At 39.8% G+C, this 60,948-nt stretch overlaps 2 protein-coding genes across 3 annotated transcripts; both read left to right on the forward strand.

The window, feature by feature from the left end:
* The first annotated feature begins 9,292 nt into the window (after window positions 1-9,292).
* LOC111148370 (endoplasmic reticulum aminopeptidase 2) lies at window positions 9,293-48,046 on the forward strand. 2 transcript variants are annotated; one of them, XM_022504870.1, is made up of 19 exons: window positions 9,293-9,352; window positions 12,062-12,756; window positions 16,583-16,721; window positions 20,224-20,358; window positions 21,480-21,600; window positions 24,343-24,497; window positions 27,997-28,110; window positions 29,163-29,294; window positions 29,526-29,657; window positions 32,743-32,808; window positions 34,015-34,190; window positions 36,347-36,426; window positions 37,384-37,567; window positions 41,944-42,100; window positions 42,567-42,751; window positions 43,353-43,514; window positions 44,032-44,172; window positions 46,253-46,334; window positions 47,263-48,046. In XM_022504870.1, exons 2-19 carry the CDS (start codon window positions 12,203-12,205, stop codon window positions 47,404-47,406), a joined length of 2,859 nt encoding a protein of 952 aa, XP_022360578.1. In that variant the 5' UTR covers window positions 9,293-9,352; window positions 12,062-12,202; the 3' UTR covers window positions 47,407-48,046. The 2 variants fall into 2 exon arrangements, with proteins under 2 accessions (XP_022360578.1, XP_022360579.1); XM_022504871.1 differs by lacking the exon at window positions 9,293-9,352 and having other exon boundaries at window positions 12,137-12,756; window positions 34,015-34,217; window positions 47,263-47,843.
* Window positions 48,047-59,745: 11,699 nt separating this feature from the next.
* On the forward strand, window positions 59,746-60,719 carry LOC111148452. Its single transcript, XM_022505003.1, has one exon. The coding sequence runs from the start codon at window positions 60,011-60,013 to the stop codon at window positions 60,401-60,403; it is 393 nt and encodes a 130-aa protein (XP_022360711.1). The 5' UTR covers window positions 59,746-60,010; the 3' UTR covers window positions 60,404-60,719.
* Window positions 60,720-60,948: the final 229 nt, after the last annotated feature.

Here is a 60,948-nt window from a genome sequence, read left to right on the forward strand (position 1 = left end):
TTTTTAAAAAATGGTAAAGCAAAATGTTATGGGTCAATCAATTATAAATGAGACTTGTATAAACCCTTGGAGGGATACAATACTTTGAAAAGGAATTCTGCCTCTCAGTGAATTCTATTATACCTGATAATTTGGATTCGGATCTCTTGAAGATGAAGTTCAAAAGTAATTCCCTTAGAATACTGGAAAGTGTTTTTTTTTTTTTTTAAAGATTTTATTTATTTATTTGACAGAGATCACAATCAGGCGAAGAGGCAGGCAGAGAGAGATAGAGGAGGAAGCAGGCTCCCGGCTGAGCAGAGAGCCCGATGTGGGGCTCGATCCCAGGACCCTGGGATCATGACCTGAGCCGAAGGCAGAGGCTTTAACCCACTGAGCCACCCAGGCGCCCCAGAATACTGGAAAGTTTTGATACGTTGGACAAAGGAACAATACTAGTTTTTTGTTTGTTTGTTTGTTTGTTTGTTTGTTTTAGTGACTTACTTAGATGTAGGTTAAAACTGTAAAATTCTCTTCTCAGAAATTTGTAGAACTGCATGTGTTCAGTAGGAAACTTATTGGTAGATACATGCAAATCTAAGTTCGTAATTTGAAAGACACTCAGGATTTGAGCAGAGAGCTAAACACATTAAGAGAAAATTCATAAGAGAGAAACATAAGAGCTTATCACACAGAAAACATCAATAACAAAGAAAAAGCTGGATAAGCCGTACCAGAGAAATAAAAGGATTTTGTCTCTTTCTTTCCAGCTGCCTACATCCCTCACTGATCCTAGAAAAGACCCAGAAAAAAACAAGAGGTGGAAAAATGAAGAGCTTGAGCAGAGGGTGGGAGGGGAGCTCTTCCTTCTCTCAACTCTCATGGACTTGTGTCCATTTGATAAACCTGGTTGCCAATAAAGAAAAAAGGGAGGAGGAAATGGAGGAGAAAACTGAAGTATCTTTTATTTGGAAAAATTTTTTAATGACAAAAAATGTACTTTGGAGGTAAAAATAAAAAATATATTTCCCTCTAGGAAAAAAAAGAATAAATCACAGATTAAAGCTAAAATTTTATTTTAGTTTACCTTCTGTGCTCTCTTTCTGAACCTCTTTCGATGGTCTTTCTTTCTTTTTTTAGGTTTATTATATTTATTTATTTATTTAAAGATTTTATTTATTTATTTGACAGACAGAGATCACAAGTAGGCAGAGAGGCAGGCAGAGAGAGAGGAGGAAGCAGGCTCCCGCTGAGCAGAGAGCTGAATGCTGGACCCTGAGATCATGACCTGTGCTAAAGGCAGAGGCTTAACCCACTGAGCCACCCAGGCACCCCATATTTGTTTATTTTAGAGAGTGAGAGAGCATTCACACAAAGACAGAGGGCAAAGGGAAAAACAGACTCCCAGCTGAGCAGGGAGCCCAATGTGGGGCTCCATCACCCTGGGATCATGACCTGAGTGGAAGGCAGACCCTTAACAGACTGAGCCGCCCAGGCACCTTCTGTCTATGGTCTTTTAGTCAATAATTAACAGATGTGAATTACACCACTGGCTCCATGAGGATCTGGTCCCTGACAGAATGTGACATTCCTTCCCCTTCAACTGATATGTGACCTCCTTGATATTCCTTGTATCTTCGATATGAGTGAAATACTTATCCGAATAATGGGAAAGGCTTCTGAACATTCTTACAGACAAGAGGAAAAGCCCTCAAGAGCTGCATCTTGTAGAAAATTTTCTATGTAAAAGTGTGATGAACTTGAAAGCACCCTATCAGTACAGGTTAGAGGGAGGCCCAGCTACCCCATTTCTAATGTTCCCACTGATAGCATGAAGCTTCTACCTCCAAAGCAGAGTTACTCATGTATCCACATTTGATTTATTGGAATCGTAGGAGTTTTGACCCCTAGCCTTCAACTTATCAGAAATCCAAGCCTATCTATAAACCTGATTCTCTTAGGTATAGTTTGTGTATTAGATAAATGTGTCAGATTAGAGCTTTTTGGATTGCGTAATTTGCCATGGGATGTATGTCTGCATAAAGGCAAAGTGCTAGGACAAACGATTCTCTGCAGTTACACATGTCACCACTAGATGAGGCTACCACAGCTTTTGCTCTCTTCTCTCAGTAGAGTTCATTGTTTGGCTACTAGATGACATTGATGTGGAATTGAAAATCCTAGGGTTACTCAGGGTTGCCTTGCTTTGAGGATAAGGTGACCAGTCTATTTTGATAATTTCAATAAAATTCAGAGAGCTTAGTGTTAAAGTGCACATAAATGCCCTTAGAACTATAATCTATGGTTTCTTTAGTTGGTAACGGTTTATTTAAAAAATATTCTCATCATCACCTACTGCACACCGTCTTGTTTTGTACCAGTTATTGGCTTGAGGGAAGTACAAACAGGGGACACAAGTGGAAAGAAAAGGCCTCTATTTCCTCTTAGGTAAAAATTGGGGATTAGCTAAACATATTTTCAGAAGTATAACCCTGAGCCCACCCACTTTTACTTAGTATACAGACGTATTAGAGGGTAACAGGTGGATACATAATTTTCATAGAAGAGAGTCACAAAGGGGCACCTGGGTGGGGCGCAGTCTGTTAAGTGCCCGACTCTTGATTTCAGCTCAGGTATAATCTCAGGGTTGTGAGATCAAACCTCGTGTGGGGCTCTAAGGTTGGCAAGGTGTCTGCTTGAGATGTTCTCCCTCTGTCCCTTCCCCACTCACACTCATTCTCTCTCTCTAAAATAAATAAATAAATAAATAAATAAATAAATAAATAAATCTTAAAAAAAAAAAAAAAGGAAAGAAAAGAGGAGGGTCACAGGAACCCAAAGGAGCAGGAAAAAGGAGCTAGGGTGGGATTGTTAGGGGCTATATTTGTATATAAAGAACATGATCAGATGATATTCTGGACTGTGCAGGGAGAAAGCTGAAGGGTGTGATGCATGTAGGGTTAGAGAAGACTAAACCCAAGTGGAGTGAAAACTACTTAATTGTCTGACCATCAAACTGTGGAACCACTGTAAGGGGATCAGATATCTCAGTGGGTTGAAACAGTTCTAGTAAATGAGGATAGTGTCCGGGCAAAAGCTCTAGTAAAACTCTTTCTGAGGTTTAGGGAAGTCTTTGTAGGGGAAAAAGGGCAGAAGAGAGGGTCCTTCTAACCACAGTAATGGCACACTATGTAATTGGACTCACAGTGAAGACAACTAGAAACACTGACAAAATATGAAAACATCTTTAAAGCATCAAAGACCAAGAGTTACTTAGCCAAGAGTCTAGAGAGGATGGAAATCCAAGAGGCATGTAAGGATTCTTTCACTTCGGGGGCATTTTCAGGGGTGGAAAAAAGAAACATAGGCTGAGCTAAGCTTTTGACAGCCTCATAGGACCCAGGGAGGCAAAATCAGGAGTCCAAGACCTGCTTAGCAAAATGAGAAAGAAAAAAGCAGTCCCTGTCCCCCAAGAGCTGACCTGGTACCCACAGCCAGGCCTCAGTGTTGACCTGTTATTGAACATGAACTATTTCATAGAACAGCATTGGACAAACCTACTCTACAGCTACGATGATGAAGACCAAAAAAGGCTAACTTCAGACTCATGTCTGAAAACGGGCAAAATGTGAACATTGTCACTGACCCAAAAATGACCAAACACCTCCATATCCTGACCCACAGGAATGACTGGTGTCTCCTTACGAATTACAGCCTTACCCTTGGTCTATCCTTCCCTCCCTATTTTTCTTTTAAGATTTTATTTATTTATTTGACAGAGAGAGAAAGCACAAGTAGGCAGAGTGGCAGGCAGAGGGAGAGGGAGAAAACAGGCCCTCTGCTGAGCAGGGAGCCTGATGTGGGGCCCAATCCAAGGACCCCAGGATCAAGACCAGAGCCAAAGGCAGCCGCTAAACCGACTGAGCCACTCAGGCGCCCCAGTCTTCCTTCCTTACTAAGAAACGCCCTTACAGAAGTAGCCCTACCACTGAGATCATCTGAACCAAAACAAGGCCCTGCTTCAAGAAGCCCTTCTTGGTCACCTGACACAGCCTGTAAGAAGTCCTTTCCAGCATTTGCCTTCTGAGATGCCTACCCTTCTCCATGGTGTGCATTCTCTCTTACTGCAGTGACTGAAAAAAACAGCTTATTTAAAAAAAAAAAATCGCTGCTGGGGGTGCCTGGGTGGCTCAGTAGGTTAAAGCCTCTGCCTTCAGCTCAGGTCATAATCCCAGGGTCCTGGGATTGAGCCCCTCATCGGTCTCTCTGCTCAGCGGGGAGTCTGCTCCCCCCCCACCCCCGCCTGCCTCTCTGCCTACTTGTGATTTCTGTCTGTCAAATAAATAAAATCTTTAAAAAAAAAAATCGCTACTCACCTTTTTACCCAGTTGGGTGGTGATTTTTTTTTTTTATTACTCAAATTTTCTTGAGCTCTGTGCTGGGACACAGTTAAGCTACTTGAAAACGATTTGATCCTTTTGGATCTACCTTTTAAGATTTGGGAGACAGGGCTGACTTGCTCCTTCCCACTGAGACAAGACCCCTCTGGGTACTCTAGCTATTGGTTTGTCGATCTTGAGGTTTTCCAGTCGGACTGGCAGATGCAGGCAGTTTCTGCCTGGGTATGGGAGCCCGGTACCATTACCTCCGATCCTTGCCAGTGCTCCTGTCTCTGGCTTATGCATTTTCTGCACATGCATGTGCTGATCAGTGATCCGCTGAATATTGAAGTGGAAACTTTGGCAGATCTCTAAAGCACCCTCTCTCTTTCCGTACCTCTGTCTTCTCAGTACTTTTCCTATGAACTCGAGTTTCCTTGCTTTCCCAGAATCTCAGCTGCATCTCTTCCACAGAAAATGTCTGCTGGGCTTTGCCCGAGGTCTCGCTCCAGGCACAGGTGTGTGGAATCCCTCAAGGCAATAAACTGGGACAATCGCAGGGCTGACCTCATTTGTTTCCCTCTCCTCTGGGATCATTGCTGCCTCCAGTTGCCTGATATTCTTTGTCTTGCAAACTGTCCTGTGTCCATTTTTTTGGTTGTCTCAAGTGCAAGGAGAAATCGCAGTCCCTCCTCTATCCTGGCCAGAGTGAAAATTCTTACAGACATTTAAGCTCTATCTTTAAATAGTAGGAAACCAAGAAATGTGTTTTGGTTTAATCAGGAGGTTTTATCATTTGGAAGCATTAAAATTGCCTTTCGAAATAAAGTATTTAAGAAGCTCAGAAGCGCTCTGCTTTCTTTTGCAGCCATTTTCCTCTTTGAAAATGTGTCATCTGTTCTTTAGGCAGCATTTAGAAAATGACAGAAGCACCGGCATTTTTCATTTGGCTATTAAATAAAAATTTTAAATGTGGTACAATTTCAGTTGTCTAATGTCAGGTCTGCTTAATATTCTGTTCTACTTTAGCAGTGTAAGATTTTTACTGTTTCATTCTTCTGTTTTTGTTTTTAATAAATGTTGCGGAAGGTATACTGAAGATAGCAGTTTTTGAAAAACCACCTTCCTGTCAGTTGCTGGTTTAAAATTCTGATATTATACTCTTCTCCTTTTCTGTTGAAACTAAGGGAGTTTAAAAGAAGCTACAGAATGTGTTTACTAGGTGAATTTCATGTTCCCACCCCCACGCCAAACCCCTTCTCTCCATATTTTGCATAGGCCCAGGGTCTTTGTACCACCAGAAGCTTTCTTTCTTTTTTTTTTTTTAATTAAAAATATCAAAACCATTTTATAGATTCTGGCTCTATTTATTTGAAAATAAACAGAGCCATAGCAATCATACTGTGAAGAATTTTAGAGATCTCAATAGATTTTTAGAGATCCTTTTGAAAAGAGATGGGAGGCTGAGAAGAGGAAGTGGTTTTCAGAACTGTCGGCTGGCTGGGTATTCAGAGTGATAGCATCAAGCACTGGCAAAGGTCAAGCTGTACATATGTTAAGGGGAGAGAATTCAACAGCCATGTTAGCAAAACAGGGAGAAGGAGGTTCAGTAACGTGTCATCTGTCAGGAGGGCTATTTATCTGTTTGTTTATGCCGAAATCTCACCACCTACAACACAGGCAGCATTAGGAAATAATTTTTAAGGCAACTGAGTGCCTCCAATAATGTCCAGCTGGCTTTGTTTGTTCATTTTTCAGCATTTAGTCCTTTTTAAAAAAAATTTTTTTTAGACAGGCTCCCCACTGGCAGGGAGCCTAAAGTGGGACTCCATCCCAGGACCCTGGACTTGACCAGGACCCTGAACTCGATCCCGGGACTCTGGGATCATGACCTGAGCCCAAGGCAGACGCTGAGCCACCCAAGTGCCCCCAACTTGTAGCACTCTTGAAGGAAAAATCCTGAAACAGTTCTAGGGGGGAGGTTGGGGACAGTTGAAGGTAACAATAGAAAGTAAATACAAATCTAATAATAATGGAGGAACTGAAATAAACTTTGTAGAATACCCAATTCAAAAGAATTCAAAAAGATATAGCAACATAGGGTTATTTATTATATCTCCTTGGCCCCAAGGGCAGCATTTTATTATAACATAACATAATCACTGAATATTATTATCAAGGTAGTATGCATGTAAACAACTTTAAAGTTCATAAAACATTTATAAACTGATTTCTACATATTATCTCAAATTGATTCTGACATTGACAATAACCCTCTGTAATAATTAAGGAGAGAATTATTGTCTCTAATTTGGACATAAGGAAGTAACTTTAAGAAGACGGCAAGTTCAATTCTCTTGACTCTAGGTCCAGTTTGTAATAAAACAAAACAAAACAAAACAAAAACAAAACCTTGAGTCATTCAAGTTTAAATCTGTTGAGAACACTCTAAGGGGATGGAAACATCTGTAATATATTTGAGAAATTTTCCATTTAAAAATAAGTAAAAATCTTTGAACATTTTACCAAGTAAGTTTCAACTCTCGGGAAAATTCATTTTCACTCATTCATTCTCACTTGTTTGTTGAGGGCCTATGAGGTACACACACCTGTGGGGTGCTAGGAAGAGGTGGAGGTGTACTGCTTGGCCCCCGGCCTTCAGGAGTTGATTGTTGAAGGAACAACATGAAGCACAAACCTGTTAGCAGAAGATAAGGGTCAGTAGCACTAAGGGAACAAGTCCCCACAGTTAGGGACTGGAAGGGAGCCTGTGTCACTTCCAAGGTGGTATTTGCCTTGTGACAAGTAGGTTTACATGTCACATGTAAAGGGGACATGGAGAGAGATGTCTCGCACGTAGAGTGCAGCTTCAGGAAGATGGGGACAGGCCGGGGACATCCACTGATGTAAAGTTCCCTTGTCTGCCTGAAGCATGGAGCGAGCCCCGGGCTATCTGAAATGGAAAAAAGAAAAAAAAAAAAAAGGAAAATACTGCAAATGCATTCACTCAGTCAGCAGGTATGAACTGAGAGGCCAGGCTCTGGGCATTTGGGAGTGAACGAAGTAGCCAAACTCCCTGCTTGCAAGAAGCTTATGTACTAGTGGAAAGACAGATGAACAAATACATCAGTACATAATGTAGTATCAGACATTGACAAATGCTAAGAAGGAAGGAACTAAGCAGTCGGAGGTGATAGAGGGGGTGATAGAGGAGGTGATAGAGGAGATGATAGAGGAAGTGATAGAGGAGGTGATAGAGGAGGTGATAGAGGAGATGATAGAGGAGGTGATAGAGGAGATGATAGAGGAGGTGATAGACACTGGGTGGTGGCAGTCGGCATGCATGCAGGTAGGAGGGCTCTTCTTTTACTTTTTATCGTTTTATATTTTTTGAAGATTTCATTTATTTAATTGAGAGAGAGCGAGAGAGCATGAGCAGGGGGAAGGGTAGAGGAGGAGGGATAAGCAGACTGTCCGCTGAGTGGAGCCTGACAGGAGGCTCGATCCCAGGACCCTGAGATCAGGACCCGAGCTGAAGACAGACGCTTCACCAACGGGGCCACCCAGGTGTCCCAAGAGTGCACCTGTTTTAGAGAGAGCCAATAAGGAGAGTCTAAACGAGGAACAGTTCAAAGGTCAGGGTAAAATGAAAGAGTGAGATATGTGAATTCTCTGGACCACAAACATCCCAAAGCTTATTCTGTTACCAGAAAAAAAAAAAAAAAAAATTAGGACCCCATTTTGGTGAGAAACAGTTCTAAGTAATAAGCTGGGAAATCACCTGGACCTTCCTCAACTTTGTCTTGTAGGATTCTGCAGCCCAGTCCCAGAACCCTGTTCTCCTGGGCGGGGCAGAGTTCTGAGAACACGCACACACTGAGCTGGGCCCTGTGACAGAGAACGTCACCAAAGTACCCCCAGGTTCCTCTATAACTTTTGCCCCTTCCCTCCCCTGCTGCAGAATTACATACAGCCTTCTCTTCTTTGCCCCCTCCCCCCCACACACCTGTTTCCAGCCAACCTCCCCACCCCATGGTGCCCCTCTAACTACACACAATGCCACCCTGAGGGTCCCCATTCAACCCTGTGCCTCTAGCCCTTGGTGGAGGCCACCTCCTGGACATTCGCTCCTCTGCTTTATCAAATCATTTATCCAGGTTGACATGAAAAAAAAAAAAAAAAAAACCCAAAAGAGAAAAAAAAAATTAAGGCATGAGATTTAGCTAGGATCGAATCATGGCAGTACTTGAATATTGAGCCAAAGCACGGGTTGCAAATTCTAACGTGTGGCAGGACAAGGCACGAACACCAGAATATGAGGACGGGCTGTTGGACAGTAAGAGTCAAGCTTGTTATATTTCCCTTAAGAATAACACTTGCGTGGGGGCATTGCCCTTTAATGCACTAGGATCTAAACAAAACCACCAGACAGAGCATGAGAGAGTCCGTGGGGTCCCCCGTGGTCTCCACATGGGGACCTGCCTCTCTGTGTAAACAGGAGGAAACCCCAGGAAGGTCTGAAGCTGGGCGCGCCATGATCAAGCAGTAGCGTCAAGGATGAGTCCGGGGCTGGCACCAGACCAGTAAACTGCCGGACCTGACCGGGAGGAGCCAGGGAGACCTGATCGAAGGCCATTGTGAGGAGTAATGAGGACCTAGACTACTCTAATGACTAGGGGAATTGTTTAAGATTTGAATAGAAAGAAATTGAAAGTGAAGAATCAAAAGGAATTCGTAACAAACTGGAGAGGGGCAGAATCAAAACAATTATATGGTCTTTTCACAGAGGACGGAGGAGGGCTTGAAGCAGGGGGAAGTCTCGTGCCTTTTGGACTAAAGCTCTTGTCCTAAGCCCTTCTATAGTTCGTCTATACTCTAAAGAACCAGCCAGTGTTGTAATCAGTAAGCACGCTAAGTTCCGGGTCCTACCACAACAGAAAGTGAAATCAAAAGTAAATTCCCCTTCATTCAAATCTGCACCAGCGTGGATTAAGGTAACTCCTCAACATTTCTCTTCCATTTTTCTTAAGACTCAGAACTTTTCAGTGAGGATTATTACTGGAACTTAAGGTATAAAACTGCTGTATTGAGGAAATCTTGTCCTGTTAAGTGAGGCTCCGGGGAAAGGGGGTGGGGGGAATCCGGCACTGCATCCTCCGCATGTGTGTGAGGTTAAGGTTGGGACTTGATTTAAGAATCCTTCAGCTTTACTGACTCACTCTCTCTTCCGGAGATCTCTTAGCTTTTCCCAAACATTTCCTGCAATTCTCGTCTTGGATCCCAGGACATTTTTTTCACTGAAGTGCTATTGAATATAAAGGAAAGTCCCCCAGACTAAGGGTCAAGGGCTGTATTTTCGTCCCAATTTTGCTTGAAATTTCCCTTGTGATTTTGGGAAAATCACTTCCCCTCAGTTTCTTTACCAGGACACCAAAGACATATTAGCTGGCTTTTCCAGTCCTTAGTCCTTTGATCTAAGGCTAAAGGCTATACGAATATAAGTAAATAGCAAGACCTTTCTCTCCAGTCTTACCGGTAAAATACAGCTTTCTTGGAGTGTGTCTGCTACAGGTGGGGACAGAAATAGTCCTTAATCTATGCCAGAGAATTCAAGTAATAGTAATCACAGTAATAGTTTAATATTTAACATTCATTATGTGCTTTGTATGTACTAATTATGGTGCTATGCCAAAATCTTCACATGAATTCTTTTTATTTTTTTAAGATTTTATTTATTTATTTGAGAGAGAGAGACCACAGAGGCAGAGGGGGGAGCAGACTCCCCACTGAGCAGAGAGCCCAATGCAGGGCTGGATCCCAGAACCCTGAGAGCATGACCCAAGCTGAAACCAAGATAGACGCTTAACAGGGTGAACCACCCAGGCACTCCTAGCCACCATTTAATGCTTATTTGAAAAAGATGGAAGTGTCATCATCTTTTCAATTAAAAAAATCTTCCCCAGCTTTATTGAGATATAACTGATATTATAACATTGTGTAAGTTTAAAGTGTGCAACACTCTGGGTTCCTGGGTGGCTTAGTTGGTTAAGCGTCTGTCTTTGGCTCAGGTCATGATCCCAAGGTCCTGGGATTGGAGCCCCGCATCAGGTTCTGCACTCATTGGGGAGTCTTCTTCTCTGTCTCTCTCTGTTGCTTGTCCTGCTTGTACTCTCTTTGTCTCTGACAAATAAATAAATTTTTAAAATCTTAAAAAAAAATAAAGTGTACAACACCTTGATTTGATACATTTTTATATTGCAAAATGATTACCACCGTGGCATTAGCTAACACCTCCATCCCATCTCATAATCACCACTTCTTTTTTGCAGTGAGAAAGTCACGGACCTACTTTTTTGCGAGGACAGTGAGAATCTAGTCAACATTCAAGTGCAAGATATAGTATGATTATCTGTAATCACCATGCTGTATATTAGATCGCTAGAACTTGTTAAACCTTCCAGTTGAAGTTTGTACCCATTTCCCCCACCGCACAACTCCTGGTAGCTGCCACTCCACTGTGTTTCTCTGAGTTCAGCTATTTTATATTCCCCACAAACCTGATACATAATATTTATTTGTCTTTCTCTGCATGACTTAGTTTACTTAGCATGATGTCCTCAAATTCCATCCATGCTGTGGCAGGATTGCTTTCTTTTTCATGGCCAAATAACATCTCATTGCAGGTATATATAGCACATCACTTTTATTTGTTCATCTATTGATGGCACCTCAAGTTGTTTCCTTATCTTGGCTTTGAAATGTTTTATTTTACCATTCTTGTTTGTTGTTGTTGTCCCTTTAACAATACATGCTTGTCTGCAGTAATATTACAAATTGGAGAATTAAAGTAACTGTTGGGATAATTAAGTCTGAAGAGCTTGCTAATGAAAAAAAAATGGAAAGGAGACTGTTCATGGACTGGGTTGGAGCTGGGAGGAGATAAGTAGAAGCAGGTGACTGGGTGGGAGTCAGAGTTGAATCACCTAAACTAACAATATTGTTTGTCCTCATTTTATATTTTGTGATTTTACCCTCCTAATAAGGATAAATCATCTTAGTTCTATTCAGAGGCAGTGAATTCAGTTTGATTTAATTGCACTTTCAAAGGTAGCCTAGGATGAAGAACACCAAAACAATTTTTAAGTATTCTCATTAAGAATATTATAAACTCAAATTTTATTTCTTTAGCTTTTGATATATTGGAAATATACGTTGACCAGCATCCTTTCCAACAACACCCATAGAATAAGGCCATTCAGGTAATTTTATTCATTGAGAGAGGTGAAGTTCAATGCCACTAATAATTAAAACTGGTATCCAAAGAATATAGAGTTTGTGACTCAAGACAAAATAGAGACCACCTGTGCAGCTAATTTTCAGGTGTCCAGGATACAGCCAGAATGGTATAGCCAAATATTAAAAACATTTAGCACTCAATGAATTTACATACCTGCCTGAAGTTCATTGCATAGGAATGCAGAGGGAATTCTACACATAAAATTTCAAGGCATACTCCTTTCATTTGGCCTCCACAGGATTTTTAGTAATAATGAAATGATAGCTCAATTTCTACTTCATTTTGTGGTTATTTGGCTTCTTTCTATGGAAGCAGGTTTTCTCCATTCCCACACTTTTTTTTAAAGAGTAATTTATTAATTGAACTCATTTTCTACATGCTATGAGTTTTTTTTTTTCCCTTCTAGGTCAAATCCGTTTATTGAAACGTATCGTTCAGATCCTGTGTGACATAACTGGAGCGAGTACAGTGCTACAGACAATTTAGAGACTTAGTCTGGATATTAATTTGTCTTCTAGAGAATAGATTTAGTATCAATTCTTCTGCAATGGCCAATCTGTGCAGAAAACTGATATTTAATATTTACATGGGATTTTACTGCTCAGCCATTATGGCCAAAATATGCATTTGTTCTCAATTTTCAACGTCATCTATTGATCCATTCAATAAGGACCCTGGGGCTTTCCCCGTAGCCACCAATGGAGAACCATTTCCTTGGAACGAGCTAAGGCTCCCCAGGGTGGTCATTCCTCTCCACTATGACCTTTTGGTCCATCCAAATCTTACCTCCCTGGACTTTGTTGGTTCTGAGAAGATTGAAGTCTCAGTCAGAGATGCCACACAATTCATCATCTTGCACAGCAAAGACCTTGAAATCATGAATGTCATCCTTCAGTCAGAGGAAGATTTGAGATACAGGAAACCAGGAAAAAGGCTGAATGTTTTGAGTTATCCTGCTCATCAACAAATTGCACTGTTGGTTCCAGAGGCACTAATGGCTGATTTGAGATACTCTGTGGCTATCGACTTCCAGGCCAACTTAGCCAATGGTTTTCAAGGGTTTTATAAAAGCACATACAGAACTCATGGTGGTAAAACAAGGTAGGACATCGCTCTAGCTGTTTAGTCTCTTATGATACTTTCCTTATGGGTTACAACTCTTTGCCAAGGAGCACATTTCAGCAGTCATTTTTGAAAAGCACCATAAACCATGGAAACTTGGAAGAAGCAGCAGCTCTGCTGTTTCTTAAGGAAATATCAGTGAAGATGAGAACACAGAATGCTAAGGCATAAAGAGCTAGAGGGAGAATGACTAGGAGGAGAGACCAGTATGTGACTGTGTTGAGACAGATATGTTGGTGTGCTAGGGGGAAGGATGGTCATGGCACAGAAAGCTGAAATAGGGAAGGCTTCTCAAAGGAGGTGAGTCTTGATCTGAGACCAGAAAGAACCACAAGTGAGGTTTGGTTTGAAAGAAAGGAAGTGAGAGTGTGTGTTCATTCCCCAAGAAATGGCATGACTCAAATCTAGAAGGCAGGATCAACTGTGTTTGCAGAATTGAGAAATATGGTCAATTTCATGAGCTCCCATTTATTGAGCACATGCCATGTGCCAGGCAATGTTCTAGGCATTGAATGTAGAGTGGTAAGATATGTAGGAAGAGACAACCAGAACAAGAAAGTAAATTAAATGGGCAAGGTAAATGATAAATGCTAAGAAGGAAATAAATTGAGGTGCTGTAATAGAAAGGAGGTGTAGCTGGGGATTGGAACTCATTGATCAAAGTGGTCAGAAGAGCCCTTGCGAAGGAGATACATTTAAATGGAGATAATATTTTGTTTTATTTTTTTCCAAAAAGGAGAAAATCATGAGGACATCTTCGGGTAGAGTATCTCCAGACAAAGGAACAGCAAGTGCAAAGGTTCTGAGGTTGGACTGGCTGACCAGCATGACTTAAGGACACTGAATAAAGGAGAGAAGTAGAGTAGAAAGGGGTCATATCAGGCAAAGACGTTGAGCCACTTGTAGGGGGTTTAGGCTTTTCCTCCAGTGCAGTGGGAATTCATCAGGAGATTATGACCTGATGTATGCTCCATAAAGCTCAAGTGTATGTTGCGAGTATGATACAGAGTATGATACGGTATCATACAGTAATTTTTAGGAGGTCATTGCAGTGGTGTGGGCAAGAAATGAGGGTGTCCTGGGCCAAGCTAGTGGCAGTGCTTATGGAGAGAAGTGATTGAATTTGCCATTTGTTTTGGAGAGTAAAACAGACAGAATTTTCTGACAGTTACATGAAATCAGAAAAAAAGAGGCATCAGTGATCCATGGGGTGGCTGCTTTGGTTGTCCAGAGCCAGGGTCCATCTGGGACGGTTTCGGTGCTTTCCCACCTTTGATCAGTGACACTCCACTGTCAGTTAGAGAAACCCAAATACAGTGGTTTAACCACATAGGGGCCCACTATTTTCTCATGCAGCAAGACTTCCAGAAACAGGACAGGACAGGTTTGCTACAGCACTCTCCAGTGCTATCCAGGACCCAGGCTGCTTCTATCTTTCTGCTTAGCACCCTTGGCATATGGCTTTCCTCCTAATACAAAATGATTTCCGCACCTCTAGGCATTAAGTCCACATTGTGGCAGGAAGAAAGGGGAAGTTGGGGGGAGAGAAAAAGGCAAAAAGAAACATTCCAGCTGAGTATTTTTACAAAGTTTTCCCACCCAAAGACTTCAATCAGGACAGAATGAGTTTTATTGCCCCAAAAAGTAGTAAGGGACTCTGAAGAGGTGATTTTTTAAAAATTGGACACATTTTCTTCTTGAGTAAAATCAGGATTCCACTGGAATTGAAGAAGAGGAATGAATAGGGGACTTTAGCAATGTCTGCTACATGTCTCTTCTTTCCCATCTTCTGTGCTCACTATCCTCTGAGGACTCATATGTTCCTCCCCACCCCCACAGTCCTCAGTGGTCCACATAGGAGAGCCCTTCCTCAAGCCCATGTCTTTGCTCCTTGCTTTGGGACACTTTCCTCACTGCAGCCTCAGTTGTTATGGGTCTTGTTTTCAGCCAGCATAGTACTGGATATGGGAATTTATCAACTTCTCACTAAGGCAACATGTGACCAGTAATGACTTTTTTCATTTTTTCAAGTGACAAGGACTCCACCACAAGGACAAACTTTTTAAGAGTATCGTTTTGGAAGATGTTGGAAACTGGAGTGGGAGATTATTTATTTATTTTTTTTTAAGTAGAGCCGGAGGACTTTTCAACATGTCTCCCATAACTAACTTCAGGCTATTTCTGACTCTTCTTATGATTAATTAGTTCTCTTCATCCTCAGTCACATAGTAGATCTAACATATAAGATGATTTGCAGCACAGTGTCAATAGACTCATGGATCTCTCTCTCTCTCTCTCTCTCTCACACACACACACACACACACACACACACACACAACTTAACTTCAAATATAATCTGGTCAACAATAGTTCTTTGAGAAGTAAAGAAGTCACTACTTTACATGCAGAGCTAAGATTAATTGTGCGAGTACCAGAAAAAAAAATATTAAACTCTATTCTTTCCCACTGTAGACTTATCATAAACAAAATTTCACATTTGTGAAAATTATTCCAGGCATATGGAATTCCTTTATACTTGTAGTAGCTGCTACCAAATAAAGCCTGAAGTTCCAAGCAAATCAAATTGTTTCGATCCCTAGCCCCATTTTCCAATCTATATTATAGAAACAAACTAAATTGAGGCACAATTATCCTGGCAACCTCTCTTCCCCCAGCCCTTCTCATCCTTTATCTGACCCTAGAGATGTTTTATTCTCCCTCTTTCTCCAATAAAAGTCTGCATTCCAGCTCTGTTTCTTTCTTTCTTTTTTTTTTAAGATTTATTTATTTATTTATTTGACAGACAGAAATTACAAGTAGGCAGAGAGGCAGGCGAGAGAGAGAGGAGGAAGCAGACTCCCCGCTGAGCAGAGAGCCCGATGCGGGGGCTGGATCCCAGGACCCTGGGATCATGACCTGATCCGAAGGCAGAGGCTTTAATCCACTGAGCCACCCAGGTGCCCCTCCAGCTCTGTTTCTTAATTGAAGCTGTAAGTCCAAAGAATAAATCTGTAATTAGACAATTTCAGACATTATCCAGGTGATAGGGTATAGAGATTTGTCAGAATATCTACCTACCTATTATAGTCTGAGGACTAGAGCTACTTTGTCAGCAAACAGAGAAAGCTAGAAGTTCCTGGGAGTTAGTCTCCCTATGGGGTACAAAATATAAAATCCCAGCTCCTTGCCTCTAGTCGGGGAAATCTTAAAGAAGTAGTTTCCATTCCAGAGCTCCCCAGAGATCAGACTGACGCCGGATCCAGCCTGGCTTTTTCTTCTATCCTATCCTGCTTCCTTCACTCCTTACCTACCTCCTTAACATCTATCTCTTGGAGGCATATTTTTAATGAAGCAGGGTCTGCTTTCTGAGAACACAACCTAAGGCATCACTCACATTTCCAAGTACTCAAATCTCCAACTGAAGCCCCATCCTTAGAGATGGTATTTTACTACTCATATCCTAGTCAGTTTCGGCATCAAGTTGACTGGACATGACTATCTCATTTAGTAGCTAAGGAACTGATATGCTTATTTGAATTTTCTGAGTCTCAGATCTTTGCCTACCATGAGTGTGAAGGAATTCATATAAGCAGAACACCCAGCACTGTTTATAATTCACGACTGGCAGCTAGTAACAGAATTTACCCCTGTTTTATTTAAAAAGACAGCCTAGATTCACTAAGATTATAGTTTGAGAAGTCAAATATATCACCTCTAGGTTTGACATGCTGTGTTCTGAAGGTATAGTTCATTTCTTTTCTTGTTTTCACTTGTAAAATTCTGGCCGGTGGTTTCTTCATTTCAGAATAATTGCAGTAACCGATTTTGAGCCAACTGAAGCCCGGATGGCTTTCCCTTGCTTTGATGAACCATCATTTAAAGCCAACTTTTCCATCAAGATAAGAAGAGAAAGTGGACATGTTGCACTCTCCAACATGCCAAAGGTATTGTCACTTGCAGAAACTTTGGGGGAATCATTCTCAAGTTGAGCCTCGGTCTTTGTTGTATTTTTTTTTTAATATTTTTTTGTTTTCAAGATTGAAGCCATTAATTTGTTTTCTCCATCTACATATTATATAATAACCCCAATCCTACTAGATTTTAACATCATTCTGTGTGGGGCATTGTTATACCAGAAGTTAAAAAAAAAAAGTGATTTATATTTGATTCGTATTCATATGGAAACAATGTTCTTTTTCAATCTGTGTTACTTGGCCAATGATGAAATTCAGAGCCACCCAGAGCAGTGCTTCTCAAACTTTAATGTTGAGATGAATCATCTGAGGATCTTGTTAAAATTTAGATTCTGATTCGGCTTGGCATGGTGAGGCTCAAAGTTCTGCCTTTTTAATGATCTCCCAGGTGATACCACTGCTGCTGGTCCAGACCTCACATTTAGAGTGGGAAGGATCTAGAGAACCCTGCCTGGGCTCCTCCCTGGAAATTCTGCTCTAGTGGTCTCTGATGAAACTTAGAAATCCCCCCCCTTTTTTTTTAATTCCATGGGTAATTCTTAAAATTATCTATGAAAATCATCTATGGTAGTTATACACTTTTTTTTTTTTAACTGAAAGAGACATTTGAACCCTTTATTTGCCCCCCAAATTCGGAGACTCTGAAAGATACGGCTGACTGCGGGCCTCATTTGATATTTCCTGGCTAATGATGTGCTTGCCGTTTGTGATGTTTGACAAAATATAAAATAGTTCACAATTGCTGCTTGGAAAGTGAGACAAAAATAGAGGCTCTTCTGATCGTGCTTCGGCAAAAATGAGCAGCCCAGGAGGCAGCTGGGCCATCATAAGCCAGCAAGGGGCCCTACCCCAGTTTTCTCTCTGCCCTCCACAGTGATCAGCCTCTATGCCTGAAGGGGAGAAATGAGTTGATAACACAAGACACTGAACTTCCCTAGATTTCTGTTTCATGCTGGTTAAAAATGTATTTGCTCTGATAGACTGGCAAAACAGATCAAGAGGAAAAGTGACAATACTCCATGTGACACATATCCTAGTTTTTCCTGATCATCCAGACAGCAATTTAATTAGCCTACTCATTTCCGGGTAAAAATGATCGTGTACTTGAACTCCAAGTCTGCTTTCTAACTGTATGTTATTTAAGGGCAGTTCAGTCTCTTTCCCAGCAGCTTTTTATTAATGTCATTTTTCACATGAGTAATCATGGAAGGTAAAGTAAAAATATAATTATTTTCAAGCCTTTTCATCAAAATATGATGCAAACATAATTGCCATTTCATTATATTAGAACTTAAATTTTTTTTTTATCTTTAGAAACCTCCAGCAACTTCTCCTATTTAAGACAAATAAGTGCATGTTTCAAAAATATTTTATATGATCCTTGAATATTTGCATTGTCTCAATTGATTTGTCCAGTTGCCTGGATCATGACTTTTCCAACAAATACTGGCTTCACTTTCTGCTTCTCACTGACATGCCCAACCCAAGTTTTTGTGGTTGGCCAAAAAGGACAACTGAAGTCATGCTACGGTCTTACACTCTGGACAATCATTGCAGCAGTTAATCTGGTTTATGGATTAGTGAGAAGAAGCAACGCACACTGAGCTCTCAAACTGCTTAGTTGAGAATACAAGATTTAAGGGAATTGAGGTAGCCATCCATGTACTAGTGGGGGCAGCATATCATTAGAGGGTTTCTTTGTCCCCTTCTTTCCTTAAAGGAACACACACCTGCTGATGATACTTGCTGTGTAAGGAAAGTCTGGCCAACAGTGAGAAATAGCTAAATCTTTGTCTAGTAACAAATGTTCTGTACTTGGAGATTACATCATCATCCTGCAAGAACGTACACGAACACCCCATGCACTTCCATTTAAGGCAATGTTAATCTACATGGTTCACTCCAGGTTCCAGAACAAAACTCAGTCTCCATGGGCTATATCTTCATCTGGGGAAAGAAATCAGAGGGAACGCCCATCTATCTCCTAACCACTCCTGCCACCAGTGTCTCCTGTCAGAGACTCTCGTCTCCCCAGTGTCCCACAACCTTCCTCCTTCTCCCCTCCTGCTTCTAACACACTTGACTAAATGGTTTTTTACTGAGTTTGGTCATAAGACTGCAGTCATAACGCCCTCTCCCCTGCCTCTCCCATAATCCTCGTGTCTGGTAGAAGTATGTGCTCATAGAATTCTCATTGAATCAGATCCCAAAAAAAGAGACTGTTGTTCTACAAAGTTAACTTGCAGGAGGTACACATATCGCAGTCCTATATATAGTGCTACCTTTTGTAAAGTATTTGGTCAATGTCTGTTGCTTTCTTAAAACTCAGGACCTCATTTTTTAAATGGAATTCTGTAGACTCGAATGCTAGTAGAATTAAATAACATAAACATTTGTCACTTAAGTAGGCTAGGCAGTTTCTGGTAATACTTCAAGGCATCTTCTCTTGCCAAAGCAAACTGCAGTCTTATCCAAATAGCTAAAACAGGCTTGACAAGCCCTGGTTAGTGCTGTCGCAAGCCTGATCCCTTGAAAGGGATGCTGGGAGGGGAAAGCTAGTCTAAGAGCAGTTACCAATTTAAAGAAAGTGGTATTTTCAGATTATTGGATCTATATCCGTTCAGTATTTTGGGGCATTGCACCATGGTGGAGACCATCTCTGGGACAACCTATCCTGAACAATTAAAGATAGAGATTGGTAATTACTCAGTGAACTTGATAGATGTGGCTGGCCCGTCTGTAGGCTTAAAACTTCTTACTTCTTCCGCAGATAGGCAGAAGCTTAAATTACTAATGACCTCCTTGGCCTGCCTGCTTTCATTGCTGAATCAATGAAGCAAAGATAAAATAAGACTATGACTCAAGCTGTCACACAGCGAGTGAAGGAATGAGCAATGTCTTTGGAGTCACACGGTCACATCCACATCTTGGTCTTCCTGTGGAACTAGCCATGTGATCTTGGGCAATTCAGTTAACATTTCTGAGACTCTGCTTCCTCACCTGTGAAATAGCACCTACCTCACACATAAATAAGAGGACTAAAAGATAATGAAAAGTATCTCACACAATTTTGCATCCCATTTTCTTCTGCAACAGAGATTTATTATATAACAAACGAAGGGAAAGGAGACATTCTTTGATATTTTTGATTAGAAGTGCAGAACTTTGATTTATGCCAGTGTTGGAGATTACTACATTTCAACAAAGTAGAAACCCCTAAAATGTTTTTATGCTTTCAAGCAACAAAATAAGATTTGGCATCATTTTGGGTCCCAAAAGTGGTACATGATGTCTTAGAGGAAGTCCGGGGATAAGAGAAAAATGGGGAGTAGAGGTCATAGAATGTGATGGGCCATTGATCTTCAAGTCCTCCAAAGTGGTGGGATCTTCTTCTAATTCACCGGCTTAAGTCATAGGTACTGTTGTAAAATACTCCAATTTTCAAATTTCAAATTTTTTTCCCTTCCTGTAGGTGAAGACAATTGAACTTGAAGAAGGCCTCTTAGAAGATCACTTTGAAACTACTGTAAAAATGAGTACATACCTTGTAGCCTACATAGTTTGTGATTTCAACTCTGTGAGTGGCACCACCTCCTCAGGGGTCAAGGTGAGACTGAGTTCTAATTTTATACACAGTCCTGAGAGCAAAGAGCTTTTGTTTTCTTATGCTTTTTATCATGCTTATTTCACAAAATAGGCAAAAAATAAAATAAATTACTCATAAATCCCATCATCAAGATAGAATTACTGATAATATTACTGTAACTTTTCTAAATATTTTCCATATGTATGTCAGTGTATGAGAGTATATACAATAATTGTGTATACTCATTTTTTTTACAAAATAATATTTAAGATTATTTAACTCTACTTTCACCATGATAATAGTCATATGGGAGGTCATGGCACGTAACCTCAGGAGGGCGGGTTCCGGTCAGCTTCCTCGGTTTCACATCCCAGCTCTGCAATTCTCTAGCTGGGTGACTTGGAGCAAGTTACTTAATTTCCACGTATTTCCATCTTTTCGTAAGGTTGTTGAGAGGATTCAATTAGATTTCATATGTACGCATTTAGCACTGTGCCTGATAAGCCATCAAAAGATGGTAACTATTAATATAGCCTTCGTATAAAAGTTCTGAGGGACTTTAGGTAATTCAGAGCGTGAAAGCACACCATAAAATGAAAGTAGCACCATACTTGAAACCCAATAAAAGTGGAATGTAATTTAATTTTTTCCACTCGGTGGTTATTTACTTGAGGGGGAGTAAAGAAACATATTTGGGGATTTTTGAGTTTAAAGTCTACTAGATGGAAAAGTGGATCTGATAAGTTCTTGAAGGCTTTTCCAACTCAAATACCTATGTTTTATTTGACTTGTGCTGGTAGACACAATTCTGGAAAGCTAGCACTCAAGTGCTAGAATGCATGATAGTGATGAGCTCAAGTGGGCTCTCATGATATGGTGAGTTCATATAGCTTGAAATTTACAGATTAGCACCTAGGGAATGGAATATGATAGAAGACACAAGATTGCTTATAATTTTTAAGACTGACTTTTGCTGTAATACTTTATGGAACGTCTTATCCCTGTCAAAAACATGCTAATTCTATTACAATAATTTCATGAAAAATTCAGTCTACCTTTCTTTGAGTGAGGATTGTTAGGAATGGGATTGTGCCAAGGATTTGTGACATTCAAAGACCACTTCTTCTGATCAACATTTCCAGGTGTCCGTCTATGCATCCCCAGAAAAATGGAGTCAAACCCATTATGCTTTGGAAGCATCATTAAAGCTACTTGATTTTTATGAAAACTACTTTGATATCAATTATCCACTCCCCAAACTGGGTAGGTTCAAAAATTCTGTGTCATTGTATTTATTTTTCTTATAGACCTTGCTTTGATTTCCTTTTTTGTCTTTATATGTGATGTAAATGAGTACTGAAGAGGTTCAGTTAGCCCAGGAAGCAATAATTTGTACCTCAGAGATGGTTCTTGAGTGTAGAAAAGTATTTATGAGAAGTCTGAGTAGTGTGGATCATTTATTCTTTTATCTGGTTCATATTAAAATAGCTGTATCACATGTTAGGTTTAATTGGATGAATTTTCCGGAACATATAACTTTTTTCTATGCCGTGTTTGTACAAGACCAGCAGTCTTTTATAAAATTTGCCAAAGATTTATGTAAATAGCTAGAAATTGTCCCTCTATCTGTTTATAGTGCATTTGAAGTTGAAAGATAAGAATGTGGCACAGAGGGGCGCCTGGGTGGCTCAGTGGGTTAAGCCTCTGCCTCAGCTCAGGTCATGATCCCAGGGTCCTGGGATCGAGCCCCGCATCGGGCTCTCTGCTAAGCAGGGAGTCTGCATCCCTTCCTCTCTCTCTCTCTCTCTCTGCCTGCCTCTCTGCCTACTTGTTATCTCTTTCTGTGTCAAATAAATAAAATCTTTAAAAAAAAAAGAATGTGGCACAGATTTAAAAATAAAAGAAGACTTGGAGGAAGTAGATAATTTGAATGTGGTAGTAACAGATTTTTACATAGGAAGATACAAATAGTCTATCCTGGTTTTGATTTTCTATCTTAAGAAAAACACATTAAACCATAACTTTGGTTTCATAACATATGTAGGTTGGTTTTCAGAATTTCTGACAGTGACAAACATTTTTTTCCCTTGAGAAAATTAAGTCATACTCCTTATCATGTCTTTGTTTCTCTTTACCCTCCAAATCTGTGCCGTTTTTCCTTAGAGAAGGTAAAAGGACCATCAAAAGACTTTTCCAGGGGCTTATTCTTATTGTTCTTGAGTCTCAGTGCTTTATTATAGTGCAGGTTCTATCTATTTTTTAGTATAGATATACTAAATTTACCCATAATCCATTCTTGTCTCTATGTCAAAAGCCAAGGAAAGATCCAATAACAACCATCAACAACCTTACCTTGTTCTTGAACAATGCAACCTTGAAGATCATATGAAATGTACCTTTTTTTTTTTTTAAGATTTTACTCACTTATTTGAGAGAAAGAGAGAGAGACAGCACATGCACAGGAGTCCAAGCAGGGAGAGGCAGAGGGAAAGAGGAAGGGAGAAGCAGACTCTCTAATGAACAAGGAGCCCCATGCAATGCGGGGCTCCGTCCTAGGACCCTAGGATCATGACCTGAGCTGAAGGTGGATGCTTAACCCACTGAGCCACCCAGGCACCCCTATGAAATGTATTTTTAAAATAACCAAAAAGAAGGATGCAGTTTAGGAAAAATTAAACCAGATACAAGTATCTCTAATGATTATTGGAGATAATCCAGCAGTATAAAATCATCAGTGCAATTTACAAAAAAAAATTCATCCCACATTTGAAGTTCTAATGAATATGAATCTTTATTAGTGCTAATTTACTTTAGATTGTCTTATAAGTATTTGTTTTTATCCACTAGAATTAACCAGTATTAATTCCAGACAATGTAATCGCAAGGCAAGTGACTTGGTTCATTTCAACTTAAAAAAATTACCTTCCTTTTTAGTCAAACCGTATTTCTTCCAAAATGGTCTAGCAGAATAAAGAGTAAAAATTCCAAGATTAAATATTAGTCAGAAATTTTCTCACCTACATGACATCAATGGCAATGGGTACACACACACACACACACACACACACAAACACACACACACAGATAGAATATAAATTAATATACATTATACCTGAGTTGCTTAAAGATGACTAAATTTCACTTTTTCCCTCAAGACTTTGTCAAGAGGTAGAGAAAATATCAATGTTGAAAAGGAAATTGAGGTCAAAAATAATTGATACCTACAGCTTTTTTCCTCTACTGCCTTAGAAAGGACACTTGCTCATAATTGAGACCACACATTCTTGAAAAAGTAATTGAAATATTGACAATAGAGATTGCTCCTAAAAGATGTTTTCCTAAAATTAAAATCCCATATTATTCTTTTTTTTACAGAAATGAGTTCATTAGGTTTTGATGAACCTCAAACATACTAAAAATTATTCGATACCTTTCAAAGTTTTTGAGTAGTATTAATATAAAATACAATATGAGTATTTCTAAAAAAATCATTTTCTTTTTTGTTTTTAAGATTTTATTTATTTGACAGACAGAGATAATAAGTAGGCAGAGAGGCAGAGCAGAGAGAGAGGAGGAAGCAGGCTCCCCGCTGAGCAGAGAGCCCAATGCGGGGCTCGATCCCAGGACCCTGAGATCATGACCCGAGCCGAAGGCAGAGGTTTTAACCGACTGAGCCACCCAGGCGCCCCTTAAAAAATCATTTTCTTAGCACTAATGCACCCAAGGTATTTGCCAAGTTTAGCACGCTTTGAAACAAGTGGGTAAATGTCAACAGGTTACTTCAGCTACAACCAAAATTGTATTGATAGAATTAATGCTGCTTAATAATGGGTATCAATTATTTTCAGTGCATCTGCAAGACCCCAGGTCAATGTTGCAATAGTCTTTACGTTTTCGGAAAGTCTGCTTATACATGAAAGTATCACAGTGTATTTGAGGGGGAAGCAAATCCCATTTCTGATGCAGAAGCCATAATGATCAAATATGTTTGTTCTTATTTCTTAGATCTAATTGCCATTCCTGACTTTGAGTCTGGAGCCATGGAAAATTGGGGCCTCATCACATATAAAGAGACGTCACTGCTCTTTGATACTAACACTTCTTCTGCTTCTGATCAACTATGGGTCACCAAAGTCATAGCCCATGAACTAGCCCACCAGGTACCTAACACTCATGACATTCTCTTAGCATCAGTCCAAAAGGCATTGTACAGGACACCAGCGGGCTTCCTGAAACAACATAAACATATATCATTTTACCCTTAGAGGGGAACTTGGAGACTATCGAACCAAACACAATATGTCCAGTAGCAGAGATCTCAATCTCTAGACTGTGACACTCACACAGGTGTGTTATCACAAGAGAAATGGTCACTGTATCCTTTAAAACTCTTCAAGGCAAAGCCTTCCTATGTATTTTAGTAGAGAAGTTATGGATTATGGAGATACATAGGAGGCAGAATTGGAAACCCTACAAGGAGAGGTTTCTATTAAAAATAGTTTTCCTTATATCCCCTAATCCAGGGCAAAATCAATCTCCCTTCAGTTGGAAGATGTCACTATATGGCCATAGCGAGGACTTCAAGTCCAAGTACTCATGTGTGGCTGACCCTAGACACAGTACCTAACTCCAAACTTCAGTGTGTTCATCTATAAAATTAAATTAATAGTAGTTCCTGCTTCTTGAAACTGCTGTGAAGAATTGCAGATAAATGCCTGTGCCTGTCACACTCAATAAGTGTGGGTTATTAGTGACAGCAGCAATGATCTCTGCTTCTGTGCCCATTTCTTGCAGGCTAAGATTTCCAAGGCCCATCTATCAACACTGTATTAGATGCAAATTTGGAACCATAAAACTAACTCTATAGATATCAAAGACTATTTCTGCTCTCTTTCATTTCTGAAAATTCCTAGTAACACAGTGAATTATTAAGGGCCCCAGAAATTCTCTTTCACCATGCAGACAACGATCATGTTATTGTATTTATTAGAAGCTAGTAACATCTTGTTTTTAACTTTTAACTTTATCCTTTATCATTATTATAATAATGAGTTGGATTTTATTTAAGCAGTGAACTAAGTACCCAATTACACAAGAACCATGCTCAGCACTGTAATCGAAGCACATATGTGTGGCTTCCTCTGGTTTAGAATCTCCCCACTGGCCCATCTTAGGGCTTTTGATTATTAGTCACTGGTCGCCCTAAAGCATTTGACTGGATCTGGGGATTTCTAATCTTTCTACTGAATGTTCCTAGGGAAATGGTTGGAGAACTCTACCTCTGAGGCTGCTCTGGCCTTCACTTTCACAGCTTCTCTTTCACGGAGATGCAAAATCCAAGGCTGAAGCGGCAGGCGGCAGTGGAATTTTTGTCTTGATTCTTTTGTCTCCCCCATTGATCTCCCTATGACTGTTCACTCCGACAAAGACTCCTGGTGCCAACTGAGTGGGCCTGGGGTCCATAGCATGGCATACCAGGGGCCCAAGATGAAGCCCTTCTCCACCTCTCCAGCCTTATCTCTTACCCACACTGTAAGCTTTGGCCATCCTAGACTATTTTCCATTTCCTAATGTGCCAGGTTGTGTCGCTTCTCTATGCTTTTGCTCTTGCTACTTCATCTGCCTAGAGCACACACTATTCCCAACAAACCTGTGACCCCTTGTAAGAGGCAGGAAATGAATAATTTCCTAACTAACTTACACACTCTCCCCAAAAGAACTTATTTTTAACTCCTGGAATCCTCTCTACCCTTCGTACAGGCATTGATCATAGCACCATACCGCTTTACTGCATTTATCTATCGGTTGCCCTCCATCATTTGTATTGGGGCAGAGGCTGTATTGTATACAGCTTTCTATTTCTAACATAGGGCACGTTGCCAGTAACGTAGTGGGTTCTCAAAAGATATTTATTGGGACGCCTGGGTGGCTCAGTTGGTTAAGCAGCTGCCTTCGGCTCAGGTCATGATCCCAGCGTCCTGGGATCGAGTCCCACATCGGGCTCCTTGCTCATCAGGGAGCCTGCTTCTCCCTCTGCCTCTGCCTGCCATTCTGTCTGCCTGTGCTTGCTCTCTCTCCCTCTCTCTCTCTGACAAATAAATAAATAAAATCTTTAAAAAAAAAAAAAAAAAGATATTTATTGAATGAATGAATAAACCACTCTTACTAACTGGTCAATTATCAAAAATAGCTCAAGTTGGGTTTTTCATATTCATCACTTCTCCAATTAAGGAAACACCTCCCATCCATTTTCACAGATGCTCTCAGGAAGATTGGTGCCCACTTGCAAAATGATATGAGGGTTGTCAGAAAAGAAATAGAGCTTAAACAGTTTCTGGAAGCTACATATCTAGCTATAACTATACGAAGTCTTTTCTGAATCTTAGAATCTTTTTTTTTTTTAAGATTTTATTTATCCATTTTTAAAAAAGATTATTTATTTATTTATTTATTTGACACAGAGAGATCATAAGTAGGCAGAGAGGCAGGTGGAGAGAAAGAAGGGGAAGCAGGCTCCCCGCTGAACAGAGAGCCCGATGTGGGGCTTGATCCCAGCACCCTGGGATCATGACCTGAGCTGAAGGCAAATGCCTAAACAACTGAGCTACCCAGGTGTCCCTGAATCTTAGAATCTTTTTGTTTAATTTCCCAACTCTCTGGAGATTGCAATCCTGAAACAGATAAACTAGATGGATTGTCCTAGGCACATAGGTTAAATAAAATACAAAAGTATGTGAAAAAGTAGTAATACTTAAAGCCAGTGTTACAGATCAAATATAGGTCAAGGGTAAATTGCTGTTTAGCTTTCCTTGTGGCATCCTGTTAATTTTATTTTTATATATTTAAAATCTCAAAACTTTATTCACTTTAGCTTTAGTGTCCAGGTTAATCCCTGGAAGAAGTCAGAGAAAAAGTGAACAACTAAATTCCCTCATCAGTAATACCATGTAGCAATCCAAGAGTCCTAAACGATTTTGTAAGAATTCGAAATATTTGCTACTTAAATATAAAGCAAATATTTGCTACTTAATATAAAGAAGTGACTTCACCAAAGATATTTTGGCTTAGATCTCTCCTAAGACCATCACCATAAATCAAGGATGAGGTAAGATTGTATATCTTTTTCTCAATAAAATCTAATAGCTAAGAAATGTTGGGAGGATAAAATGGAAGTTGGAGAGTTGGAGACAATAAGGACACAAAGAAAAGTAAACAAGAAACAAAAATGTGGTGATGAGAAGAGAAGGCAAAGCAGTCAGTAGAAGGAAGTTGTACAGAGAGAAAAGGGCGGCAGAGAAAAGGCCTTAACCACTGAAAGAAGGATGTCAGCATCCATTATATTTTTTTCCTAGTTAATAATTTTTTATATTAGTTTAATTTCTTTTTTTAAGATTTACTTATTTATTTAAGAGGGAGAGAGAGAGAGAGAGAGAGAGAGAGAGCATGTGCATGAGCCTGGGGGAGGGGTAAAGGGAGAGGCAGAGGGAAAATCTCAGACTCCTCACTGAGAACGGGGGAGGGGGTAATTCAGGGCTCCATCTCACAACTCTGATATCTTGACCTGAGCTGCAGTCAGGAGTCCCATGCTCAACCAGCTGACCCACCCAGGAACCCCAATATTTGTTTAACTTCTAGTAACACTGAGTCTCTGCTTCCTAGTGGTTTGGCAACCTGGTTACAATGGAATGGTGGAATGATATTTGGCTCAATGAAGGTTTTGCAACATACATGGAACTCGTCTCTGTTAATGCCACATATCCAGAGCTACAATCTGTAAGTTTATAATTTTGTATGTCATACCACATATACAATTCAGCCCATAACATAAATCTCTCACCCAGAAATCTATGGACAGAGAGCTCAAATAGCACAAATATACAGCTGTGATGTGAGGTGAGAGGAAAGAAAGTCACTGGCCATGAACAATGGTGTAGGATGAGATGGGGCTCGTGGTTAAAGATCCTCTGGAGAGTTCTTGGCACGTAACCTGAAAATTAAGCATAGTTGGGGCACACTCTTCTAGAATTTTCAAAAGGCCTGCCTATTCACTTCCCTAAAATATATGAAAAGATTTTTTTCAAACATGTCTTTTTCTTTACACATAAAGAGTCTGAACACTCATATCAAGGTGGTTTGTAATGTTTACTTAGCTTTTTGGGTAGGCATTTGGTCCAGTATGGTACAGATAGTCATGGATTCAGAGTCAGTGTCTTCTTCTTCTTTTTTTAAAAAGATTTTATTTATTTATTTGACTGACAGAGATCACAAGTAGGCAGGGAGGCAGGTGGGTGGGGTGGGAGGAAGCAGGCTCCCCCATGAGCAGGGAGCCCGATGCGGGGCTCGATCCCAGGACCCTGGGATCATGACCTGAGCCGAGAGCAGAGGCTTAACCCACTGAGCCACCCAGGAGCCCCAAGTCAGTGTCTTTTTATTTGCTATGTGTTGAATCCATGGTGGAGTCCCAAAGCTTCATATATTCTCACTTGCAAAGAGCACATAATGCATCTACTCTACAGGGTGTTGAAAGGATCACAGATAAGGTCCTGGCCTGGGGGACCATAGCAAGTGTTCACCAAATGGGAACCATTTTATTTCTGTATCCAAGGGCCTAGTATGTGGTACACATTCAAACAATGTCTGAAGGAATGTTGGATTTATGCCTTTATGAAGTAGAGAGTTGGTGGCAGGGGACTATATAAGGGGAAAGAAACTTACAATCAATTTTAAGAAATGACTATTTCTACGATTATCTTGGTAAGCCTACTGTGTTTTGTACTGCTTTGAAATGTCAAATTCAAAGTGAAAACATTTTCTTCCCTCTTTAGGATGATGCTTTTTCAGACGTGTGTTTTACAGTAATTAAAAAAGATTCATTAAATTCATCCCGTCCTATCTCCAATCAAGCTGAAACTCCTACGCAGATAGCAGAAATGTTTGACTCCGTTTCCTATAACAAGGTAGTAAATGCTGTGGGAGCTCTGCTTTCAGGAGAAATGTAATGAGGCTTGTAAGATCAGCAGTTGAACTTACTGGTTGCTGATTTCCGCCACTGGTTATAGTTTTGTTGTATTTGACGTTCCGTTTTCAGACACTACCCATGTTCCGTACAGTTTAAGCTCCCTTAAAAAACAAATCATACTATCTTTTTATCTTCTTTTTTTTTGTCTTTCTTTCTTTCTTTTTTTCAGGGAGCTTGTATTTTGAATATGCTCAAGGATTTTCTGAATGAGGAGAAATTCCGCAAAGGAATTATTCACTACTTAAAGACATTTAGTTATGGAAATGCTAAAAATGATGATTTGTGGAACAGTCTGTCAAATGTAAGTCATATGCTGGGGAACAGTAGACTGTTGGTAAATCTAAAATGTAATAGGCTAATTATAAAGGTTTATAAATAGTTGTATTGTCCGTCAACCAACATGTATTCCACTTTCTACACTGCCAGGTGCATTGAAGGCAGCACGTTCTTTTCCCTTTGGAACCAGATGCCATCCACACTGGGGTAGTCACAGGCCTTTGGTATCCGGTGTCCTTTTCTTTGGTTTCCTTCTAAGGTTAACCCAATACTTTTATCTCCTCATTCTCCAAAATCTTTAATGACTTTGTAATCCCCGCCATGAATATCTAAACTTCTCTGCCCCAATTTTAAGGTTGAACTCTACTTTTTCAACTTTAGTGTCCAGCATGTATTCTCCATTGCGTGAGACACATTTCCTCCCTCACAGGAAGAAATCCTGCTAAATCCTTACGTCATCACGTCTTTGTTTCAAGGGTCCTCGCTACCTGGGGACCCTTTCTTCTTGCCAACAATTCAAACACCATCCATCTTTTACGTTCTAGCTGAGAATTTACCTTCTCCTTACAGACTACTCCACCCTTCAATGGTTTGCCTTTCTTTTCTTTTCTTTTTTTTAAAGTTTTTTTATTTATTTGACAGAGAGAGACACAGCGAGAGGGGGGACACAAGCAGGCAGAGTGGGAGAGGCATGCTTCCCGCCAGGCAGAGAGCCCCATGTGGGGCTTGATCCCAGGACCCTGGGATCATGACCCCCGCTGAAGACAGAAGCTTAACAACTGAGCCACCCAGGCGCCCCAGTGGTTTGTCTTTCTGCTCAATACCTAGAAGTGCGTTTACGAATCTATCCCCCACAGTGATGTCGTCTTTTAATAGCTTATAATAGTTTAATAATAACAATAGTAATAATAATAAAATTTCCTTAAGAACAAGAATCATATCGGAGCACCTAGGTGATTCAGATGCTCAGTGGGTTAAGCCTCTGCCTTCAGCTCAAGTCATGATCTCAGGGTCCTGGGATGGAACCCCGCATCGGGCTCTCTGCTCGGTGGGGAGCCTGCTTCCCCCTCTCTCTCTGCCTGCCTCTCTGCCTACTTGTGATCTCTCTCTCTCTCTGTCAAGTAAATTTAAAAATTCTTAAAAAAAAAAAAAAAAGAATCTGCCTCTCTGCCTACTTGTGATCTTTGTCTGTCAAATAAATAAATAAAATCTTTAAAAAAAAATGCTTTCTGTCAAAAAAAAAAAAAAAGAACAAGAATCATATCTATTCTAGGTGCCAGGTCATCTAGCATTGTGATTAATGAACAGTTAATTGCTAATGAAGGAACACTTGGTCTCTTGTGTCATTGGGATTCATGTAGTATGATAAGTAAAATGAAGAAAACATGTAGTTGGCTCAGATGATTCTAATAATTATTAAAATACCCTTAAATTTTCAACAGTGAGTAAAATAATCTTTTATAGATGCATTGGACTGGCAGGCTTACGCAGAGAGATAGACAAACCCTAAGCCATTGTAGACAGAAGAGTTCCTCTCTACTTTGTAAGCACTTTATGGCCCAGGGACAGTCATAGTATTGTTTAATATTTATATAACACTTAATAGTTTAAAAAGATATTTCAAGTGCATTATCTCATTTGAGTCTTTAGTACAACCTATGTAAATGTTTTTATCCATTTCCATCACTTCCTGCTGAAAATCTAGATGCTCACTCTCCAGAGTCCTCCTAAACTTCTCAACAAGCCTCATGTTGCTTTTCTCTCCCATCCCTCACTTTCTCTTTCTCCTTAGCTGTGTGTGTGTGTGGACATCAACCTTGCCTTTCTTCAACAAGAAAAATATATCCTTGGTGTGCATAGTGGGTATCAAGGGGTTATTAGAGGAGAAATTTGGCCAAGAATTGCAGGATTTTTTTAGGCCAACTGTGGATATTCCTATATTAATTTTAGTCACATTATGCTTATTAGCCATCTCAAGAAGGTAAGGTAGGCATTCTTGCCCAATTTTTATAGGTGGGAAAAATAATATTGAGGGAGAAATTGGTGCAAGGTTATATAGACACATGCAATGATGGAGTCAGTATTTGAGATCTATCTTCTGATTCCAAGCTCAGTATTCATTTTCCTAACTTCACAACTTCTTCCTAGTTATCAGGAAAGTCTCCGTCTAACCTTTTCCTAAAGGTCCTCAGGTCTAGTTGACCACTTTCTGATGCCAATTGAAACTGTGGTATGAAATGATAATATCTTACTCAACACTGTGTCACATCACATCATTTCTAACACGTGTCAATAGTAACTTGGGAATTAGAGGAATTCTTTGTTATTTTTCATAAAATCATTTAAGAGCGTTTGAGAGCCTTAAAAAGTGTGTGTGTTATTTTTCCATGTACAGTTCCCCTTAAGCATTAAGTCTTAGTTATCTAAGCGTTGACAAGTTGTTGATTTTCTTAGGTCTCATTTTAATTCTGAATTCAAAGTTTATTATTCTTTTGTTACTGTGATAGTCATTAGGAATGCCCAGGTAAGCAGAGGCATTTCCCCTCCCCAGTCAAGGGATTTGTGATATGATAGGAGAAGTTTAGTACTAGACACAGTTGCCTAAATGCTAAATAGGGGCATGAGCAGCACGCACAATAAAAGAATAAAGTAGGACCTTTCCCAAGGGAAAGAGAAAACAGAAAGAAAAATTCAACAAACTAATTAATTTTTACAACAATCATTCTGCTACATTGTACTTCTTTAGAAAACTTGAAATATGTGTATATGTATATATATGTATATATATATATATATTTAATTGATTTAGATATACATGGTAAGGAACATAACAGTTCATGAAAATGGAAAAAAAAGGCGCCTTTGCAGCAACCATAGGAAATCCACAAAAATTACTTTTTGTTTTATGTATATAAGTAACTTTTCCTATGGTCACTACCAAGATGCTCTTTTTACCCCCTTTCTCATGAGTTACTATGCTCCATACCATGTCTGGAGCAATTAAATTTTCATAGAGCTATGCTATTAAGTGTCTGTATTCATGTCTAGTAAGCATATTTAGCCAGCTATCAGTACCCAAATGGCAGTGTTCTTCCATTCTTGTTTTATAGAATTGTCTAGGTGATTTTACATCTGGTGAATTTTGTTATTCCGATTCCAAGATGACAAGCAATACAGTAAGTATAAAAAAACTTAGAGGAGAAGAGATCTGAGGTGTCACGTGATCCGAAGTGATTATGTAGAGGAGCCCAACTATTCCTTTTTTAAAAGAGATTTATTTATTTATTTATTTATTTATTTATTTATTTGAGAGACAGAGAGGGAGGGTGCTGGGGGGGGAGGGGCAGAGGGAGAGACTCTTCAAGCAGGTCCCGCATTCGGTGGGGCAGCCTGATGTGGGGCTCCGTCTGATCCCCTGACCCATGAGATCATGACCTGAGCTGAAAGCAAGAGTTGGACATTTAACTGACTGGGCCACCCAGGCGCCCCATCAACTGTCCCTTTAAGTAACTGGGAAGGAAGAGACTTCCACAGTTTTCCTTGAAACAAAGTTGACTGAAAAAGGAATGTTCAGGCCTCTTAGGCGGGTGATGCTGTTACTACTATATTTTTGTTACAATTCAGCTTTCCCACAACCCCACTGCTAGCTAAAAATATCTCGGTTCAGAATTCCTCTGCCTGGTTAGTGCTGTCTTGGCACCCTCCAGGCTCAGGAAAATGCCAAACCAAATATGTTAGGTCTGGAAATAGGGTGAATGGTTTTCTAGAGGCCCCTGTCTTTTTGTTTACTTCTGGGAAGTTAGTGGAACACTTTAGTGGAAGAAAAGAGGAACTCTTTTTAAGAAGAGGCACAGGAATCCCATAAATTGTAGTTTTTAAAGGAAGATTCAGCATAATTCAGTGATCAGAAATCCATAGGAGAAGCTAGGAAGCTAGAGGTTTTGTTCTCCATTCAGTAGACATCTATTGATATAATACAGTTCTTTTGGAGTATTTAAAGCTCCCCTAAAGATAGACATTTCTCTCTGAAACACCTCCACTCCACTGTCCTTAAAATGGAGAGGTGTTTTTGTTCTGTTTTGTTTTCTGGGTTTTTGGTTTGCAGTGGAGCAGGAGGGAGCTCCAGTCTAGAGCAAGGCCTTCCTCTGGGACTTTTGCCACCACGGGTTAACCCTCTAGCTGCCGCATACATCCCTCCTTCAGTCAGCTTGCAGAGAGCACCGCTGGGGCAGCCCGGCTCCAGTTCCAGCCCTGAGCTGACAGCCTGAGGCCTCCCCTCTTCCTCCTCAAGCCTTGTTTCCGCCATCCAGGGAGATGTGCGTTTCTGCTCTCCTGGGCTTCTCTCCTCCGTCTGGAGTCACCGAAGTCACTTGTCATTTCAGCTCGCCTTCCGAGAGGAAAGCGCGGAGCTCAAGGAGATGATGGCGACCTGGACTCTGCAGAAAGGAATTCCCCTGGTGGTGATCACACGAGAAGGGCATTCCCTCAGGCTGCAGCAGGAGCGCTTCCTGAGCGGGGTTTCCAAAGAGGACCCTGAATGGAGGGCCCTGCAGGAAAGGTGGCTGCTTTTCTTCTGTTCGCCTAGGTCACTGCATCTCCGCTTGCTCCTTGTTTCATGAGCTCTCTTTAGTTTCTTGGGCAACGTGGTGGATGCTCTTTCTACACAGGCAGCAGAGGCCTGACCCAGCCTTGGTAACAGACTGAAAGAGCTTCAGGCTGGGCCCCAGACAGCGTTACTGTGTCCTTGTGTTCTTGATAATTCTGCAGCAGCTGCTGGGCACTGATGCAGAGCTCTGTTCAAATATGTCTCACTCATTTCCATCCTAGATTTCTGGGGCCTCATAGGTTGGGTGACTAGCACATACATAGAAATTGTTACGACAGTTCTACATCCTATCAGAAGGGAAAATATATCCCCTAGCGGTGAATTACATTCCTGTGAATCCTGTGAATTCAACCTCCTGTGGCCTTTTGTTTTTCAGTAACTGACTGTGAATGGGTTGTCTTAAAACATATGCTGTGTCTTGGTAATAATGAAAGTGAATCCAATGAACCGTACTATCATATCTCCTTCACCAGCCTATCCCAAGAAGCCACGTTCAAGGCTTTACTAAAATCAAGAAACACAACACTGTCCACATTTCTCTGATCTATTAGTTCCATCCATAAGATGAATGAGGTCAATTTTAAAATGAAATAATACAAGTGAATCTGTTCTGGCTCTTATTGTTATTTCTTTTTCTAGGGATGTATCTGTCTCATAACAATTCTAGAATTTTTCTGACAATCAGAAGCAAATTCAAAGTCTTTAACACAGACAATATGTTGTTTTTCTTTTCTATTTGGTCAGTTGCCCATTTCCAATCCAACAGCAACTTTTATACCACTTCTCTATCTACGCATTTCATTTTTCCGTATGTCCTTCTAAAGTCTGAACCTCAGAGAGCTTAAAACAATTTATATCTTGACAACACAACCTGAAAAATTTAATGTTGATTCATTCTTGGGCAGGCAGGATTCACACTTTTGTAACTTATCAAACTGCCACAAGGGAGTTCAATGCTGCGGATGGGCCACAGTAACAAATATCTACTACAATAATCTGTATTTTTCCTCTGTATTTAGATGATTCTTATAAAATTATTATCATCTGATTCATGCTTATTCAAACTCATGAAATGCTACTTTCCCTCTTTTTCACTCCCAGCTATGTTTATCTGGAAAAAATTCCTTTCCTTCTGGAGCCAAGGTTAATCCAGATCATTCTGTTAAATCTTGGCAATATCTATGTGTCCGTTTTTACCTTTTTGTATAAATTTTTCAATTGCTTTGTTAATTATCGATACTTTATGAGTTAGCATGTAGATTATCCCTTCTGACCCTTTACTAGATTAAAGTCTACGTATGCTATTTCTTTCATTGTTTTATATTTTTCTGAAGACTAATAGGTACATCCTCAATTATTCCTTTCTGTTTTACACCTGTTGGTATTTTCAAGGACTTGATTTTACATGTACAAGATTACTATAGCTAATACGGCTTGATGGCGATAGAGGAATTGTAGAACCTGCTAGCAAGTCAAAAATACACCAGCCAATTTCTGTTATTTATCATAGTAGGACCACTGAGAAGTAACCAAAGTACCATTGAAATTGGTCTTTCCCTCCAATCCATTCGGCTTTTCTGGACTTGGCTGATCAGCAGATCCTAGATTGCAGAGTTGCGACTACTTACAGTTACTTACCAGTTGCAGGGGTGGGGTGTGGGTAGCTGTGTTGAACAAAAGGATAAGTGGAAATCATACTGAGGTCAGATCTTTATCTCTTGAGGCTTTTCTTGAAGTTTCCTTTGGTTGTTTGAATTAATATCAGGCTGCCAGAGTTTTTGGAAATATGAAAGGAAGACTGGATTTTTTTTCTCTTGCTTAGAAGAAAACAATCAGCAGAATTTATGGTATGAGATTTGGACAACAATGGCACAGATAATTGTGGCAGAGCTCAACCAGGTATATATAGTGCCTGCACCTCTATAATTGTATGGAAGAATTTTTGCATACTCAAGGATCTGTAAGTCTTAGCCTGTAAAATTTATAGGGCCCCTGGTGGTGTGAAAGATGGGCCATTAAGTGCCTTTTACAACCAATCTGAGTCTGACAATGTGAACATTAAAAGGGCCATTCGTTTAGTCTGTAACCATCTCCATCTTCTGACACAGGTACCTGTGGCATATTCCATTGACCTACACCACAAGTTCCTCGAATGTGATCCATAGACACGTTCTAAAATCAAGGACAGGTAATGAACTCATTAGCCAAATAGGTGTTTCAGTTCTGAAATTAAACATGTTCTGGGCTATGTGGAGGAAAGTTACCGTAAGTAAATTTCAAAATAAAAGATTTATGTCCAGGGAAGTCCTCATTTCTCCATTTATTAATTACTAAAAGAACTCCTTAGTTGGAAAATTTGAATTTTCTATGCAGGGGGAAGTTTTCTTGGCGTTTAGCATTCAGAGATAGGTTTGTATTTATATGAGGAAATTATATCTCTTAAAAACTACTAACCCAGCTCTTATGCCACAAGGCAAAAATATGTATTGGAATGAATTTGGAATGAATTGGTTCTGGGTTCAACTCCTTACTATGTCACCTATTAGATGTGTGACCCTCAGACAATTTCTTTACTCCTCCTGAGCTTCAATTCTCTCATCTTATTTTGAATGAGGACTAAGTCTCACAGATTTATTGAGAGATTATGATAATGTTATTTTGATGACATAGTATAATGTTTGTCATATTAAAAATACATAATATAATTTTAATTTCACTTTTGAATACCTCACTGAAATATGAGAGGGTTTCCGTCATAATGTCATGTTCAACCTGGAATCTTTATTTCATCCAAAATGAGGACTAGACAAATGGATCACCTATCTACATATACATATTGCAATGACCAGTAACAAGGCCACAAATAAGTAAAACTCCGATCATGCTTATTATCTGATGAACTGGGCCTCTTAGACCTGCAGAGACTGCTTTTGAGAACAAATTTACTTATTTATTAATTTAATAAAACCATAATTCACCAAAAAAACCCCCATTCAGTAGACTATGAAAATGAATATCATAATGATTCTTCCAAAACTTTGTCTTCCTACTGATTAATTAGTAATAACATGAGAACTAACAGTTTTGGAGATGTTCCTGGTATGTATATTGTTAATAAAACGCTATGCCAATTTCTTCCTCCTAGATACTCTGGAATTATCTGAAAAGACCAGCTGGGTGAAATTCAACGTGGACTCAAATGGCTACTACATTGCTCACTATGAGGGTCACGGATGGGACCAACTTATCACACAGCTGAATCAGAACCACACACTTCTCAGACCTAAGGACAGAGTAGGTCTGATTCATGATGCATTTCAGCTAGTAAGGTAATGCAAAATTTCTTTCCATTTCACAGGAAATAACTTATTCATAACCAGATATGATAGATTTTAAAATCAAACATTCAGTATTGTTCATTCGTATGCGATGGATCTGAATGAAGGTCAAATATTGGCCACTAGACCAAAGCTTATCTACTGATAAGGTTTTTGACCAATACAGTATTCAAACACGTAATCCGACATTTTAAAATGTGGGGAAATTTATGTGCAAATCCTGACTTCTGGAGTCTCTTTTGAATGTGAGAAGATGTGGCAACTATGGACCTTCATTCCCACGTAGAGGAGGATGCAGCGGGCGGGTCCTTCTTGAAGCAAGACTTTTTACTGTCCCATGCACCAAAGTCCCAAATGGTGCATGAGTGACCTGTTTCAGTCACTTAGGGTGGACCCTCTAAGCATTTAAGCTTTTGACTACAGATTTAAAATTTAGGTGAGTAGCTTGCTGTTTCACCAAATACCTATGTAATCTGTTGAACAAAAAAAGTGTAATATAGTCTTGACCTTTATGATTTTAAATGTTAAATCAAGTGTGCAATCCATTTGTTACTTGGCTCACACCGAAGAAATCAATATGAAATCGAAAGGGAAATGAAGGAGAAATTGGCTCCTTATGTTTATTCCTCCTTATACTTTCCTGGAAAGACAAAGTATTTTCTTTCTCTTCTCATTTATCATCAGCAGAAAAATATGTAGAATAAATCAGGTCACAAGATCCCCAATGGAAAAAAATTAGGAGTCAGGTGAAATAATGTGCATTGTAAGCTTTTCCTATTCTGAGAATTACTATATTCATTTTATTCACTGTGACATATTATTTCCTTTCAGATGTTTATCTAGGTCAAATTGAGTGAGAGTAACCAGCAGGACATTTCTCAGGAGAAGCTTCTCTGTACAACAACAGAATTCTCTAGTAAGGAGAAAAGGAGAGATTGAAAGCTTAATCTTCAGCCTCACATGTCTCAGGAACACTTGTAGCAGATCACATTGAAGGCAGGATGGGCCAGGAATGTGGCCATCCCACAACTGTAGGGATGGTTACATGATAGACGAGCTGGGAAGTAAGCCACGGTTCATTGGAGGAGGTCTGTCTGGTCAAAGGAGAAGCTCTGAGTAGATTGCAGAGAAGATAAGTTAAAAATGTAGGAATAGGAACACTGAAGAATATTGACAATTTAACAATGAAAACCAATCTTTCAAATAGTTGCAAAATCTCTTTTGCTGTTTCTGCCAATAAATTTATGGGCTGTCTAAATTTAGCAGAAGGAACCCTACAGTTATTAATGAATCAGTGGAAAAACAGTATTTCATGACGAGGTGGCCAGGTGAATGAAGTTAAGAATACAAATTTTGGTTTAAAATAGATGACTTCAAATATTATCTCTTCAATTCTTCTTTGACCTTGGGCAAATTATTTAAACATTTCAAGCCTAAATTTTCTAGTCTTTAGAACTTCTCTAGTCTTTAAAATTCCAGATTTAAGTAATAATATCTAATATAAAGGGCTGTTTCAAGGATTGCATAAGATAATGCCAATAAAGCACGAAGCACAGTTCAATAAATGTTCAATAAATGTTAACTATTAGTAGTTTCAGTATTATCTAATAAAAACTGTTGAAAACAATTTTCCTGTTTTGAAGAGGAAGATGAAGCAACAGCACAGAAATGTAGTTCAAATAATGTGAAGTTGGAGAAAAGAAGAATCTGAATTTGTGTATTATTATGTTTGCAACTATATAAAAAAAAAAATATTGGGACGCCTGGGTGGCTCAGTTGGTTAAGCGGCTGCCTTCGGCTCGGGTCATGATCCCAGCGTCCTGGGATCGAGTCCCACATCGGGCTCCTTGCTCGGCAGGGAGCCTGCTCCTCCCTCTGCCTCTGCCTGCCTCTCTGTCTGCCTGTGCTCACTCGCTCTCTCTCCCTCTGTCCCTGACCAAAAAAAAAAAAAAAAAAAAAAAAAAATTAGCTAAAAGTTGGGGGGAAGAAAGGAGGAAATATTCCAAAGTGCTATTAGTGAATGTGATGTGTAGTGAAATTATGAGGCTTGTTTCCTTATCATAAAACTAGGTCAATAAGGAAACAATTTAAAACTCTCATATAGGGGCTGCCTGGGTGGCTCAGTGGGTTAAGCCTCTGCCTTCAGCTCAGGTCATGATCTCAGGGTCTTGGGATCGAGTCCCGCATCGGGCTCTCTGCTGGGCAGGGAGCCTGCTTCCTCCTCTCTCTCTCTCTCTCTCTACTTGTGATCTCTCTCTGTCAAATAAATAAAATTTAAAAAAAAATTAAAAAAAAAACCTCTCATATAGATCGAAGTATTTTTACTTGCTACTCTCCCTTAATATTTACCGCATCTTCCCTGCTTTATAAAATATCTATTTAAGAGTTAAAAGAAGTAATCAGAGATCATAGTTGGTCTGAGGACAGAATTTGGCCAAGGAATGGATATTTATTTTAATCGCATTTTCATATTAATTAAGTATAACTTAACACTTGAATTTCATCTGGGTTGAATGGAATTGAAACAACAACTTTAAATTCTTTACAGAAAAACTATTTGTTCCTTTTAGTCCCACACCCAAATTGGCTTTTCAGGAATATAGTTTTATTTCACAAAGGTACCAAATAGCTGAAACTGTATACTCATAAGTATAGAACTGTGTACTAATAAGATACAGATTTTTTTTCTGTTGGGCTAAAGTATAAGCTCATATATTTATTTATTTATAAGCTGAATCAACCTTCAGGTAACATTTTGCGTGATGATTGCTGGTGAGGAGCTGGCTTTTTATTAAACAATAGTTACATAAAAAGAAAAGTAATCCTCTTAAATGAATGTTAAGATTGATTTTTTTTTTTTGAGTAGATAAGTATAAAAGTAAATAATGGTGTTTGTTTTTGTAAGAAACAAATTAGGCTTGACAAATAAGAAGAACAGGATTAATATAAGGTAATTTTTGTGTTCAACACCCTTTTTTAAATTGCGACCCTGGAATATTTTACCTAGTTTTTCCTGTTGCTGATCCTCTAGGGTATCAGCTACACTGTACAGCATGACAGTAACACACGAGGGAAGGAATCGTGACGTTTCGTAGATAAATACACTAAAAAATACAGCAAACCATAGAATCATAGTGCATATGGTTCAGCCCTCCGTCTTCAGACAAAAACTGTGGAAACTTTTCCATAAGTCTGTTTGAAAGCAGTATATAATTGTGTTTAAGAAAAGTCACAAGAGTTGGTTCTTCTTAATTTCACTTCTTGCTAGTTTCGGTTTCCTCTTTTTAGATAAAAATTGAACATTTAAAAACCCAAAGGAGGTAGAGCATTATGCTAATGAAAATTCAACAGAAACGTCTTTTGTTCTTGAATCTGTTTCCATATCAGACTATTATGCTTAATCTGGGAGTTGAATGCTGGCAGTAATAGTTTACAGACCATGTGCAGACACAAGTTCTGTCAGAAACACATGTGAGAACCACTTTGCAAAATGACAATATAATGGTTTATTTCCTCTGCAGAAGAGGCCCTAATGTTTGGTATTCAGAATAATAGTTTTGTTGTTTGTTCTTTTCATTAAAAGAAAATACAGAGAAGCCATATAACTTTGGAATCTAATTAGATTCTAAAAAAAGGTGGAAGTACCTTTTTTGGCCTACTCAGAATAAACACTACTTCTCTGTTAGGCTCTAGAAGGGACATTAAAAAAAGGAAAGACAGAGGCCCTGTCCTCAAAGTTCCAAATCCACTTGGAGGAACAATTCAAATCCACAAGTGAAACCATTAGAGAATGACCCAACATGTGAAAACCTTGCTATTATTTGGTCCTAAATATTAATATTAGCTAATATTTCCTTTATAAATCTCTTACTGTGTGTGAGGAATGACTCTAAGCACTCTGTGTGAATGAAGTGTCTTAATCCTTACAACAGCACAAGATACTACTGTTACCTTCATGTATAAGGGATATAACTGAGGCTGGGAAAGGTTAGGTAATTTGCCCAAGATCATAGAACTAGTCAGTGGCAGATCTAGGACTTAAACCCAATGGTCTGGCTGAACTGCTCCTCCCATTGCTCACTAGATTATATTTGTGTTAATATTAAGAATAGTAAGAACTGGGGGTGCCTGGGTGGCTCAGTCAGTTAAAGCCTTTGCCTTCGGCTCAGGTCATGATCTCAGGGTCCTGGGATGGAGCCCCAGATCAGGCTCTCTGCTTCTCGGGCAGCCTGCTTCCTTCTCTCTCTCTGCCTGCCTCTCTGCCTACTTGTGATCTCTGTCTGTCAAATAAATAAATAAAATCTTAAAAAGAATAGTAAGAACTCTAAGTTATGTACACACACCTAACAACTTGTTTCATCCTTCAGTGCAGGAAGGTTGACCCTAGACAAAGCCCTTGACCTGACTCGCTATCTCCAACATGAAGCAAGCATTCCTGCACTTCTCAAAGGTCTGGAATACTTAGAGCTGTTTTACCACATGATGGAGAGAAGGAATGTTTCAGATGTCACAGAAAACCTCAAGGTTTGTATCACTTCCAGGAAATTCACTAAGTAGAGAGTGTCTGGAGGATGGGCGAGACTTGGTCTGTTTGTGTGAACTTCTGGGGATAAATCTTTAAGAAGCTGAGGGAACTGGCTGATGGCACAGTCAACCGCACTGAGTGGTTGGAAATCCCTCATTTCTTGTCATCACTAACCTAAGAAGATCCTATCAGGACCATGAGCAAAATATTCCTCCTAAATGTGATTTTATCTTTTGTCAATTGATACTCTCCCCTCAGATAGGAAATTAAACCCTATTTTTAATGCAAAAACTGTTTAAATATGGTAGGTGGGGCCCAGAAAACGAGGAGAAAATACAAAGCCAAATAGTTCTGTGTTTGGGCAAGACTCATGCAGGCAGTTTAGAGTTGATCCTTTTTGGTGGTTAAGAGCTGTGTTAAGTACTAAATTTAGCCTCTCTGTAAATCATCCTGTTCTTTCCGCAGCATTACATTCTCCGGTATTTTAAGCCAGTGATTGACAGGCAAAGCTGGAGTGACAAGGGCTCTGTCTGGGACAGGATGCTTCGATCGACCATCCTAAAACTGGCCTGTTACCTGAACCATGCTCCTTGCATCCAGAAGGCAACTGAACTCTTCTCTCAGTGGATGGAATCCAGTGGAAAATTAAAGTAAACCTAGACATCTGTCCTGTTCTTTGTTCCTTTCACTTTGATGCAAAAGCCTTTGATCAAGCAAGACGTTAGATCTGAAACCTTTCAGTGAAGATGGTATGGGGCAGGGGGGATGGTAGGGGAAAGCCATGCTGGGAATTACAAACCCTTGTTTCATGCTAGCATATAGTAAGTGCTCAATAGATTTTGTGGGAAGTGAGATTTAGGTCCCTTTAGTGGGAGGGCTAATACCATTGGCATGGTAACAGAAAGATTGCCAGAAGGTAGAAGTGGGGGGGGGGGGGGGTTGCCCAAGCTCCGAAAGTGTGTCTTAAAGATACAAACAGCAGCGATCATTTGTTAAAAGTTGGTGTTTTTTTTTTTTTAAGAGAGGTTACCTTTTAAAAAAGTCTATTTCTTCATCACCCAATACCACAGACCCGAAATTTGACCCCAGATTTCATATTTGATGGGAAACCGATGACTTGGGGCATCAAAAGTGTGTATGTGGTGGCAAAATGGATTCTGGTGTTTATTACAATCAGGAAGATGCCCAGCGATCACAGGGATTACGCTGTTTCATAGGACTTTTTCCTTCACTTTGTTCCTCATACTACAGCATTCCATCGGATGTTTTAGAGGTCGTGTATTCTGTGGGTGCTCACACAACAATAGGTTGGAATTACCTTTTGGAGCAATATGGACTGTCCATGTCAGGTGCTGAAAAAAAGAAAATTCTGTATGCATTGTCAACCAGCCAACATCAGGAAAAGTTAAAGAAGTAAGTGCATTAATTAAACCAACTTGTTAAAAGTAAACTGATAAAAATCCAATGAAATCACTAAAATATTGACCACCAACTTTAAAGTCATAAAAGAATTGAATCAAAATTTGATTTGCTTTGAATTTACTTCTGAAAAATACATATGGACAAAATGCAAATGATCAAAACAGATATTCCTAGTTATTAATCAGGTGACCAATATTGGACAAATAACTACATTTTACTTTCAAAACCTTGGAGAAAAGTGAACACAAGAATGCATTCTTGTGTATAAGATGTTGTACAAGATGCTAATTAAGTTCTTTGAAATAATAAGTGAATAAAATTACTGTCAGAAAAAAATGAAAATTTAGCTGGAACATTAAAAATATTAGTAAGGAATTTATTACTGTTTTTGGTAAATTATAATTTTATCATGCCTCTTTCTCTTCTACTCTTAATATATTGATAACCTGAGTTAATTTCCATTATATGACACGTGCCATGAGAAGTCAAATGGTCTTTATTTCTTCAGATTAATTGAACTAGGAATGGAAGGAGAAGTCATCAAGACACAGGAATTGTCCACTCTTCTTTATGTGATCGCCAGAAATCCAAAGGGGCAGCAATTAGCCTGGAATTTTTTAAGAGAAAATTGGACCCATCTCCTAAAAAAGTTGGTATTCATTTACATCCAATGTGTGTTCTTCTACCTAGATGGCTCAGTTACCTGAAACCAAGTACAATAATGCATTCCCCAAAGCACATAAATGATCTTATTTCTACCCAAATAGTTTAATGAACTCTATTCGTTTGAAAATTTAATAGCCTGAATTACTCTGTCCAGATGTGAGGAGAGGAGTGAGAAGTGAGTGGGAAAGAGATTTCTCTCACTCATCCCAGGCAAAGAAGAACTCCTGGGCCACCATGGTCCTCCTAGCTTCCTCACCAGCCCAGAATAATCCAAGGAATCCATATATAGTGCATCAAACACATTCTGCCTGCTTTGTTCATGGAGAGTTTCAGGAATTTTGATGAACGCTAATCCCCACCCTCAGTTCCCCTGTGGAAGCGGCTCAGTGGAGAGCTTAGAGGAGATGAAAGAAATCTGATCAGAAGTGTTTTGGGAGATACCCCCTCTTTAAAACTTCATCAGTTCTGTGTCTTTTCTAGGGTTTCAACCCCTGGGAGGACCAGAGTTCACTCCAGCATGCTCTTGGCCCTAAAATATCCCTCAGAAAGAACCAATAATGATTAGGCTTCAGTGGAAGGTGTAGGATGGGAGTGCTTTCTCTCACAACAAACCCCTGCTAAGGTGCTCAGCTATTCCTTATCCAAAACCAAAATGTCACTTATGAACTATATGGAAAATATCCAGAATCTGAGACCTGTGTAGTCTGCTCTGTTTATTTTAGTGTCAGTTAGTATCTTTGATTTCAGTCACCCCTGGTTTCTCTTCCTTCTCATTTGTTAGCCATGAAGGACTCAGAGTCCCCACAATCTTGTGTAAGCAAAAAGAACGTTTTCACCCCCTCCCAGGCTTTTAAGGAGTTTGACATTCACATGGGACCAAACAAAAACTGCTTTAAAAAATGTATATTTTTATTATATATATGTGTATATATATATATATATATATATATATATTACTTATGTATATATAAAATGTGTGTGTGTGTGTGTGTGTGTGTGTGTGTGTGTGTGTGTGTATTTCCTTAAAGATCACTGGAATCATTGGTTGGGTCATTGGCTTGACTATCAGTTCCCTCCCCTGATATGATCAGACTTTTTCTGCAATGCCATAGATTTCCTTTGTCACTGGAAATGACCCTCATGCCTGACCATGTACACAGTCTAGACTTGGAATCATTTCTGGGATGTATCTGTGCTCTGCTCTTTAGCACAAATCCCTTTGACTTATGCTATAAATTCTCTATAGACAACACTGGGGTGAAGGATGAATTCTGGGGCTGGAAATGAAGAGTTTAACTGAATAACATTGGCCCCCACAAAATACAGTGTATAAAAAGCAGTGGATCCCCAAAATGGGATGGGGAAGTGTGCGAGATAGTACATGAGAGTGCAAGGAGAACATCTCACTACATATGTAAGTTCTTATACTATTACACTTTCTGTTGAACCTATAACATAGTAACATGTATGTAATACATAAATAAAAATACGTATATTGGGAAGTTCTTCAGCAAAAAATCTTTACCAATAGAGTGCATAATAAAAAAAAAAAAGAGAATGCTACTTTAAGCATAAACATAAATTTAAACACAAACACTACTGAATAAGATCGTCACAGTTCCTAAAAAGTCTTTTAAAATATATTTGTTAAGATTTTATTTTCTTGAGAGAGAGAGAGCGTGAGAGTGAGAGAGCATGGGAGGGGAGAAGGTCAGAGGGAGAAGCAGACTCCCCATGGATCTGGGAACACGATGTGGGACTCGATCCTGGGACTCCGGGATCATGACCCAAGCTGAAGGCAGTCGCCCAACCAACTGAGCCCCCCAGGCGCCCCCAGTTCCTAAATAGTCTTTATGTTCATTTTTATCTTGTGGTCAAATTTGATACATTTCATAGCTTTGGGATTTTACTGGATGAATGAGTAATTCTTAGGGTAATTAATAGAATATATTGTATTGCACAAGTTTATCATATAGTTATTAATGTCCTATATTTTAAAAACATATAAAGATAAGGTCAGTATTCCTATTACTTAAATCTGTGGGTTTTCTTCTCATTTTCAGGTTTGACTTGGGCTCATTTGCTATGAGAATGATCATCTTTGGCCCAACATCTCACTTCTCTTCCAAGGATGAGCTGCAAGAGGTTTGTGACTCTCTTCTGCTAACAACTGAAAAATAAATATTCAAGTTGTAAAAATGAAAGTGAACTTAGATATAATCTGGTATAAAGTTCTCATTTTATTAAAAGAAAATGAGTAGTTTGTCCAAAGTTACATAGCCAGTAAATGGAAGGGACAGGACTAGACCCTCTTAAAATACAGGTGTTCATAACATTCAAAATGAAACTTACACTTCAGAGATGAGTCCTTGCTTATTATTTCCTTCATAGTGTATGATCTCAGAAGTGACTATATTGAAGCTTGGAAGAGTACTTAAAGGTCTTTTTTAAACAAAACTACTGTTGTTGATAATTCCACTTTTTAAAAATTTTTTAATTTTTTAGAAGATTTTATTTATTTATTTGACAGAGATCACAAGAAGGCAGAGAGGCAGGCAGAGAGAGGAGGAAGCAGGCTCCCTGCAGAGCAGAGAGCCTGATGTGGGGCTCGATCCCAGGACCCTGGGATCGTGACCTCAGCAGAAGGCAGAGGCTTTAACCCACTGAGCCACCCAGGCCCCCTCCACTTTTTTTTTTTTTTTTAAAGCATTCTAATGTTTTCCATCTTCTTTCCAAAATAAATCTTGAATTATTTACCCTCGAAGGAAACTCAGAATTCTAGAACTTAAGTCTTGGCCCACTACTTACCATATGACTTGGCTCGATCATTTAACATTTTTACCCATAGTGAGCTTACTTGTAAGATGAGTATTTATCATTCCTGTCTTACATTGTTTGAAGATAAAGTGAAATACTAATTATACCAAAAAAAGACAAGAAAATAACCATTTAAAGTTTGCAAGAGAGAGGATTACTCTGTTATATGTATAATTTGCAAGCTCTTTTGAAACCCTTTGCAAGAACAAGTATTTCGTGAACCATGTCAGTAATTTTTTTCTTGCTTATTTTTCAGGTGAAACTGTTCTTTGAATCTCTTAAGGCACAAGGGTTACATCTGGATATTTTTCAAATGATTTTGGAAGCCATAGCCAAAAATATTAAGTGGCTAGAGAGGAATCTTCCCACTCTGAGGACTTGGCTACTGGTTAGTTCTTAAATGGTCAGTAGAAAGAGCACATCACATGTGGGCTTGAAGTCAATAAAGCCCATGTCAAAGTCCTGGGTATTTTGTCTAAACCAGTAAGAAGCCCCAAGAAACCAGCCACCGCAGCTGCCGGCTCTCAGCGGTTGTCTCTGACAGATGTATGATGTTGAGGTGGGGGAAGTCCAGTTCAGTAGCTTACTTAAATGTAAACTTCCTGAATACTGGAGATATGCGGAGATGTGATGTAGATATACAGATAGATAGCTGCGATAGATTAGCCACACCGCCCACTACCTACACTGCCTTACAGCATGCTACTTTTTTGCTTTTTTGGTGTTTTTTCTAGCCTTGCTTAGCATCCTGTACTTTGCCCAGCCAGTTTTACCTTCAAGGAAGCATAGCCAATTCTTTTTTTAAAAAATCTTTCATTCACATCCTTTCATTTCCTCCCCTTTTTCCTCCTTCATCTCAGCCTGAATAGTTTATTTAATTTTTACCATTCCTGGAAAATTTGAATCCAATTATGAAGTATAAGGATCAGGAAACCAGAGAATTTGTCACCAAATCTCTGATTATTAGAAACTAGGTGTCAGGGTTTACCCACAAAGCCAGGAGGGCTGCTTCGCTTGAGCCTCACTTTCTTTTTCTTTCTTTTTTTTTTTTAAAGTTTTTTTTTTTTTTAATTTATTTGAAAGAGAGAGAGAGCATGAGAGGGGAGAAGGTCAGAGGGAGAAGCAGACTCCCTGAGGAGCTGGGAGTCTGATGTTGGACTCTATCCCGGAACTCCAGAATCATGACCTGAGCTGAAGGCAGTGGCTTAACCAACTGAGCCACCCAGGCATCCCCAGAACTTCACTTTCATTAAGAGCCTCAAGGATAGCCTCCTGAGGTCATCTCCACAGGCAGTAAAATCTGCAGTCATAGAGGTAAAGGAGAGAACAATTATATCTCACCACTTTAAACTGTACACTATCGCATTTTTAAAACATCTTTTGAAAATTGCAAAATTAGATTGTATTGTGTATATTTCCTGTTAACTCATGGTTTAATGTAAATATTTAAACGGATCATGTTTTATAACTCAGTTTTAGCAGTTCTTCATATTCTTAAGGGAAACTGGATATCTGAAATGCTTTTCTAAATGCTTCTCTTACTTGTTTTATTAATAAGGTATTTGGAATGAATAAGGAAACCACCACTCTTAGATATCAGGTTGTAAATTTAATAAATTCATGTGCCCACATATGGATCACTATGAAGATATAAACATGTTCTAGAAAAATTTGAATCAATACACAGATTAACTTATCTGGGCTATTAAGGGAGGCTGGGATATTGGGGCACGAGTAAGGTGGGCAGAGCGCTAACCTATCCATTTTAGAGTGATATCTTGAAGGTTTACAGATCTTTCTCTGGTGCCACCGTCAGAGATAGGGTACAGCTTGGATGGACCATTGACATGACCCAACACATTTTGCTAAGTTTGTTTTCAGATCATTTCTTGGAATCTTTGAAGCATCTTTGACTCTAGATTTGACTTGGTTGTGGACCTACCAAGATCTGTGTAACATGTAATATCCCTCTGGAATTAAACGTACTTTCAAATAAAGAAACTGAAAGAGTGAAGAATGTTATTTTTTCCACCAAGATAATGTGTAATTTAAGCAGAAAAATGTGTATGAGTTTTGGTAGATCTCTGCCATCATATTTATTTCCATAAATAAGTAAAGTTGTTTCCTTTGTATACTAAGTTATCTATCATAAATTTCCAAGTTTTTGATTCTCTTCCTTTTCTTTATGTATATACACTTGTAAGTTCTCAGATTCTTGAGAATTGAGTACAGAAGTAGAAGTAGTAGAAGTAGCAGTTTTATCATTTGTTGAAAATAAACACAGTGAGTACTGTGCCAGTAATGGTTTAACAAGTAAGGAATTTTTTTTTTCAAGTAAGGAATTTTTAAAAAAGAAATCTATTGTACTTAGTGTAGTATTTCAAAATCTTTATGGCAGATGCCAAACCTCCAGCACCAACTAAGACTTGGCTAAAGTTAGTTTTACTTCCTTTTACCCCAAATGAACAAACAAGTTGTGAAATACTTATAGACAAGTTCATTAATGGATAATGGAGGGAGCAGACAGGGCTCCAGGCCTGCTGACTTCCCACAGAGACTTGGGAGAATTCTGTGGTCTCCGAAGCCCACCCAGAATGAGAAATCTTCCAGATCAAAGGAGTCTAAAACCAATGTCTTGCTCTGTGTCAGGGGCTTTGTGTGGGGGAGAATGGGGAATTCAGCCTTCAAGAGTCCAACTTTAATACCATGATAGTAATTTCTTGTCCTACTTCATGTATACCCCTGTGCATTTCGTTTCTTGCTATGTCATTGGGTCTATTTCAGGTTCCACAGAATCAGAGGTCCTGATTTTCAGAGAGGAGTTCCTGGAGTTTTTTGTTTGTTTGTTTGTTTGTTTGTTTTGGGTTTTTTTGTTGTTGTTGTTTGGAGTGGGGTGGGGGGCTTATTCCATCCTAACTGTAAGGGGGATCTCCAAATAGTCCTGGAGGCTAGTTTTCCAGTTGAACATTGATGTCTGTCAAACACAAGGCTGCTTAAAATGGCCACATTTTTCTTTGCAACTTCCCTTTACTTACATTTGTTATTGACCTTCTTTCTTCCATTTAACCATGTGTCAATGTTTTCCATTTCAGCATATAAGGGTTTACAACCTTTACGTTTACAGGCTTTAAATCATTTATCTGTTATATTGTCTGCTCCCTGAAAACTTAATCTCATTCAGCAAAGTCATGTCTCCAAATCATAAAGAAGAAAGGGCGAAAAATATTATGAAAGGAGTGGGTTAGCTAGGTTGAAGCACATGTGTGTTTTATGTAATCAAATATTTTAATAGGTAGTGCCAGATTATCTTCCTGAACGGGGGCGTTAATTTATTTTCTTTAAAAAAAAAAAAAAAAAAAGATTTATTTATTTATTTGAGAGTGAGAGAGAGAGAGTGCATGTGCTTGCAAGAGCAAGCAGGAGGAGCTACAAAGGGAGGAGGAGAATCTCAAGTAGACTCCCCCACTGAGTACAGGGCCTGGCTTGGGGCTTGATCCCATGACCCTGAGATCGTGACCTGAGCTGAAATCAGGAGTCGAATTCCTAATCTACTGACCAACCTACGCGCCTCTAATTCACTTCCTTTTTATGCCTGTATCCTGTGTTTGTCAGTACCAAATGTTAATCTTTTATATCTAGTAAACTTTCCCTAGTAAAGTACAGCTTCCTCAGATATTTACATAGCTATGCCACTAGTCCTTTGGTTGAGATATATATATATATATATATACACATATATATATATAAAGATTTTATTTATTTATTTGACACAGAGGTCACAAGTAGGCAGAGAGGCAGGCAGAGAGAGAGAGAGGAAACAGGCTCCCTGCTGAGCAGAGAGCCAGATGCGGGGCTCCATCCCAGGACCCTGGGATCATGACCTGAGCTGAAGGCAGAGGCCTTAACCCACTGAGCCACCCAGGTGCCCCACTTTTGGTTGATATTTGCTTGATGTATTTTTCTGTATCCTTTTACTCTGAATTTTTCTGTGTTTAGTTTCAGATGAGTCTTTCATAGAAAGGCTGTACCTGAATTTTGTTTGCTACTATGTTTCCCAACTTGGGCAAGCTCAGGCTCTCTCATCTGTCCTTTCCACTCTCAAAGGCAAAAAAAAAAAAAAAATTTGCCCTCAAGGTGAACATGGACTTCAGCCTTCTGCTTACCCCTCAGGGTTCCTGCCTTCAATTAGTTTTTGATCCATGACTATTTCTTACTAGCTTTCCAGGTCACCAATATATTCAAACAATTAAAAAATTCTTGAATTCTACATTTTTAATTATTCTTAGAAAGAAGGTCACTCAAGGTACCTAGTCTAGCATATTCCCAGAAGCTATAATAATTTATTTTCAACAATGTACAAATGTCTAACACTTTTACATAAGTGACTCCTTAAGATGGAAATTGGTTTGCAGTATTGATGGCACAGTATCGATTTTTCATAAATAAACTTGTGGGATGCCTAACATTGTATCAGGAAGTTAGCAGTATAAACAGATCATTTGTTCAGGATTTAAATCAGGAAAATTTTCCAATATTCATAGGGAGAAACGGCTAGAAAGTCTGAGAAATGTAGACATAATTGACTGGGTGAAAAGAATTTCTCTCTCAATCACTTCTGCAAGCTTTACTTTACAACCATGACTTTAAGATCTTTTGTTAATTCTCTTTTCTCCAAAAGTTTTCATCTTCTATCATGTTCCCAGATAAAGTCAGGAAACCAGTTTTCTATTCTCAGTACATGATTAATTAATTCTCACCTCTAGGTGTTTACACATATGATTTCCCACCCTTCAAAGTTCATGTCTCCCTCTGTTGAATTATGCCATGTTTCTTTATTTCAATGTATCATTTCAGGTTCATGTCTCTGTAAGGGATTCTCATGTTGATCCACCTGACATTTCTTTGCAGTCATCTAAACAATGCTACAGTTATGATTACAAACCCCATTTTAAGGTGGGCAGAGTAAAGAGTAAAATGTCTATGAAAAGACTTAAGGGATACAAAAGACATTATTTCTTGGTTTTAAAAACCATGTTCCTCATTAAATACTGTTCTCTAGTAAACTGAGCTTGGAAATTCTAACTGATTTCTAATTATTCTGAGTTTGAGTTGGGAAAAGGATAAGTTGAACATTCTGAATACTCAAATATGGCAAGAGGCTGGGATGGTGGTTGGAGAACTTTTTCTGAAAGAGAAACAATTGTCTTCATGGCCCAAGGCTGTTAGCATATACTTTTATTTTCTTTCTGTTCATGACTCCAGATCTAGGCTCAAAGACTAGTAGTAGGAATTCTAGAAGGATAAACAAGAGCTTTTTAAGCTGGTAAGGATTAAACAGGTCAAGAGACTCAAGCTGATAAAGATCAAAGACAAGTTCTGGTCTGAAACAACTATGCACAGTTCTTGTGAACCAGACAGAGCCCTCAGGAGTCAGACTGGGCAAGTTAATTCAACTCACCCCAAGGACTAAATTAGGGTCACTTAAGCAACAATGAATAAGTTGTTGGTTAATGAGAGAGGCTGTATAGCATTTAAAGGTTTGCATTTGTTTTTTCTTATTCTAACTTGTGCCTTATCTATAGGCAATAGTTATGACACTACTGATCAAAGCACTATTTTACTTTTATTTTATTTTATTCTTTTCCAAAGCACTGTTTTAAAAATAATGGTCTATATTCTAGAAAAACCATTACCTGGTAGAAAAAGCATCTTATTCTCCTAGTTTCAGGTAACTGTTTCTCTGAGCAGCCTAGCTCTTTGGATTTTAAGGCCGAGGGGAATATACACATTATTGTCTCCTCAGCTCACGGAGGACCTAGATAGAAATAACAATTGCAGTGTTGCCCTTGCAAGTACAGATCTAAAAAATGCTATCTAAAAAAAGGAAACCACATAGACTTATTTTTTTTTTTCCAAATACATCTTCTCTTATCCAGTTGCCTTTTCTTCTATAATTTCACCATTACAGATTCATTCCTTTGGGTTAATAAAAGTTCAAGGATTCAATTGTAACTCATTAGTCATGCTTTAGTGAGACTTTTTAAATTTTGTTTAAATGAATACTTAGTTCTTTATAGCTAGCTGAGAAAAGAGCCCTAAGGGGAGAGAGAAACCTGAAGCTGGGAGAGAGGATTGGGGTGGGTGGGTTCTGGGACAAGGGCAACACTCCAGAAAATACTGGTTTGGTAGGAAGCTCTGGAAGGCAGTATCTGTTACTTACTCAAGGGTATTATATACAGGTGGCATTTGATAAATATTTGTTGACTGTGTGAAGCAGCATTTAGAATTGAGGAAGGAAAATGGAAAATGGGACCTAGCAGAACTCAGAGCCCCCTACTTGTCAATTTTGCCCCAGGCTGATCCTGCTAGTATATTTGTATACTTCTGTGTCATGCATTGTACACTATGCATATGTCCTGGGTACTTGTCCTGACGGACCCAATGTATTGCAAGCACCTTAAAAGTAAAAATGTTCCTGTTTTGTTTTCAGTCTCTTTGGTGTTCTGCGCACCATGGGCACTCCACAAATGTTGCTGACTGACAGCCTGTGCTGGCAGCTATCAGCCAGAGGGAGGAAAAAAGCATCTGAGTCATCCCAGAGTCAGCCAAGAATCACAGTCAACTGTAATTTTTGGCATAAATATTACAGTACCTTTTCATGCTCAAGAACAAACAAAAACCTGAAGGACACATTTAATGGGAAGGAATCTTAGGCTCTGTGTTAGCAAGGCTGCTAGAAAGAAAGGGGAAGGAAAACTGAATCAGAATCTTCAGGAGTGTAAACATCTCCCTCGAAAGAGCAGGTCCATCAAAAATGCCAGCTAGAGATAATTTCTAAAAATATCACTTATATCTTCTAACTTTTATAGAAGGGGACCTATGATTGGTTTTCATATCTAGAAGCGGGGCCCACCGTCCCTGACACTTCCTAGCCTGGCTGGGCCCCATTAAATGATGGAGGGCTTAGATATCAATATCAAGAACTCAGTTTCAGGGGCGCCTGGGAGGCTCAGTGGGTTAAGCCTCTGCCTTCTGCTCAGGTCATGATCTCAGGGTCCTGGGATTGAGTCCCATATCAGGCTTTCTGCTTGGCGTGGAGGCTGCTTCCCTCTCTCTCTGCCTGCCTCTCTGCCTACTTGTGATCTCTCTCTCTCTGTCAAATAAATAAATAAGTAATATATATCAGTGTCATATAAATTTGTTTGCTCTCACATTATGCTCTGCAAGTCTAAGCGTTTTTTTTTTTGCATGCAATATACATGGTATTAAAATTTCACAGTTCACATCTAATAGTAATAGCAAATGCATCCTTAGTGCTTATTTTGTGCCAGTCTCTGTTCAAAGCACATTTGATGTGTTAATTCATCTTATTCTTATTCTTATAATAACCCTACGAGCATGGTACTTATCTACTCAATTTACAGAGGAGAAAATGAAGCTGAGGAAGATTAAGCAACTTGCCCCAGTCCCAGAGGCAATGGTTTTTTAGGACACTTAGAGAGTGCATCTATCAACATGGTTCATTTTAGAACATTTTTATTACTCCAACAAGAAGCCCCCCATACCCATGAGCAGTTGCTTCCCATTCCTCCCTCTTTACCATCTTCAGCAACCACTAATCCACTTTCTCTATCATTTGGCCAGGCTGAACTTTTCATACAAATGGAATAATACAATATATGGTCTTTTGTAACTGGCTTCTTTTTCTTTTTCTTTTTTTAATAATTATATCTGTTTTTTTTTTTTTTAAATTTTGTTTATTTATTTGACAGACAGATATCACAAGTAGGCAGAGAGGCAGGCAGAGAGAGAGAGGAGGAAGCAGGCTCCCCGCTGAGCAGGGAGCCCGATGCGGGGCTCAATCCCAGGATCCTGGGATCATGACCTGAGCCGAAGGCAGAGGCTTTAACCCACTGAGCCACCCAGGTGCCCCTGTAACTGGCTTCTTTGATGGTCATTTGTGTTGTTTACACTTTTTGGCTATTATGAATAATGCTGCTATGAACATTCACGTACAAGTTTTTGTATAGACATAGATTTTCAATTATTTTGGCTGTATAGCTAAGAGTGAAATCCTGGATCACTTGTTAACTCTATGTTTAGCTTTTTGACGAACTGCCCCAGACTATTTTCCAACACAACTGTATCATTTTATCTTCCCACCACAGTATATTAAGTTTCTAATTTCTCTAGATCTTCACTAACATTTATTATGTCTGCCTTTTTGATTCTAGCCTTCCTATGCCAGAACCTTGCCATGCTGTGAAGTGGCTCCTCATTGTGGTTTTGATTTGCATTTGTTTTATGACTAATGATATGGACCATCTTTTCATGGGTTTATTGGTCATGTGTATGTCTTCTTTGGAGAAATGTCTATTCAGATCTTTTGTTCATTTTTAATTGATTTATTTGTCTTTTATTATTGAGTTGTAAGAGTTCTTTATATATTCTAGATGTAAGTCCCTGTGAGGTATATGACTTGCAGATATTTCCTCCCATTCTGTAGGTTGTCTTTTTACTTCTTACTGCTATCCTTTGAAGTTACATCTTTCTTGATACTTATCTTCAACTTTATTTCTGTTAGAAAGATGCTGTTATAATGAGTTGAATAGTGCATCCCTCCCCAAACAAAATTCACATGTTGAAGTCATAACCATCATTACCTCAGAATGTGACTTCACTGGAAATAAAGCCATTGCAGATGTAATTAGTTAAGATGAGGTCATACTGGAGAAGAGTGGGCCCCTGATCCAACATGACTAGTTCCCTTATTAAAAGGGAGAATGCCATCTGAAGACTAGAGTTATTCTGCCACCAGCCAAGGAAGGTAGGATAGAGGCCTGGAACATACTTTTCCCTGGTCCCTTCAAAGGGAAGATGGCCCTGCTGATTCCTTGATCTTGGGCTTCTAGCCTCCAGAACTATGAGGCAATAAACTTCTGTTGGCAATACATTCCGAGGCAATAAATCTTCTACCTAGATTGTGATACTTTTTTGTAGCAGCATTTGCAAACTAATATAAATGCCTAATTTATTTTTCCATTTTAGTAGTTACTTCCAGATCAGCATTTGAAGTTTAATAATATATCATTTCTTGGTTTGGAATCTTAATCTCATTGATCAATTACATCAAAAGTTACATTGCATTGGGCTCTGTCTCTACTTTCCTGTGACAAGTACCTTAGGGTTTAAAGAAATTATTATCAAATTATTTTTAAAATATATCAGCATTTATAACCTTCAGTGGACTAGGTTGCCTACTTGACATTTTGGTTGCTTGACTCTCCCTTTTCTCTTTTAAATAATAAAAATGATTTTATCCAAGTTCCCCCCATTTCCCCCTATGAAACAAGGAAGTGATCCTAAACTCAGCATTCCTAAACTCTGCTTTGTTTAAGAATTACTCATAGTAACCCTGTTTTTATTTCCAGTGATTGGTTTAGAAATGTACAAAATTCAGTTTTGGCAATTGAAACCTAAGAAGGGTTCTAATGGGGGATTTTTGAGAAAGAGACCAAGAAAATGTTCCTTCTCCCTTCTCTGATGCAGTCCCCTATCTGTCCACGAGACACTCAGTCTTATGGAAAATTGCTCCCAGAGCAGACAGAGTGAGAAGTGGGGTTCTTGGTAAGGCTGGGAGCTGTAACTAGAGGCTGTCTTATCTCTGCATTTATGTGAGATGATAAATTTCCTTAATGTTTATGCTAATTTGATTCAACATTTTGGTTTTTGTAGCCCAAAGCATCTGAACTACTATATAACTGTTCCTTCCTAATAACCTTTCCGTTTATTTAGCTGAATGTTTTTGCTAATGTCTAAGCTCTACAAAAACTCTGTTGGATAATTATATTGCTTTCCTTAGTGCTCTAAGCATTTCTAGATTTGTGATAGCTTCAAACATCACTAATTGAGGCACAGCATGTGTGTTGAAAATAGGTGACAGGTATAATTAGATATTGACTCCTCTCATCCTTAGGGTGACTGGGTAGAAGTCTGGGATAGCTGGAAACCTCATGGTGGTCATCTTTGTCCTGGAAGCAAGCAGCATCCTCTATTTATTCAAGAGTGCTGAATAAATAGCATTTCCTGAGGTATACACTGAATTAATGTATTGTTTAGTTTATTTCAAAATAATTAGAAAACATATTTAATAAAGCTAAACTTAAAAGTTCACATGGAATATCAGTAAATTAAACTGGAACATCAATTAAATAATTAATGGAAGAGTCTTCCAGTAGCCTGAATTTAGCTATAATTCTCTTTACCCTTTATTGCTTGTGTATTATTGTCATTGGCCCTAAATTCCCTGTGGGAATAGGGAAGCAATAAACTCAAGAGCACTGGTTTAGAACATAGACCACCTGAGTTCCAGTCTGCATCTACCATCGAACTGTGAGTGACTCTAACCTTTCCAGAATTCATCTCATCTATTAAATTGAGACTTGGATGAGTTGATCCATGGCAGACCCAGTTTTTATTTTGATGAAAGTTTCTATATTCATTGTTTAGCAAATTTGCTGCTTCTTTATAAATAAATGCTGTTTGTTACTCGGGGAGCTTACATTTTTTCCTCTTGTGTTATTTATTCTATAATTAGCCCCCCAAATATTTTGTTTTCAAATGTTAAATGGTAAGGATTTTGAAACTAGTAGATGGGTATAGCAGATAATGTCACACTATCTCCTCTGATAATGAATAGTAACTTCATTATAATTTGAAGTATTAGATCCTTAAACTAAAGAAGCCGCTCTGTAGGAGGATAAGAGGAGGTTAATGATTGAAACAGAATCAGCAGCAAATTTATGAAATTGTGTTTTCTCAGAAAGTCTTCATGAAGTCAAATGTAAAATGGTATCCAAACAAACAAAAACAATACCACAAGGAAATCCCAGAATAAAGCAAAACAAAATTTATTATTATTCTTTTGAGATTAGGTAGGATTATGAAACATTTTGGTTGCTTAGTTTTTTTTACCTCCATTACAAAACCACAGGTCCGCAAATGTCCTTAATGTGTGTGTGTAGGAATGGGAGGGATGGAAGGCAAGAGGTTGGCAAAGAGGTAAAGAAGTTATTTATCTCTTTCTCAAATCTCAGGAAGACATGATGCCCCAACTGTATTTGTTACTGCAGTGGTGAAGCATTTTTACCACAAGCCTGCAGAATTCAGGTATTTAAGACAAAACAAGATAACATGTTTCACACTTAAAAGCATGATAGACTCTGGTTTACAGGTAAGGTGAGGTGAGGAGACTTAACACTCTGTGTTGTTTTAAATATCTCTGATACTAAGCGCTTTGGCTGCAAAAATAACTCCAAAGGAACATGACCTGACCTAAAGTATAAGGATGAGTCTCTTATCTGAGCAATATAAGGTATGGAGTCCTTTTAACAAAATCCAGCCCTGCATATACTATATAACCTCTGAACACCGTTGGCACCAACCCTGTGGTTCACTTCCTGTTTGGGATTCTGAAGTGCCCTGGGGGAGGGAGGGTGCTAAGGGCTCTGGCTATGCTTAACATGGTGGGGAGAGAGTAACTTTGAGGTATCATAGGATACAGACATCTTCTCTGGAAGGATCACAAACACACTACTGTTTCTGGCAGAAGTCAACATTGCAAATGAACTAGAACCCTAACTACCATTTCATATATTCCCATATGCATTCATAAATTATTTATTGCATACTTACCTTGGGTTAGGATACTGCCCTTAAAAAGGTAGTAACTCTGCCTTCATGAAGCTTGCATTCTTGAGAGGGAGATTGATAATGATGAAACAGCAAACAGAAGCATTGTTTCAGAGAGTGAGGTGTGCTGTGAAGAAAAGCAGGGCCGGGTCTTTAGAGAGGAGACTGTGTTTGTGGCTATTTTCCGTTGTGTGGTCAGGGAAAGGCTCTCTGCAGAGGTGACATTTGAGCTGACACCTAAAGGACAAGAAGATACCAGCAGGCAAAGTACCAGGCAGAAGGAATCATTCTTGCGCAAGGAACATGCTAGAGGAATGGGTTTAACAATGCTGGATGGAACTTGCGGACTTCCAGGAACCGCAAGAAGGCCTCTGTGGCCAAAGCATCCTTAGCGCGTGTAGAGGAGGATCCAGAGTTAGACCAGGAGTTTCACTTTTATTTTAACTGATGGGTATCCATTGGAGGTTTTAAAGATGGGATGTTAAGAGTGTGATTTAATACAGTTGACATTTAAAAATAAACGATTGCAATCCGATTTCACTTCTTTAAAACCTAATTTCTAATTCCGTACGGGTCAAACGACACCCCAGCCGTCCCTGTTTGCCCAGGCTGTTTGCGGTCGCCGCCGGGTTGTTTGCACCCGACGTCCTGCTTTTAACAGCCTCAGAGGAGTGTGTGACAGTTGGCAGGCGCAGTGAGGCACAGCTAGAGCCAAGTCGCCGCAGGGGCCAGGGCTGCGGCGGGGCGGGGGGCGGGGGGGGAGGGAAGGAGGCTGTGGCTGCGCGCTGGGAGGGCAGAGGCTTTCACTGCGAGCGTGGCGGCGGCGCACACTTCGAATAAGGGATAAGGAAGCGGGCCCCTACGAACCCGGGGTCCCTGGGGCCCTGGTTGTTCCATCCCGAAGGTTCGCCGGGTAATGCCTGGATTTGACATTGAAAACAATGCAGGCTCGCGGTTGGAGGCAACGGCGAGAGTAGAGGAGGCAGAAGCAACTTAGAGTTTCCGCTTCAACTGGGTAGCAATGTCTGTCCTGTCCGCGGGCCGCATGCGGCTGTACCCACTGGAGCCGCAGGTGTTGATTTAAAGCTCAGCTCCAGCAGGCCTTCTGCTCGCGTACTGCGGCGCCCGCACCCCCGGCGAATCCAGCTCCAGGTTTTGTGATCCGCTTGCATGTAGAGGCCGCACCCTGGGCTGCCCGCGACGGGACTGGAACCCGTGCGTCTGGGGCCCAGCGGGAGTCCCCGCCCTCCCTTCGGTCTCCTGGCCTCAGACCCGTAGGGACCACTCTGGTGTGGGCCGGCAGCGGTTCCGGGATGACCCATAGCACCTGCTCCCTCTGGTCTTGGCGAAGTGAGCAATCCCGAGCCAAGTCTCCGCAGGGAAACCGAAGCTTCGAATTCCGGAAAGCGACCTTCGCCCGCCGGCGGCAGCTGTACCTCCAGATCGCGGCCTCAGTGGCACCTCTCGGCGAAACCTCTCTTCACCAAGCTGTCCGCACTAGCTATCCACTCACTCTCCCATCACATCACCCTAATTTAATGCTCAGCGGGACATTTCTTTCAGTCTTGTGTGCCTTCCGTGTTTATTGTCTGTCTCTGGAATGTCCACTACAGGGGGCAGTGGTCGATGTTTTGGGGCGCAGTATGGGGTTCCCGGCGCCTAGGACCCGGCCGGGCCGGGATGCAGTAGACCTTCTTCTTTGCTGAATGATTGAACACTTTCCTCTTGTATTGAAGAACCTGAGCGGCTGGTCTTCCTGGAGGGGCGTGGCTTTTTCAGGCCCCGCCTAGGAGGCTGCTCCCACCTCTAACCCGCTCCTCCCCTTCCTCTCCGAGGAGTTGGCCTCGGGCCGTGTGGTGTTTTTCCCTTTGGCCTCCCTAGCTCTTGCTGCAGCTGTTGCGAAAACCCGGAGCAGCGGAACCTCAGAGCGGCGGAGCGGCGCCGTCTCTCGCGGCACCTCCCCGACAGCCCTCGGCGGCCGCGCTGGGCATGCTCAGTCGACAGGGCCGCTTCAGTTCTTGGAGTAGGAAGCTTGGGCGCTTAGGCTGTAAGGAGCCGCGGCGGGGGGAAAATGGATCCCTTTACTAACGGTGAGTAGGCAGCCAGAGGCGTCGGGTTTGGGACTCTTTTGGGGTGCAGAGGGACGTTGGCCGTCGAGACACGCGGAGTCGGACTGCAGCCGCCCCCACCGTGGGTTTCCCACGAGGGTTTGGGGGCGGTGAAAACGGACTGGGGGAGGCAGCTGAAGGCT

Source organism: Enhydra lutris, unplaced genomic scaffold (assembly GCF_002288905.1).
Source record: "Enhydra lutris kenyoni isolate GAN:26980312 unplaced genomic scaffold, ASM228890v2 scaffoldscaffold19, whole genome shotgun sequence".
Lineage (NCBI taxonomy): Eukaryota > Metazoa > Chordata > Mammalia > Carnivora > Mustelidae > Enhydra > Enhydra lutris.

What these genes read in the sequence shown, in the direction of transcription:
- LOC111148370 (XM_022504871.1), top strand. Translation starts at nt 12,203, where the DNA reads ATGGCCAATCTGTGCAGAAAACTGATATTTAATATTTACATGGGATTT. An exon ending in CACTCTCCAACATGCCAAAG is followed by an intron (nt 16,722 to 20,223) that starts GTATTGTCACTT and finishes CCCTTCCTGTAG; the next exon opens with GTGAAGACAATTGAACTTGA. An exon ending in CTTTTCTTCTGTTCGCCTAG is followed by an intron (nt 34,218 to 36,346) that starts GTCACTGCATCT and finishes CTTCTGACACAG; the next exon opens with GTACCTGTGGCATATTCCAT.
- LOC111148452 (XM_022505003.1), top strand. Translation starts at nt 60,011, where the DNA reads ATGACCCATAGCACCTGCTCCCTCTGGTCTTGGCGAAGTGAGCAATCC.